Source organism: Chanodichthys erythropterus, chromosome 13 (assembly GCF_024489055.1).
Source record: "Chanodichthys erythropterus isolate Z2021 chromosome 13, ASM2448905v1, whole genome shotgun sequence".
Classification (NCBI taxonomy): domain Eukaryota; kingdom Metazoa; phylum Chordata; class Actinopteri; order Cypriniformes; family Xenocyprididae; genus Chanodichthys; species Chanodichthys erythropterus.
The window spans coordinates 42,074,811-42,140,575 of record NC_090233.1 but is presented as its reverse complement, the minus strand read 5'-3'; the positions used below and the strand labels follow the sequence as shown (position 1 = coordinate 42,140,575).

General features: G+C 38.6%; 1 protein-coding gene across 1 annotated transcript; it reads right to left on the bottom strand.

Moving 5' to 3' along the window:
- Window positions 1–6,084: 6,084 nt before the first annotated feature.
- Window positions 6,085–36,325, bottom strand: rhobtb4 (Rho related BTB domain containing 4). The gene is made up of 11 exons (XM_067406628.1): window positions 35,982–36,325; window positions 25,650–25,851; window positions 24,439–24,542; window positions 20,325–20,510; window positions 18,752–19,550; window positions 18,295–18,514; window positions 16,817–16,935; window positions 8,016–8,166; window positions 7,716–7,804; window positions 7,392–7,497; window positions 6,085–6,268 (listed from the first exon to the last, which is right to left on the bottom strand). The coding sequence occupies exons 1-11, from the start codon at window positions 36,008–36,010 to the stop codon at window positions 6,087–6,089; spliced, it is 2,187 nt and encodes a 728-aa protein (XP_067262729.1). The 5' UTR covers window positions 36,011–36,325; the 3' UTR covers window positions 6,085–6,086.
- Between the last annotated feature and the right edge of the window lie 29,440 nt (window positions 36,326–65,765).

Below are 65,765 nucleotides of genomic sequence, written 5' to 3'. Positions count from 1 at the left end.
TTTAATATAGCAAGGAAACGCTTTAAAACAGTTGTATGGAGCCGTGTATGTCTCCCTCTGCAGGACATTTAACAGTAGTGAATTTCCACAAGAAGCTTTAGATCCCCTTTACACATCGCACATAAAATTCTGTGTTCCCACATTTATATGAGAGCCAATCATGTGTCCCAAAAACAGTAAATGTAAATATGAAAATGATTATATTTACAAACAATGCTAAAATGTGTTCATGTTTATGGCCAGTAGTTACAGTTAACATTCCAAAAAAAAAAAAAACAAAACAAAAAAAAAACAAAGAATTGAGTTCAACGAGTTAAGTTTCAGTTAAGTTTTATTAAAAGCCAAGCAAACATTAAAATACTGAAACAAATAACCTTTTCCAACCCATTTTTTGCTCCATTTTTTTTTTATACAAATCACAGTCGTTCAAAAATATTACAAACAATTCAATAAAACGTTTTCTTTTTTGCAACAGCAGCAAAAACATTCTGATTTTGTATTTTAAAAGCCCTTAGTAGTGTGTGTGTATGTGTGTGTGTGTGTGTGTGTGTGTGTGTGTGTGTGTGTGTGTGCTTTTCTGGTTCAGAACAAGGACAATAATAATTACAGAATCAGAAACTTTTCGGTTTAGGACAAGAACAATAATTAATCAAACTAAGAAGTTAAAAAGAAAACCACAAAGTGCAAAACAGCTTTAAATAGTCACAGATTTGAAAGAGGAAGAGAGGTCAAGGGAAGGGTCAGCCGAACACCTACCTCACCTCAAGAAAACAAAAAAATGGCAAGGACCACTTAAACAGTTCACCTCACCACACAATTGGAAAGAGAGACGGTGTCTGCCAAAGGGAATGCAAGTGCTCCGCTATAATTGACAGATGTTGTTCTGAGAAGTAATACGGCCCTTTTCTTTCATAGAGATGAAGGTGGGTTTCATAGTACAGAAAGGAAGCTGGTTGGAGAGCCCTCCTGTTGAAACACAGAAACTAACAAGGGCTTGAAGTGGTCTCTGCCTATGACCTGAGGTCAGATTATTAATTGTACAAGCATTAAGATGTGGTTAACCGTTCCAGTTTAATACAAATGTTGAGAGTATTTAGTAAAAAAAAAAAAAAGACAATCACTGCAATAACTGCTGTCTGGTATTAGTATATTACAAAAAATACACCTAAACCAAAGTCATATTCCAAAAAGCATGTTGTGTAACATATTCCCCTGCCCTACATAAATTTATATTACCCTTAGCTTTGTTATAAAAAAAGAAAAAACTTCTGCTGACTGTAGTATGCCTCTGACTTTGTTAATGTTTACGTTCAATCGCATCCAAACCAGCTATGATCACTGTTCACAACAAGCACGATTTTCACTCAGCTCAGCACAACAAAAGAGGGATGAAAACACCCAAAATGGTGGGGGGAAAAGCATAAAAATATTTCACATCACTCGAAGAACAAAGGGTATTGCTACATGCTGACCACAGGCATGCAGAAAGAGCAATACATTGTTCTGCTGGCTGTCAGCTAAACCGTGTGTGTGTGTGTTTGTGCACTACAGTTACCTTAATCAAAACTAAAGGCAGTGACCTCTCTTCAGAAAAATGTCTTCTTCTTTTTTTTTTTTTCAATTAAAGGCACGGTAACAAGAATAAACCACAATTCTCAAGTGCTCTCATTTTTCTTCTAAACTAGCGGGTTTCTTCACTGTACTGCTGATAAATAAACAGAACTACTGTACAACCATAATGTGTCATTAATAATGAACACAATAAACGTTTAGTCTAAATTATCTGTGAGAGTTATCTGGATGGACTTCAGGACTTGCAATCAGGGCTAGTTTCTTTTTCAATAAGACAAAAGTGCATGATAATTCCTTTGTAACAAAAGCTACAGTTATTCATAATTACATACAAGTTAGCGCTTAGACCATTCCCATGCACATCTTACCAGTAAACGTGCACCGATAAATACTGTACAATTTATCACCAAAGACTAGTGTTAAATTGAAAGAAATCAACAAATAACATTGTCTGTATCAAATTTGAAGCTAAAGTGCATATTTAGCAAGCGGTTATACTGTTAGCAGGGATCTTTCGTTTTGTTAGCCACTGTAGAGGGCCTGAACTGATCTCACTTAAAAAGGTTAGTTCACCCGAAAATCATCATTTACTCACCCTCGTGTTGTTCCAAAAAATTTTTCTTCTGTGGAAGACAAGAGATATTTTGTTTTGTTAATATAATAAAGTTGAGTTGAGGTGTTTTGGATGCCACTGACTTTCATTATATAGACAAAACAGCTGAAACAGGAGGTTAAGTAAATGACAGAATTTGCAAATTTGCTGTACACAAAGGAAGATTTTTGGAGGAATGGTTGCAACCAAGTGGATCTCGCCCCCCCATTGACTAACTTAGTATTTTTCCCCTATGGTAGTCTATGGGGGGCGAGATCTGCTTGGTAACAAACATTCTTCCAAATATCTTCCTTTTGTGTTCAGCAGAACAAAGAAATTTATACCGGTTTGGAACAACTTGAGGGGGAGTAAAATTGACCTTTCTAATACTGTATATAAAACCAACGAAACCTCCTAATTACTACAGAAAAACATACATCACATGTCCTCAAAGTCAAAGTTAATCAAGGCATATCTGATTAAAGCACAAGGTACAAAGACTTTGAGCAACCGACATAAAAAACGTATTTTAAAGTATAAAGGATTTTTTTTAACGCAAAAACAAAATGCGTAGGGCCACAAGGAGCACCGTTTTAATGGAAGAAACCGTTCCATGCTACAAAATGTTTTAAAAAGCTATAGTTTAGAAACAGTCAATGCCATGCACATCAAAGGCAGACCAAATCTAAATAAAAAGGTGCAAAAGAAAAACAGTCAAAAAGGAAGAAGTGCTAACAAGCCCAAAATCACCACAGCAACAATGCTTTCAATGCCAACAAGCATGCTGATGTTTGTAGTGTTCTCGAAGCGCTCATCTGGGGTGATGTTTTTTAACTTTAAGGGACAGACAGAAAAGCTGTGATTGAGTACGTAATTCATCGCAGAGCCAGTCTGCAAGTACATAGTAAGATCATACATTCATTACTAATTATCAAGCCTTTAGTCATAGTGGAATCTCAAAACATTCATTTGTATATCTGCCCCTATAAATACCGCACAAGTGCCATTACTAGAGCATCTTAATGGGATGAACCTATAATAGTTCCCCTACAGGTGAATGTCAAAACAATAGCTTACAGAAGGCAAGCGACTGCTCTCTGTTTTCCCTATTCTTTTGTAATTTATTTATTATTTGCGTGCAGATCAGCCTGTCTGGCTCTGCTTGTCTATTTTTGTAGCTGTTGATGATTTCAGCTCGTCTGGTGCGAAAAGCAGGGTGCAGCCTTGAGGAAGCAAAATCAGAAAGCCAGAAATAGAAAAAGGGTGGCATGGAAAACTTAAAATCTCTCTGATTTTCTCATTCGTTCCCAAAGTAGCTATTAATAACACTTTTGTTAAAAGGCACGAAACAGGCAAAACAAACATGCTTCACCGAGAAATACTTGAATGTAGAAGGGAAAAGTGTAACATGGTCATAGGCACTCATGTTTTCAGATGGAAGGCAGTCGAGACAGACTCTGGAAAATGGATGATAATGACGCTTCACAATGCATGCACATCTGAAAGCAGGAACCAAACTGTCAGTTTAACCACAAAACCTGTTTCCAAAGAAAAAGTTTGAAAGTGAAAGCTTTTCGATCAAAAAAAGGAAGATACTTTTGATTTACAGCTTATGTTAGGATATTTTGTTATTAAGATTGTCAAAACAGGTAAACTTGTGTAAAGGGGCGGTCACACTACACTTTCCGTTTCGTTCACTTTCATTCATATTGATGCGAATGCTGGAGACCGGAAATGCAAGGGCAAGCAAAGAAGTTTTGCATTTCGCTGCTTCCCAAAATTCAACTTTGGTGAACTCTGACCTGCAAATTTGTATCGTCTGAAGGCGTGTAAACAACAGAAGATCAATATGTCAGGGCGTGACCTCTCAGGGGAATTAAAAGAACAAAAACTTTAAAGGGGTGGTTGATTACTATTTCACTTTTTTAACTTTAGTTAGTGTGTAATGTTGCTATCTGAGCATAAACAACATCTTTAAAGTTCAATGCAAAGGGAGATATTTTCTTTGACAGAAATCACTTTTTAAAGACTACAACAAACAGCTAGTAGGGACTTCAACGAGCAACTACATAAATGTATCCACTAACCAATCAGAAATGTCCAGTTACATTCTATAAGTTGTAACTTCTTCCTGAGTCTCTCCATCAGTGTCTGACTCCGATTTGAACAATGTAAGGCTGAACACCATTACTGACAATAGTCATTTTGGCTGCGTGAGATGCCCCTGCTTTGTTGTTGAGCGACCGAAGAGCGAGCTGTTAAAATTTCGCCCTCTTCTGGAAAACGGCGTGTTTTTGCACACACCCAAAATAGGGAAAATTTGACAAGCTATAATAATTGATCTGTGGTGTATTTTAAACTGAAACTTCAGACACATTCTGGGGACACCAGAGACTTATATTACATCTTGTAAAAGGGGAATTGTAGGTCCCATTTAAATCTAATGGTTTGTGGAGTAGATTGTACATTTTGAAATGTATCATTATTTGTTAGTTATATGATGAATTGAAGTGTGTGACATATCGGTTGCAGTGTCAGAGTATATTGTGACCGTCCCTTAAAGAGATGGGTTAGTGGTTGAAAGCTGTGACTTTTAGCAGACTATAATCCTGCACGTGTAAAGTGCAAAGTGAAGCATCACATTGCAACACATTAAGAACTACAGGAAGTGGATTGATAGTTTCTCCCTCAGTTTGGCTAACTGCAGAGGTAGAGGAGCAGAGGAATAACAGAGGGGAGCGGCGAAGGAATAGGAAACAGCACAGTCTACTTTTTGCTTCGCCAATAGCCAAAATTGTGAATTAGTGCTACAAAAATGAGTGCATTTCACAAGGATGTGAAGATCTGACCAAGATTGACAAACAAATGAAAAGCTAATACTTTCTAAAGCAAGGTAAACTCAGAAGGCATGGGCGCCCCCCAGTGGTGGAGGTGAAAGGCAAGCAAGTCGAAGAGCTTGCTAGTGGTCATATCACAAAATATGATGTCATATAACAGTTGTGACTGTTAATACTCTCCTGGCAGTGGTAAAAATAGCCCTAATTTCGTAGTTTACTTGCTGTCAAGTTTTCATTTCAGCAGATTTTGGTAAGGCGTTTGTGTTTGAATTGTCTGTCTGTCTTTGGTGCTGTCATAGAGCCTTTTTTGTGAGTGACAGACTTGAACTACACACCCTTTCTGTTCTACCACATTAACAAAGTTAGTAACAGGACAAGTGATCTGAAAAATAGTTCTTCAGTAGGCAACACAATTGGTATTATATGGGGCAATGGAAGATCAAAAATGTTGAATTTTTTGTGAGAATGTAGGCAGGGGCATTTACCACCCCTTTATTTAAAAAAAAACATATATATCCCTGCCGCCATTTTAGTTGTTAGTTGTATTCAAAGCTAAGCTATTTTTCAGCTTCTAGGCATTTGACATGACGGTTTTCCCAGAAATAGGTCTCGCAGAGAAAAGCTCAACACAGCAGCACCATGCAGCATCCGTGTGCCCGGGCGCCAGCGCTCAGACGGGGTGCTGGTGTGAGTGTGTGTGGTCTTGTATAATAATAACAGTCTTAAGAGGCGAAAGCAGGTCACTGTAATGATGCCGTTCCCTACGTGATGCTGCAATAAGACCTGTTGCATTCGCACAGTAGAACACTTAACATTGAGTGCGAGAAAGATTTAAGACTTTCTCCAAGCCTTCTTCCGTTTAATGACACACACGCTCTGAGCTCTTGTGGCCGGCAGCTCACGAAGGCCCAGCACGGGGAGGGAAAGCAAAAGCTCAGATGCAAAGAGGCCCCGGGCTTGCTTCTAGCAGTCGGGACGGGCGCACTGAAGCAAAAATAGGGTTCCCCAGGCTTGGCTACATGCCTCTGGACTGAAATGAGGGTGAGGGGTATTGGGGGTTTGAATGGATGGATGGAAGCAGACCCTCAGGAAATGTGGGGTGCTGAGGAGGATGGATGTCTCCAGAAGCACCAGCCCCGTTTGGTGTGCTGCTTGCGTAGAATCTCTTCCTCGCGCTCTCGCTCTTTTTGAGAACGGAGGTAGCGGTCTTCCTCCTTCAGGAACCAAACAGGGGGCCAGCGATGCTTCTCAAAGTGTTTCTGGTTTTCTGGAACAACAAATGAGAAGATGAAAATCATTTTCTTGTCCAGTACTTGTGTCTTTTTTTAAAAATGTAATAAAATAAAATAAAAATAAAATATAATATAATTCTCTTATTAAACTAAGTTTATATTTATTATCTACGGAGCCCTGGACATGACATGCAGGAAAAAAAATAGTAGGCTAAATCATGCGCATGATTTACTAATTCATTCCCTCAATTTACTAAAACGTGCGCACAACTTACCATTTCGTTCCCTCGATTTACTAAATCGTGTGCACGATTTACAATTTTGTTCCCTCGATTTCTAAATCATGCGCACGATTTAGTAAATTGAGGGAACGAATTAGTAAATCGTGCACACGATTACATTTTTTTTCTTGCATGTCATGTGTGGGGCTCTGTAATTATCCCAGTGGCAAATGGTTTTTTTTTCTTATGTAATAAATATTTTGATATTTTTTTTTTTAGATATGTTTACTCGAAAACAAAATATTGATTAAGAAAATAATGAGGGGTATAGTGCAGAGTACAGGACAAAAACTGACAGAATTTAATTTTTTTTAACTATTTACACTTTCATACACTATATACCTGCATACATCGAATATATAGTGTATATATGGTATATATACAAAATACCGTTCAAAAGTTTGGGTTGTATGACTTTTTTAATGTTCCCGAAAATACTCTATTATGCTTACCAAGACATTTATTTGATCAAAAATAATAAAAACAGTAATATTGTGAAATATTACAATTTAATATAACTTTTTAAAAAAATGTATTTTAAAATGTAATTTATTCCTGTGATGGCAAAGCTGAATTTTCAGCATCATTACTCCAGTCTTCAGTGTCACATGATCCTTCAGAAATCATTCTAATATGCTGATTTGGTACTCAACAAACATTTCTTTCATTATTATCAATGTTAAAAACAGTTGTGCTGCTTAATATTTTTGTGGAAATTTTGATTTTTTTTTCTTCGGGATTCTTTGATGAACAGAATAATATTTTGTAACATTATAAATGTCTTTACTGTTACGTTTGATCAATTAAATGTGTCCTTGCTGACTCTATTTTATTTACACATAATATAAATCAAATAAATATACTTATTGCCCCTTACCAGGAGACATAGTCTTCATGTCTTTAGGGAACTTGCGACAAACTCTATTGTAGTTGGTGCAGATGTGATGTAGACACCAGGCAGAGAGCTGTTTGGCATTGTGGAACTACAGCAAACAGAAAACAGAGTTGGCAGTTTGGCACAGTGCGATTTCTCTCAATGAGGCTCATTTGAAAAGCAAAGTGTGTTCATCCTTTGAACTAAAGTAGGCTATAAATGGATGGTAATTCTGTAATGTGCTCCAGTGGTTATATTGTCACTTCATTACTCTGTGTCATTTGAATTCTGTAAAAGGCTTTGTTTGTTTATCTTTATTAATATTACCTGAGCCATCTCCAGATAGGCTAGCACCTGTCCATCAATGTCCACCCCTTTAACGGACAACTGCAACAGCTCCTCAATGGCATGTTGCTCTGTAGACCATGGCAAAACACCACACAACAAGTGTTAATATGTCAGCCATGAGGCTTAATGGTTAACAATTTTATGGCAAAAAAAAAATTCCATAACAAAATAGTCAACAGTAAAACATTTTTCACATTCACAGGTGTATTTTTTAACAAATACTACATGCTATCGTTTAGCCGTAGATAACATTGAGTTTGGAGCTATTACCATACCTACCTGTTAGAGCTACAAGGCGAGGAAGACAGAGGCGGTTAGATAGTATTATAAGGTCCATTGGCTCCAGTTCAGGGCATGGTGTCAATACACCACAATAGAGAAACTCCAGAACGGCTCTCATACAGGCACAACTGGTGTTGGGGATAGACACCTGAAAATAGAAACAAAGAAATAAAAAGATGTGGGAGTTACCAAAAAACACCCTAAATATTTCAAGTTCACAGTTATAAACAAAAGCCCACATTGAGAAAAGTTTGTGTAAACAGACTTCATAACCCATGCTGAGGGATGTTTATTCATAGCTCATCTCCAGGACATGGAAACTCGAGAAGCAGATTGATCCAGGGATGAAACAATCTGCTCCGCACCTCTCCCCTATTGAGACCTGCATGGTCCTGGCCGCTGACCATTGAGGAGGCCTTCTTGTTGATATGGCAGGACCCGGAGTGGCCAAGAAAGCGGTTAGAAAGGGATGTATTTGTCAAGGAACGCTTGTGGAGGAAGGGGCCTGGGAGAGCGATAGAAGGGCGAGGGCAGCGGCCTCCACAAGGGGTCTTTCATCCTTCAGGAGATTAAAGCACTGTGTGAAACCGTTGACAGTCTCAGCTTAAAGCTGTGGAAAAATAACTCTGTGGGCTTGTCGCTACGGGAAACCTGGCCTCTGCATAAACAAGAGCCAACAAACCAGCCTACAGGAGAGACTGTCATCATATATGTTAACTGTGAACACAGAATATGCTTTATATAAATAATACAGAACATTCAATAAGTCTTAGTTCCCTTATACGGATAAGCATATTGTGAAAAAAATTGCCCTAAGTATGTATTTAAAACAACCACTTGGTGCACCAATTTAATTATAATGGATGTATGTCATGTTGGAACAAGCACATACTACCTTTCAAAAGTTTGTTTTTTTTTCTTTGAACTTTTATTCAACAAAGACATTAAATTGATCAAACGTTTTCATTTTATATATACACTTTTTACTTTCCATTTATCAAAGAATCCTGAAAAAAGTATCATGGATTTCACAAAAATATTAAGCAGCACAGCTGTTTTGATCATTAATAATAATAATAATAATAATAATAATAATAATAAATGTTTCTTGAGCACTGAATCATCATATTAAAATGATTTCTGAAGGATCATGTGACACTGAAGACTGGAGTAATGATGCTGAAAATTCAGCTTTGCTATCAAAAGAAGTAATAAACATTTTAAAATAAATTAAAATAGAAAATTATTATATTTTATTAATATAAAATTTCAGTTTTACTGTATTTTTTGATCAAATTAAAAAGACTTCTATCAAAAACTTTTTAAAAAAAAATCTTAATGACCACAAACTTTTGAAGAGCGCTGCATTTCAAAAATTAATCTCTACTGTGGGACCACTTTGCTCATCCTTCATAGAAAGTTGCAATTTTAGTGCCATTGTACTATAGAAGCATACATGAAGGCCACATGATAATTTCCATCATCCAACGCCATTCATAACCTAAATCACATACACTAAATCTAAAATATAGGAGAGCCTATGTTTTGACTCTGCATTGGCTGAAAGGTAGAGAGCAAACAAAGGCATGCTTATTCTTTCAGCTCCAAGGAACGGGCAAGGAATTAGGGGAGAGCTTTCAGCAGGGACACAAAGAGGAAAGTGCCAGGCCTATGAATCAATCCATGGCAACCTTCTCCTTATGCTGTCGTCATGCTCAGACTAAGCAGTTGTTCCTCTGTGAATTAGGACAGGATGGAGTGGTTTTAATTGCCTCTGCTGTTACCCTGTTTGAGGACTGAACACTTACAGGGCACAGATGCTTGTAGCAACCTGGAAACCACTAGCACCAGTGCCTTTATCTTGTGTAGGGTTTGTCATGTAAAATAGTGCTCAATGTGAGTAACATCTTCTTTATAATGCTTTAAATAACATGCACATCCAACTCAGAAAAGACTAGACGTGTCCACTTACCCTAAACTGCACTGAGATGTGAAATAAACTAGAACAAATGCAAGACTCAAAATGCATCAAACCACACCAACTGTCACAACAAAATCAGTAGTGCTTCCACCACATCCGAGTTGGTGGGAGGGACCAGTGGCTGCAAGCTGAGACAGATTCTATAGGTCAGAATTGGTACATTGGGGGGTAACAAGATGACACTCAGTGGCACTTCAGAAGCCTAGGGGTGCCCTTCACCTGTCTGTCTCAAACCCAATTAACAGAATGTCAGTGTGAATATGACCTCTCATTATGGCTAAAGGGCAGACTTAAAAGACGCAGAGGAGACACAGTAGGCAACTTCCTGTTAAAATCCAAAAGACAACAATGGTGCTACAGTATGGAAATTTTCTTTGCCTCAATCCTCCATGCACAATCAAACAAACTCTAGATTTAGTGGACACAAGTGTAGGGAAGCACAGTATGTAAATATCATATCTGTTATCATATTTTTTTTTCACAAATAAATTGTGTACACTGACATGAGTTGAAGACTATTCTCCATAATAGTGTTCTAAAAAATGTGTTTTAACTATATATGGTGCGGGTCACCCCTCTCAGTGTATTCCGCCAGGATGAAATTACGTGATCCACGATGTTTCACTAAACAGACATTTACTGGCTCATTGGCTGCCGCCTCTGTAGCATAGCATAGTTTTGTGATGCAAAGAACAAAAATTAGACAATGAAACACACAGGTGCTTTCTTTACCAGTGGAGACAATAGGAGAATCAGTACCTGTACAGCTGAAGAAGCAGAAAAAGTCCAGAAGACAGAAAGACCGACAAAGACAAAAAGCTATAGCGTACACAATGATACGTATACAAAAGGTGGAAAGATTTTACGATGCTAAAAATCCTGATTAATGTTGTCCAAGTTGATTCTTTTTTGTTGGACAGGTAAGGGAATTAATTATTGTGTAGACCTAATTATTAATTATTCTGTAAAACTCGCTATATCAGTGTAATTTACATAAAACACAATGACAATAGTGATAATCCATGTCAACAGATGGCAGTGCAGCGTCTAACAGCATGGTATCGGTACTTAAAGTAGAAGATCTGAGTACAGCGATGTGAATGTTTGCTAAAGAACTCCTAAATGCACCCTTAAATGTAATCTTTAACAAATCACAAAATGAATATCCATTTCTCATATTGTACTTTATAATATGATGCTTAAATTCAGTAGTATAAGTGTTTTTTAGTATGGAATTTAAATTAAATGGTGATATTAATATTAATATCATGTGTTTCATTTGTTTTCCCTTGTAAGAGGAAGAATTGAGAAAAAAAGGGGTCAAGACCCAGACCAATGTGTGTAACGGAGGAAGTGGTCAACTATCAAAAGCAACCAGACTCTTTCTCATCAACTAACAACTGCAGTGCACCGAAACCACAGTCTCCGCCTTCATCGTCTACATTTTCACTTCGTCTTTTGTCTCACGGGGAAAATGTGACAGCTTCTCACATTTGAGCTTCCGCTCTGTCTTGTGCTAATCACACTCAGAAGTATGATATTGCTGAAAGGAATTCTGACACCGGAGCGTCTCCCATATGTTCAGACACTGCCTGCCTTAAAAGTAGCATGTTCAAAACAACAGAGAACAGTGTTCTGGAATTGTTTCTCAACAGATCCTGAGATTCACATTGAGTTTCATGTGATGTAAACATACAACATAAAAAGACCTATATATATATAGCATTCATATATATATATATATATATATATATATAAACATTCATAAGCAGAAGCAGTGCAGACATTGTCTTCAGAAATACGTATGTGCTGCCTAACCTTTAAAACCTTGAGAGATATTTCTGAACAGGGACTAGAATGGTAAAGCTTACATGTGGTAGATCAATCAAGGACAACTCTTGACTCTGTGCGTCACAAACTGAGGCGAAACAATAATGTGTAGCTATACACAAGAAACATTTGAGCACAGACTTTAAAAAATAAACTTATGGTTGAACGAACGGACTTTACTCAACTGAATGACACTTTCTAAATATTTGCCACCCTAAGGTCCTGCAAGGACTTTAAATCTGGTTATACAACACCCTCTGTACTGGCTGCCGTACAGACAGTGACAAGGGCTTGCTCTATTCACAACGTCATTCTAAAAATAGTACAGTGTTCACTACAGCCAGTCGCTACACTGCCTAGTGTGCCAGACCAGCGGAGATGAGGACCAAGTCATTTGGCTGCTTTTTGCCTCACATCATTACTGTAATGTTTGGGACCGGCTTCATTTTTTAACATTGTGGAGCATTTACAAAGCCCAGTGAACATTTCTAAAGCAACTGTTGCTTAGAGCCAAGAAAGAGGCACTAGAGGGACACTTTCAAGAGGAATGGCAGTATACAAAGAGTTTAAGAAACCTTAGAAACTTGGTTTCTATGAGTCGCCTACCAAACAACCCATCGCTCCCTCCTTGTGAACTCCTGGTGAATTTTCCTTCTAATGAGATCTCCAATCAAAACACACCAACACATCTTGCATTAAATGTGCACTGTGAACAAATAAGAGACAAAATACAAATAGCACTGCCTCAAAGTTAGTTTCTGAAATAACTATTGGAGATATAGACATTATTTCAGTGTCATCCAAAATTAACATCAAAGATATACATTAAAGTGATACTCCATCAAAAATAATAATAAAAAAATTCTCATCATTCATTTACCCACAGGCTGTCCCAGATGTCCCGTCTCTGTGACTCCATATAATGCAAGTAAATGGAACCCTCAAAGTTGACACTTCAAAAACCATGTAATATGAACAATACAACTGCAGTTGATGAAACAATGTCTTCTGCATCTGAATGTGAGAACTTTTTAAACTATAAACTATTGCTTTCGGCCAGCTGTCATACATGCATGATGTAAGCGGTTTGTGAAACTCGCATGAGAAGTGGTGCTGTGCTTTCGCATCACTAGCTGGGTTTCCATCCAAACGTAAAGCAAATCTTTTCAAAGTTCGCAAAAAAACAACAACAACAAAAATGCAAATTAGGTGCATTTCCATCAAGTTGTTCAAGAGGATGACAGTGGTATTGATAACCTAGTAATCAACAGTAAATAAAACATCATCAGTAGAAACAGCCGATTAGTCACGTGGGTTTAATGTTCGCTACGTCAGAATTTATTCAGCCAATGCATTTCCATCTCCCATTTTTCGCATTAACTCTTTTTCGCACAAGTCAAGAACCACCTCAAAACTTTTTTTTTACGAATTAAGCGAATTTGGCGTTTCCATCACGCGTTTCTGATGCGATAATTCAAATTGCGCATAAAAACAGGGTGATGGAAACATAGCTACTTAGTATTTTGTAGCATTTTTCTCAAAGAAACCTATCGTTTTGCTAAAGAAGACATTGATTCATCAACTCAGGTTGTGTTTCTGTTGTGTTTGCTTTGCATGTTTTTGAAATGTCAAGGAATCTATCTACTTGCACTACATGGATTCACAAAGATGGATTCTTTTTCAGAAAATCTGTTTGTGTTCATCTGAAGAAAGAAAATCAAATACATCTGGGATGGGATGAGTAAATGAGAGAATTTTCATTTTTGGGTGAAGTATCATTTCATTGCATATGTCTTTAAAATCAAACACTATTATACTCCTTAAAATGCAATGCTTGACCAGAGAGCATGTCAAGTTGTCAAAGCAGAACCAAGTTTACTTGTATCTGGCCACCTTGTGTTGCTCTCTATGTGACATACTCTCAGCCAATGCTGTCAGAATAGAAAAGCAGACAGCATCCTATTTCCCACATCTGTTTGTACTTGTGCTGTAAATCTAGCTCCCTGTAATGCTTGTAATGTTATACAGGGCGATCCTGTTCACCGGCAGGCCTGGACAATTATAACCCAGCCAGTTGTATCTCTACCTCGGGTGTTGGTCAGCTTGGTCCCGAGTTCCTGCCCTCAGAGAGCTTGTCTTTCTAGAACTTGAGCTGACAGCCGGTAGCCCAAGGAAATCAGAGAGCGTGCACGGGATAGACCTGGATAGAGTTATGTTCAGGTGAGATCGGCCTCAGAAAGGAATACAGCGAAACCTTACCTTTGACACCCGACTTAATAGTTTTGGATGAAAAATGCATGAGCTAAATTTATGCCAAGCAGAAACTGTGATATGTCAGAGTAATTCCAAAGAAAACAAGTGTAACGTCATCAAAAAAGAATTTAACATGAAATAAATTTAAATATTTCTGAAAAATACCTATTAGAGTCCATATTAACTAAACATTTTTTAAACACAGACTAAAGCTTCCTTTCCACATGATGGTGCTGAGGAAGTGACACTGCCTGCATTCCAGGAAGTGACCAGTCTAACAGTCTTCCTGTTTGCAAACTATGCAATGCACTGAAACACACACAAATATATGAGTGTGTTTTTGGTATGAGATTTTTTATAATCTAAAGACACAGTAGCTCATGGATCATATATCGACTGCTGCCTTGCACATGACATGCACACAAAAATATATCATGGCCACAAATTATTTTGGCCACAATAGTCATAATTTTTCGTGGCATGTCATGTGTGGGGTGCCTTACATATGAAATGAGCAAAATACAAATGGAAAAAAAGTACCTGGTCTACCTAGGAAAATATGTCTTTACCATTTACTCTCTAGATCTTTTGATTTGGAAACTTATATTCACTACCATTCGATATAATTATAATATTATAAATGCTGTTCTTTTAAACTTTCTGTTCAAAGAATCCTGAAAAAAAAAAAAAAAATTCACAAAAATATAAAGCAGCATCAATTTTTATTTTCAAGAATTGTTTCTTGAGCACCAAATCAGCATATTAGAATGATTTCTGTCACTGCAGATTGAAAAAATGGCTGCAAAAAATTCACCCTTTGCCATAAGAGGAATAAATTACATTTTAAAAATATATTAAAATAGAAAGTAGTCATTTTAAATGGCAATAATATTTCAAAATATTAAAATAAAATAAAAAATTACAGCCTTGATGAGCATAAGAGACTTCTTTCAAAACATTAAAAAATTATAATGTTTCCAAACTTTTGACAGGTACTGTATAATGGTCAGAAAAGTAATTCCAACATACTATGCTATTGGTCATTTTATTCTTTCTCAAAAGGAAACTCATATATAGCGATATGATTCAAAAAAAAAAAAAGAAAAAAAAAAGTACAACTATTACAACTGATGCCAACCTATAATAATATGATGCATGATGTCAAAACTAGACCAACTCCTAAAGTTGGTCTACAACCTCAATCACTGCAAATAAATCTTTCTAGACCCCTTCTAGTTTCCCTCTCTTGGATACAGGAGCACAGACAGAAAGCTGATATATCTCAGTGTGTGTTCCCAGTGGCACAGGACCTCCTCTAATGTCTAAGCATCAGTCATCCTGGAGCACTTTCCTCAGAGGCCTGTTTAGTCCTGCGGGGCTGTTAATTCATCCATATGGATGAGATGTTCTCCTGTCACAGCTCCATCAATGTGGGTCAGGCTGTCATAGAGGTGGCCTAGTTTTAACTACCTGTGCCACTTTTTTAGTGGGATTTGTCAGAGCTCCAGGGTAGGAAGGATCAAGGTGACTGAGTCTAATCATTACTTTGTGGGTCCATAAATAAATTTAGGGGAAACTTTGAAAATGTGAAATAGTTGTAGCCAATTTTCTGTTGAGATTAAATCGAACCGATATGACATAGACCACCGATGTCAAAAGTTGTCGTGTCGCACCACAACTAATTGAGGCTGTCTACACTTGACATGACAAAGCAACCTTTGCAAATCTATTTGTTCTTTCTGTCAGAAGTAGCATGAGTGTTTGGTCAGAACTTACAACTTGTTTTAAGTATAAAAATTAAAAAAACAAGAGAACAAAAATCTGTCAGGGGTGTGTTTCCCGTACAATGACGTAACTCGCTGCTTCACTACTATTGTACGATGCATCGAACAAATCAACTAGCTAGTCATAAACCTGTCGTTCAGCCACGTTGGTTAATGATGTCACGCAGGTGTGGAGTGATAACTTCTTTAAATTAATCCGTTTGAGATTGAATTAATGCTAGATTTCTTGCTATAAATTACAGACATGGCATCTGAGGACTACTTCTCGTTTTTATCAGTTATTTTACTTTATTTCCAGATTCAATCATAGACTTGTTCTTATATATTTAATAATATTCTTATTTTGTATATATTTGTATATATACCAAATTAAAGATATACATTGTACTTAATGTCAACTTGCTTATTTGCTAAAAACAAGAAACTATGCTTCTAACCACAGCTTGAGAGCTGTCGTTCCAACCACACAAGTTTGCAATATAGTTTGGTTTTGGGAAACACCAAAATGTTGAACTATGTTAGTAACGATGGAACTTGCACTGTTAGTTGGCTAACAATGCTTTTGGGAAACATACCCCAGTGGAGTAAGACAAAATACACTTCAGGCCCAATCACATTTCAGCATGAAATTTCAGCAATATTTTGTGGATAAAAAATGTCAGTAGTGAAGTGATAGTGTCACAATAGTGTAACAAGCAGCTTTCTATTGGTCAGTGCAGCGAATTCACTTGCCAAAGTTCAACAAAAAGTCTGTGGGTCCATCAGGCAAAATAATAATTCCCCTCAAAATTTCTCCAAGTAATGGTAAATGAGACAGCACCTTTAATACTTATCCAGTTTTCCTACACAGGTAAATCTTCTTTTAAGCTTATCAGTATCTGTCTATGACCTCAGCATAGATAGCACCATCCTGCTTTAATGAAATATGAATCACTAAAATCTCTGCTCACCTCCTCAATGTAGCTCTCCTTGAAGGATCCACGAAACATGGCTGCCATCCAATCACAGCTTGAGATGAGCAGTGGCTTGTGGGCTGGCAGATATCCGTCATCTAATCGAAACACCACATCTAAAACCGGGAGGAAAAGAGCACACATCTCGGCGTGTGTCACAGAGTCGAGGCTACAGAGGGGGAGACAGGTGGACGGACGAACACAAAGAGACAGACGAGAAGACAGATAGACACACAGACCGATAATAAATAGACAGGTTGACAAGGCTAAGGATAAGAAGACAGAAAAAGTGAAGGGAGGGCCAGACTGGGACCATATGGGGGGAAAATTCATTTTAGCAGCGAATCCTTTAGAGACTGACATCGATGACTCTACATGTTCACTGTGGCTCACTCATTATGTTAAACAACAGATGATGTTGGACAGGTTGCTTAGCATTATGCTGCGGGTATCAGGAGGGCATGATGGGGAAAATTGCACCTAATTAAATTCAATGCTGATTTTTATTCTGGGGGGAGGGGGGCAAATAAATCTCTAATGATTCAGTTTTTAAACTTCAGCATACCCTTGGGGAATGTATAAGTAGTCTTCAGGCCACAATGGAGATGAAAAACAATCAAACATGTGAGAAGCACCTTCATGGTTGGGTAATGAGATTATGACAATTCCAGATGATGCAATGAAATAAACAGGTGTAAGTTGAGAGTACAGGAGTGTTAAATATTAAAAGGTTAAACATGACAAACATGCACACAACACACAAGACGTGACAATAACAGAAATTAAGCGACAGAGAACAAAACAAAGCAGAAATGCAAGCATGTTCACAATATGCAAATATTCATTGACCGCAATGAAGTGAATTTAAAAACACTACTGCATATTTCCTAAAAAATAAACAGAGACTGAATGAAGGAAAGGAAAGACGAATTGTGCAAACTGACTGCTCTACAGTATGAACTATTCTATTCCAATTCCACAGGATTCTGGAATTGAAAATAGAAATCATGAGACTCAAGTCAATGGTGTCACTACGAAAACCTTTTGAATGTGACACACTGACAGGTAAAGGAGGTTAGATAGCCAATAACACCAGAACTTCCTGAAGAATCAGCATTATACAAATTAGGACAGTTAATTAGAACAAAAATCAATTAGAACTGTTCATTAATTTTTTTTTTGCTCATTCCCTCAGCAACAGCAGCTATAAGATGCGTGTCAAAAGTCATTATAGTTGGAGGTTAAAAACTGGAGAAAAGACTTGATTCAGTTTCTCAGTGTAAAATGATAGAACAGATAGATATGATAATTTATCATGATACAATATAATTTGTCAGGACATTTGGGTCACAAAATGATATAAACTGATTTTCCCTGTACGCATTGTACTCTGGTTAAGTACGTATGAGGTTAATCTAACATCGACAATGTTACCAGATGGATAGATGGATAGCTAGATAGCTAGATAGATATACCAGCAAAGGTGCCCTTGCTCAGGCACTCTTTGATGCGGTTGGCACGGCGCACATGGAAGGCTTTGGTGATCTCCTGGTTCATGAAGCTCTCACGGTTCAGGACGTTGGCCACCATCATACGCAAGTCGAAGACCTCTAGAAGCTCAGCGATGGTTGCCACCTGCATCAGGTCCCCACGTTTCTCATCCAGGTGACCTGTGTATAGGTACTGCAGCACTGCCTAAAAGAGCCAAGAGAAGGGAAAACAGATAATGTGACACAGCCACAGAGAGAGGTCTTTGCTATTATACTGTATGTCATCTAAATGCCAATTCACACTGCACCGACAGATGCAGACCAATGCCGATAGTCATCAGATTACAGTACGTCACTTCTCAGGCATTCCATGACCCAACAAATTGCGATTCAACATGCTGTCTGTCGGTACAGTGTGAATTGGCCTTAAGTTTGTTCTTACCTGGAAAGGCCCTTTTTGAATGAGATCATCCATGGACACTACTGTCATGAGTCTCATCCGACCTGTCACGGGGTCATTCACCATCTCCAGGTACACCCCCAAGAAACCACGCCCCCATCCCAAAAGAGCACGGCCTGCTCTCAGGGGTCCCAGAGAGCACTGGCCCCTGGCAGGCAGAGCGTTATCGCTCTGTGAAGTCCTCAGTGAGCCCTGCTGCAACATGAGCAGCCTATTTGAACCCCTAGTGCCACCTTCACCCTCCTTATCAATGTCCAGGCTCTTGGTTCGCCCAGCCTGTTCTTTGGCTCCTCTTCGGCTCTGCTCCTCTTCCTCGCTCCCCTCTGAGCTCTCCTCACCCTCCTCCATCCCTGCCGCTCCAAGGTCCATAGTGAAAAGGTCATAGAACTTTGAGCAGGAAGTGGCCAGGTACACCTTGTGGGCGAAGACACGAGTTGTCCCAGCCTGGAGGAGGAACAAGACATCTGCACACAACGGCTGGCAGAAAAGAGAGTCCGGCCCTTCTCCATCCATGGGAGGAGGATCGGGGATGCCCACCACAGGTCGTGGTGGTCTGGGGGGGAGGAAGGGGGACTGGAGAAGGGGACGCTGAACCTTCTTTAAATGGGACTTCCAGAACTGAAGGTGGCGTCGAGAGATGAGTGCAGCACGGATAGCATTGTCAAACACATCCTTTACACCGAACTGTGCGACAATGCTTGTTTCATAGTATGGAATGCCAAGTTCCTTAGCGACCTCATGGCCTCGTTCTGGGGGCAGGATGTCTGTAGGTTTGATGGGTCTAGGAGGGGACAGGTAAAGAAAAAAAACAGAAGCATTATTAAAGCCAGATAGAATATATTACACTACCATTCAAAAGTTTGAGGTTGGTAAGAATTTTTTTTTTATTTTTTTAATGTTGGCAAAAGACTCTTATGGTCACTAATGCCAAGGACACACTAAACGACTAGCTAAAACATTCCAAGAGCTCAACACACAAAGACTGTTTCCTTTGACAGAAGCAGATTTAAATACTTACGCACAACATTTAAACTCAGTGTCACATGAACCTTCAGAAATCATTCTAATATGCTGATTTCATGCTCAAAACATTTCTTATTTTTATCATTAAAATATTATATCATTATGATGTTGAAAACAGTTATTTTGCTTAATATTTTTGTGGAAACCAAGATACATTTCTCAAGATTTTTGGATGAACAGAATTTTTTTTCCATTTGAAATAGAAATCTTTTGAAACATAAATGTCTTTACTGTCTTTTTGATCAATTTAATTTGTCCTTGCTGAATTAAAGTGTTAATTTATTTTTCAAACTCAAACTTTAAAATATATCTGACATATTTTTAATGGATTTTTGAAATTATAATTATATGGGGGTATTTTTACCCTACAAGCCATCAAAGGCAAGTGTAGCAAATGCATAAATGACCACAAATATACAAAGATGCACAAGAATCCTCTCAAAACGGAAGCTCAAAAAAGAATAAAAAACTTTTCATGCTAAAGTTTAATAACAGAATATGTGCCAGGAGTGGGTGTAGGATGTGGTCGTACTTGGCCAGAGGCCGGCGAGCCCGGTTAACAGCGTCCAGATCAGCATAGCGCAGGTCCAGCTGGCAGCCCACCAGGATGATCGGGGTGCGGGGGCAGAAGTGCTTAATCTCAGGGAACCACATCGTGCGGACATGGCGCAGGGAGTTCGGATTGGCCAAAGAGAAGCACAGCACTACCACATCTGATCTAAACACACAGAGAGAAAGAAATCGGTTTATTTTAAGAGAATACATCCGAAGGAATCATGTAATAGGCAGGAAATTGGCAAACCCTGGACACTAATCATCCTACACAGAGGCTTTAAATTGGACAGTGAATCACTGTTATTGGAATAAAAACTGTGAAATGCAACAAACAAAACTGCTGTGAGCCTCACTGCTTTTAAAATATCATAGGTCCAGATTTATTATATTGTTTTATTATTTCATATATACTATATGGCTTTAACATTCATTCATAATGGGATATTTGCATAAATGCGAATCCAAAGACCACCAGCTCACTAATCATAATCAGTCTTTTGTGAAATAAAAGTCACTATATGACCATTTTCCCTGCAGCAAAAAATTATAAAGAAAACAGTGAGCGAGCGAGCAGCCAAATAGAGTAATGATTGCGTGTGTATTAATGCATGTGTGCTCTTCCAGTGAATGTGTGAGCATGCAAAGAGTTGTGCAAGTTATTAAAGCATCTCATCTGACTCAATAACCAGCGCTGGTCTAATAATAGCGAATCGTCCGACCATGTCATATTTCACAGCTGCACTCACAAGCTCATCATGTGAGACCAGCATACACAAGAATGACTAATGGAGGACCATGTTGTTGTTGTAATGTAAACAGACTTGGTGTAGCGGATTTCATCATAGTTATGCACTTACACTGGAAAGTGTTCAAGTGCATGTTTATAGATAGAATATGACAGTCAGTGTTTCTCAGACAACATTTCTAAGATATTTTCTTTCTTTCTTTGATATAATCTTTCTGGAAAATACTTATTCACAACATAAAGTGAAAATCTAGAAGTACTACTTTTTTGAAACAATATGGCTTCTCAGAAATGTTGTTTTATTATTGGCGAACACCTCATGTGTGATGATTAAACAATGGAATTTCCCTGAAAACATAACATTAGCAAAGTGGACAATTATAACATGTTTACTTCCTTTTATAAAATATATGGTAATGTTGACATTGCAATGGGATTGCCCATATACAGAATGAGCTAGATCGGCTAAGCCTTATTACTAAACTAAGACAGCATTTTAAGCCATACTAAGGAATATGTGTAAATGAGCTTACAGCCTCCAGGGGTCAAAGTCGACATCCTAGTGTCTATGCTTCTGTTAGTGTGTGTACGTTCACAAACAGGGGAATGTTTGCAATAATATGTGGAAATGGTTCAGAGATATGACAAATAAAAAACAAAACAAACAGACTGACTGACACACAACCACAGATGCATCCACAATCATTCACCATAACTGCGTTATGTAATCAGTGTGTGTGGTGTTCTGTAGCGCTATGTAGAGCATGTCTAAGTTCAAACTCCTGACTGCATGTCTGCTTGACTACACTGTAAACACAGTCTTGATCACAGACAAACATCTAAACATACAAATAAGCCTAAATATTCTAACAACAACAAAAACGTGCAAAAGTAAACAACTATTTTTTTTACGGAAGTATCATATCACAATGATGGTATCAGTTTGGTAATAACCATCTTTTCATAATAAAAGTAAAGAAAAAAAAAAAAATTATATCAAATAAATAATAAAGGGCTTCCCCACTGAGTCATGGTTTCCTCCTGATGTTTCTAAATAATATCTTTAAGTTAGGAACCTTTCACTTGTATTTCACAATGTGTTTTGTCAGTTTCTGTTCACATATAATTAAAGCACTCAGCTAGGCTTTGATAAACATTTTCAAGAAATGTTAAATGTGTCTGTGTGAGTGTGTATTTAGCTAGAGTAACAGACACTGGGGGTGAAGGTCACCTGATTCTGTGTTTCCATAACAGGGCACCACCATTAAAAGTGTTTTATCAGCTGACTGCATCTGCCTCTGTACTTTGTACACGCACTGGACGTGTCTGATCTCACAGACACACATCCTGTAACTCATTCACACAGATTTCTCTTTGATGACAGAGAGTCTCTCACTCTTTCTCTCTGTCTGTCACATAAGTTATACTAAAACACACCACTTTCACAATGCTATATCATTATTAAATTATTGGATGAATTACACAATCAAAAACTCATTTGTCAGGACCTCTTAGTCTACTATGTACATTACCATTCAAAAGTTTGGGGTCTTTTTTTTCAAAAAGAAATGAATCCTTTTATTAAGCAAGCATGCATTTAATTGATCAAAAGTGACAGTGAAGACATTTGCAATGTTGCAAAAAAATTCTATATCAAATAAATTGTTCTTTTGAACTTTCTATTCGTCAAAGAATTCTGAAAACAGGTATAAAGAGTAAATGTACTTTTTACTCCACTACATTTGTGATGAGTAATGCAATTACACATTACATTTTTCATGGCACCTAACTTTTTCTGCAGCAGTTTCTGATATAAAGAAGCGATATCGTCATCTAAGGGCCTTGAGGGTACTATATCTTGTGTGTTTTGCCTTTACTCACCCAAACTTGTCAACAAGGCTACTTTACATGAATGTGAGTGCAATAGCAGGTAGTTGCTGATCGCAGGTGTTTGATTTATTAGATGAGAAAATGACTAGTGATGAGGCTCAAACCAGCACGTACTGTACAATGGACTTTGACTATTTAATATTACTTAACATTGTTTTATTAATCTGCTATTTTAACAAGACCTTTTTGAAGGATATTGGTTTACTTATGACCTTTTTGTGCACTTGAGCTTAACTGAGACTTGAGAGTTTGATTTATTGTAATATTGAGGTGTTCAGTTTTATTTTGATTTTAGAAAATAAACTTGATTTCTCATCTCACAAATCAATTGTTTCTTATTTTCACCGGCATGTCTCTCAGGTGCTGAGGACTAGTGCATCTCTGAACCCACATTCAGTATGAGTAAAGTACTTAAAACCTGTTAAAATCAGATATTTTAAGACTTTTACTCAAGTCGTATTGGAATTGGTTACTTGTAATTTGTAGTGAAGACATTTTTTATGTAAGGTATCTGTATTTTTACTCAAGTATGGTTTTCAGGTACTCTTTACACCTCTGCTAGCTGATATCTGAAGGGTCATGTGACACTGAAGACTGGAGTAATGTTGCTGAAAATTCAGCTTTGCCATCACAGGAATAAATTACATTTCAAAATATATATATTCAAAATATAAAACAGATATTTTAAATTATAATAATATTTCAGAATAATACAGTTTTAACTGTATTTTTTATCAATTAAATGCAGCCTAGGTGAGACTTTTTTCAAAAACATTACAAAACTTTTACTGACCTCAACCTTTTGAATGGTAGTGTGTGTGGTTAAAGATCTAGGCTGGCACAGGTTCAGTCCCATTTTGTTTTCTAAGAAAATTAGCATTTACTGAAAAAAGTAAATATTAAGAAAAAAGTATATGTGGGCAAACTGCATCGCCTAAATATATAATTTTTTTTTTTTTGCTTGATATTTTGTATTTAATGCAATGAAAAGTGACTTAGGGTGTGTTGTTCGGGCCAAAACAACCTAGAGAACCGAACTACAAGTGTGAACACCCTTAGATGTAGACACTATAAGCATTTAGGAACAATGTCAATCTTCCTCATCTTCAGCAGCTACTGTGATCTGCTGTACCGCCTTGAGCCAAAGCACCACTTCTGATCCACTGATCCTCCGCTGCCCTGCACTGCGCTGAGAGTAAGAGCCTCCATGCAGTGCTCTTTGGCTAGGCTTACAGCACATTACCTTCCCAGCTGGGAGGATTAGGGCAATAACCAAAGCTTGGCAGGGCAACACATGCCACAGCCAAGAGTGGAGAGATATCAGGGGGAAAAAAAACTAATGGAAGATTGATCTGAGTAACGGTATTGTATTGTATTGTATTGTAACGGTAAACACACATGCCATGACACACTGAGCACAATGAGTTCAAATCCAGTTCCATAGTGAGTAACTGACCTGCCATAAGCAAAGCGTCTGTCTTTGTGATGATCTCCAAATGTGTCCCACAGCCTGAGGGAGACACTGACCTCGTCCACCACATCTCGTGACCTCTCCAGCACCTAGACAAAACACTTAAACCGTTCAGTAAGGTTTAATTTGACCAGCACACCAATGCAAACACATTATTATATTCAGCTTTATTAAACTGGCAACTCCATTAAGAACAAATTTCATATTTGCAATTTCCTGGCTAGGATTATTACAATTAACTAAAAGTAAAACTAAATGAGCTTAAAGGCACAATCTGTAATTTTATGCCGCTTGAGGTCGCTGATTCAAAACAAAATCTTAGCTTGATTATGCTGAGATTGAGGGTTGAATCTTGGTCGATGTCGAAATCATGAATCATGTTCATGGAAGAGATTATAAACATTACTGTAGTATAAAGCAGAGCAGGGCCGAGAGCTGTGGGAGCTGAACGAGGCTGCTGGAGCGATTGCTAATGAGAGACGAACGCAACACAGCAGCAGAACTTTTATCATGCCGCAGTCAAGCGTATGTGGGATAATGCAGTGCTGTTTTATCATATTACATGGATTTGATTGTTTTGAAAATGATGTTATAACATTGATCTGTACGTTCGCTCGCCAGCTGCTATGAGACACTTGTTGCACACGGCAGTAAGCTAGATCGATATTAGAATATCATTCATATAAATCAAGAAAATGAGATTCAAACAGTAAGACTAAACATGTTGAGCTATATAACAATGATTAGTTCTCGGTCTATAAACGTATCAAAACAGTTGTTCCCTTGTCTAATAAAATATTTTAGCGTCTATGTGTTTCCATGGTTTTTTACAAATAAAACTTGAGGGAAATTGAGGGTAACGCAGGTATGATATCATTGATAGGTGACGCCTGGATACGGTCCGTGTCCTGGTTAAAATTTCTTATTTTTTGAATATTTTAATCCAAAAATTAAACATTGTGCCTTTAATATAAATATTACAAATAAATGAACAAATATTACAAGTATACAAACAAATAAATGGCATATATATCCCAGCTATTTGAACTATTTTATAGAATCTAAAGCCTATAAATACACTGGTTAAACAGGTTGTACTCCATTGCAGTTGCCATGTATGTACAGTTACAGTGCAGTATTTATATTAATATTTAATGCTTTTCAACATATACACAATATGCAAAAGGTCTGCCCACCTCCTGGCACACACGGTATTGGTCGATGGCCCAGACAGTTGGCACGTGGGTGGCAAGCAGCTGGTACTGAGTAAGGGTGGCATTGCAGGCACGGGCACAGATTAACCGGGTCTTGCCCACTGCGTTATCACCCACCACCACACACTTTATGGTCTCCACATTGGGTCGCTCATAATCTGTGTCTATATCCATGGAGAGGGCCCTAAAAGACCGCAAAATAGAGAGAAATAGTTTAAGTACTGCTAATCATTTATAAGAGAGGACAAAACAGTTGATGATGAAGTATAAAAAAGAAACTCAGTTTCTAATACATACATACACAAGTCCAAACAAGACAAAAATAGCAAAATACAAATGACAAACAATAAACTATAATAGGAAAATGATAATAATTCTCTCCATTTACTGTGGTTACTCAAAACAACATCCAAAATAATGAATGGCGTCATCTGTACTGTCTACTCATTCACCAAATGTTCAAAGTTTAAACAAAAATCTGGGTCAGGTGCTATTTCTGTCTGAGGAAGGAACAACAAAGAAGCCAACACAATTCTGCACTTGGCTGTACAGCATTTCAAAGTGTGTGAGTTTCAAAGTTGACGTGAACAAGTGAATATAGCGCTTTTTCTTTTGGAGTCTTAGAAGAATCCACCTGAAGTTAACTAAGGTCAAAGCCCAGTGGCAACGCTGAACGGTATGAGAGAACACAGCTAAACCAGACAGCATTAATTCTCACGCTTTGCCCAGGATACTGAAACAAACAGCGTTAACACATAATAATAACACTGACATAAACATTGACTTAAACCTCCTAGGTATCAAGACTGCAGCTCTCTGCAGAGAAAAGAGAAAAAACCTGCTGAGGGATGCATCTGAAACAAATCATTAGGAGACCTGCGTGCCAACACATATGACTGTAACTTAATATCCATGACAACTAGAAAGTTCTCTTTTAGGTTCAAACAAAAGCAAGCAATGTGAGATGTGCTTTTTTTTCTCCCCCCTGAAACAATGAGAGATTTTTGGTTTCATAATGGATGCAGACATTTGTTCAATAAGCTGAACTGCTTTGCTTCAAGAAGTAACATAAATTTGAGCAAGTGCATAGAGCTGTGAAAAAAAAAAAAAAAAAAAAAATCAATATTAATACACCACTATGATAAAAGAGGCCATATAAAATTAAATACAAATGATTTTGGGAACCATAACTCCTCTGTGGCTTTAAAAGTGCACCCGCTACGGCTTGAATTACCCTTGGTAAATGCACTAAAAGTGTCCTGAGCTGCACAAATCAATTAGCTTTCCAGGAAACAATAAAGAATTTCCTTGAATAAACACACAGGCAACACTCTTGGCCAACTAAGAGCAGTGCATTCTTTTGATACAGCTAAAGTGATACAGCCATCTACATTACAAGCCATCCTGAGCTCCACTGTCCAAGACACCTAACGTTCCATAAAAAGAGCTCATGAAAGATTAATACGGTCACAGTTTATTGTTCCACTGACAAAGACGTCACAGTTCTAGCCTCCAGTGAAATACTGGGTTCTGAAAATGATTCTCATTCAATCAATTCATTCTGAGCAGCAAGGTGGTAATTCTGACCAAGATTAGTAATGTGTCAAAACGGCCCATAATAGGTCAGTGGCGTTTTATCTAGAGCAGCGGTGCTCAGTTATTTCCTCATGAGGGGAATGTGACAGCCAGTTTTGAGATTTTGGATCAGTGAAGAAGGTTTCAGAGACATCTCTGTGAAATGTTGTCAGTGTTAAGGGTGCTCTGGAGGAAGCTTCTTTAACAGGTTACATAATGGTGGCACATTCATCAACGGGCTGATGAAGCCGAGCTGTAAATGTTATCTAATCATTATAACTGTTGTGTGAGAGTCATCAACATTTATAGAGGATTCTATCAAGGTGAAGATGATCATGACTGCATTGTTTTTTATTTAATTAGTTAAAAAAAAACTGACTTGAGTATGTTTTACGTGCGTGCAAAAAATGGGGCAGTGGGTACAGAGGTGTGAGTGCAATCTTAGGCACTTTGAACAATCAACCACAATGTTTCCACTTTAACTCTCTACACATTATCATTCATGTACATGTGGGAAATTACATTCAAGTGACAGTTTAAAAAAGACAACTCTGTCATCATTTATTCACCCTTGTGTCTTTCCAAACCTTTATGACTTTCCTTGGAATATAAAAGGTGAATTTTTAATTTTTTAATTTTTATAATTTTATAAAACATATAACGTTCAAACGTTTGGGGTCAGTAAGAATTTTTTTTAATGCATCATGGTTTGGCAGCATAACGGTTTTCAGCACTGATAATGATACGAATTGTTAAGCACCAATCAGCATATTAAAATGATTTCTGAAGGATCATGTGACACTGAAGACAGGTTTGCGTTCAGCCCCGACAAAACGTTGCAAAACGTTTTTTTAAACGGAAACGGTGGTGCGTTGAACCCCTGCCTGTTCTGATGACGCAGGAGTTGCAACTACGGCAGCTGAGAAGGCCATTCTTTGTGTTCTTTTTGAAGAATTTCCGGAGCCTTATTAAATTGGTATAAATACGTGTTTAATACTGCAAAATACGCTCGATGTTACAGTCACTGCCCTTGCCGTCCAGAATAAAAGAGAACATCCCAATCGAGTGAAGGGATTTGTGGAAACTTCTAATTATTGTGATCCAACATTTGCTTCGCATTTCAGGATGAAAAGACAAACATTTCAGGTGAAGGATAATCCACTTCTTACGCCCGAGACTAAATGATCTATATGACATTATATTGTATTTTTATGAGTATTAGGCTTATCATTATTGCTGATCACTGTTGTTGTGCTATGATATTGTAATATTTACCATTATATAATCAGAGGAGAACAGAAAAGTTTATGAAAGTGTAACACCAAAATACAACAGCAAAATATATAAATATGTACAGTACTTTTATGTTACATTCATACCCATTGTGCGAGCTGTCTCTTTAATACCGCATGGTTTATATGCATATTGATGCTGATTGGGCTGAGATTTTTGACACACCCACAAAACAAGAGAAAACATATCTCAAACCTGTTGCACACCATTTCCAGGAAACATGCCGTTCAACCCGGAAACCATAGCAAAATGTTGCACACCGGTTTGAGCTTGAACATGCCGCTGGTGATGATGGTGAAAATTCAGCTGTCATAACAGGAATAAATTATATTTTAATTATAGCTGCTATATAAATATGTTCAAGTAGCAGTCATTTTAAATTGTAAAAATATTTCTCAGTTTTACTGTTTTTACCTTATTTTTGATTAAATAAATGCAGCCTTGGTGATCATAAGAAAATAGAAATTTTATGATAGCTTTCTGTGAGAAACACCTCAAATTTAAGCCACTATTCAATGAAAATCTTCCCTTCCTTTAAAAATGGTACCGAGAAACATTTTTGATGAATAATACCTACACTCTAAAAAATGCTGGTTGGATTGGGTTGAAAATGGACAAACCCAGCGATTGGGTTGTTTTAACCCAGCGGTTGGGTTTAAAACTACCCAAGCTGCTGGGTAGTTTTATTTAAACCAACTATTATTTAAAAATTGCTATATGGCTAGCTTAAAATGAACCCAAAATAGTTGGGAAATTAAAAACCAGATGCAATTAGAGACAACAATAATAGACAAAAGGTGAATGTTTATTAATAAGCTTTAATATTTTATTAATATAAATGTAATAGTTTATTAGTTTATTAATATAAATTTATTAATAAGCAATTTAATAAATGTTTATTTATTAAATTGTAAATGTAATAAATGTTCATTTCCAACATACCTTGGGTTAATTTTAATTAAGCAATACAGTAATTTTTAAACAATAGTTGAGTTAAATAAAACTACCCAGCAGGTTGGGCAAACATTTAACCCTGCCGCTGGGTTAAAACAACCCAATTGCTGGGTTTGTCCATTTTCAACCCAACTTGGGATGTTTTTAACCCAACATTTTTTAGAGTAATAAATTTCAGCCTGTTTCTCAGACACTATACTGTGCTACTGTACAGCCTCAGCAGATTTGAGATATTTATATGACAACATATATGGATTAATAAAAGGTTTATGGTGTTTTTTATTGTTTTGTTTTTTGTCATTTAAAGCTTGACAGCCTAATTCATTTTCAGTAAACAGATCCATAGAAGGAATACATTTTTACAGAATTGAATCAACATGTGGGTGATTAAATGATAACAGAATTTACATTGTTGTGTTTTTGACTATCTCTGAACACTTGGTCAAAAAGTCTACGAACTGAGTACAGTTTCCTTTTGTGACACACAAACACAACAAACAAATGTGTATACTAAAAGCAATGATACCAGAGACATGGATGTCTCATGAAGCTTTTAGCAGAGTCAGTTGAGTGAGTCAGTGTTTTGTCATGGGGAATGAGAGGAGCAGTGTGCCACACTTGTGTGCTTGTTTTAGTGACAGGCAGTGATAGAAACAGTGGGAGGTGAGGTCTGAGAATGAGCGAGAGAGAAAGAAAGAAAGAGAGAGATGAGACGCGTGGCAGACGCCCACTCCATTCACAAACACTGTACTGGCCCACACAACAGTTCGTCTGCTTGTATTCAGTCCTGCCAGCCTCGGTGTTTGTGTCTGAATATGTAGGTAGATAGAGAGAAGAATATCACAGCATGTGGACCAACTACAACCCACAAGCAAATATGGCAGTTAATGAACAATAAACTCTTTTGGTAGGTTATAATAACTTAGTATAGCACTCTCAAGCTTTCTTTCTCCACATATTTCTTGTGGCAACCACTAAAATTTAATTATGCAGTCAAATGAAACATTTTCAGGATCTCTTCACGAGATAAATCTCAAACAAGAGTTTTCTTCTGCAAGTTTGACTGTCCTTTCCCTCTCTGTACATCTGTCTTTTTAGACAGCTGGGCAGCGGAGACTTGCTCACCCCTCCTGCACTGTGTGTGTGTTACATAACAGCTCCAGTGGCAAAGGCTGCTCTCTCTGCCGTCACATAACCAGAATCCACGATTAAAAAACCTCGCTCTCAGAGAGCACCTGCAAGGCCCCATCCTAAAACTCTGAAACCAGACCTTCCCTTTTTTATAAAATGAAAACTAAAATCAACCCAAACCATATCAACACATACACTGGCTTAACCCCTGCCTGTCATAGTGACCTAATTTCTTTAGTTTCCGTCAATGCATCATGCCAAGTGTTTTGCCCTGAGGGTGTTTATATAGGAATATTTTCAAGTGTTTATAGAGGGGACATGTAAAGACAGGCTATGCCATAAGCGCAGACAACTTATGTAACGCGGTGGTCTCCTGCTTGCCAGTAAACAGGTTAAAGTAGAGCAGTGTATTGCTGCGCACCACTGACAGTGTTTCCAAATACCAGACTGCTTCAAAATAGCAAACACTGAGCAAACTGCACCACTGCAGTGTAGAACCTCGAAGAGTCTTACACCACATGCCTTTGTACTGCAAGGAGTCAATGTCTCAGTGGATCAATGACATTTTATAGCCAGGCCACAAAGTCGTTCAGAGTGCTGAGTCCTCCAGATCAGAGAATGAGTTAGATCTTTCCCCTTAATGCCATCAGTCACTGGGGAGTAATGGAGGGATTAACCATTGAAACACTGAGATCTACTATGTCATTGTGATAGTGTTTTCAGTGAAACACATCAGGGGCATTTTATTTTCTTCACATGCAGTAGCCACAAAAACAGTCTGCATTTTATAACAAAAAAATAACCGATTTTAATAATACATAACTTATTTTTAAAAGAACTATAGCACATACACAATTTTCAAGCAAAACATTGGACAAAACACGTGTGTTAGGTTTCAAATGAAAGAACAGAGAATAATTCTAAATTAAGACCAAATGTATTTACATATTTTCTGGGTGTGAAACCCAGATAATGCTGCCTTCAGGTGTACCTGGGAAATTCATACCTCCGATTCTGGCATTTGTAATTATGACGTAACCCATTCAAGTCAGAAACATAAATTAGCCTAAACAAAACAAACTTATGAACAACAAACCCAAATAACTATATTTCTATCACTTACTCATTTCTATCATTCAATGTTTGTGTTACGCAAAGTAAAAAATTGAGTTGCCTATCAGCTGTTCCATACACCCCACCTTTAAATTGATTGAAATACAACATGTAAAATAAACTTGCATAATTATCCATTATAAATCACTACAGGCTTGCTTTTCGCTCTCGACATGGATTACAGATATATTTTATGATGTTATTACAGATCAGTGTTTCTGCAATATGCCAAATCGACATGCACCTTACAACTTTTTTCAGTCATTCAAATGCTCAGAACTCATAATTACAATATTTCCGACTCTACTTAAAAAAAAAAAAATCCCCTTAACATCAGTTGGTTAAAAGTTATTGAAAAATGGCTTTTAAAAGAGAAGTTTGTTCTGAGAAAGCACTAGCATCATTTGTTTGCACATGCCACATGGTTTGATATTTAGTTATATAACATTTTATTATCTAAGTGCAACTTAAATGCCCAAAAAAGTCCACATTTTGGAGGCAATATATGGTATTTTCCGATGATCCTTAAAATGATGATGTAACTGCAGCTGACTCACACTCATGCCCTCCATGCTATACTCATTCACATCAGCAAGAACAACAATAGTAATTACAGGGTGATGTGCATAAGTTAAACTGATTCATAACAAAGTGACCCACCAATCAACTCGTCAACAAGAGTTTAACTATTTAGCACAGTGGCCCACATTGACTACAGCTTCATAAGGCCTATGGACCTAAGCTGTCATGTGCACAATACAACTGTACCTTTACCCTTGAGAGCAAACTCAGTAATGAGAGACTCATTAAAGTCAGTCCATAGAGAAAAGAAAAAAAAAGGAAAGGTGGAGTCCCCAGACTTCAGATCTCAATGGAACAGCTAAAGCGAATGTATTCAAATAGCACTGATAGGAGTAGCTTATCTGAGAGCATTTTTGCTATGGATGATCACACAGCATTTGTTTTATAATTATCAACACATGTCATTTGGATCAAATATTGTCAGATAAGGTGAGCACACAAAAAGCTGGTTACATGTGCTAAATACAAGTTGTAATACAAAATCTGAGTCATGCTAAAAGAGAAAGTACACCACACTTGTATTATCAATTTCTGAGCGCCATGACAGAGCAGGATGTTAACTGCAGTTTGTTATGAGTAATGTGTAGCAGCAGTTGATTGCTGACAAGTAATCTTTGAACAATATAACAGTCACATCATAAAATAATGATTGCTGAATCAGCAAAAGACTAAAACGCTTCACTTTGTCCCTGGATTATAATGGACAAAGAGTCAGTAAGATCTCACAATAGCATTAGCGGGAGAACTTGGCTCATGCATACAAAGCTACAAACAAAAAAACATGCATTATGGGAATTTCAGAGAATTCAAATACTCAGGATATTTTCTTGTGATTAGATCAGTTGTAAAGGTATTGTGTGAAACGTATAGAGGCAGCCATTGACAAACCCCCATTCATACTTGTAAGAAGCCCTAATTGAGCACCCATTCAGAATGTGCTTCATTGAGAAATATAAACCAGTAGTGAATTCTCTCAGTAAGAGGATTTCTCGCTTTAAGATGAAACAGAATGCCAGTGAATTCATATAAGAAACAGAGAGGGAAAGATGCAAGAAAAGGTGAGCCAAGCCCATGTTCGACACCGAATCAGAGTGTGCCGTGGAAAATGAATACATACACAAATAAAACACAGTACTATGAAGACTGAGAAGATGCATAGCAACAAACTGGCCATAGCAAAAAGGTGGCGAGTTTCAGCAGCAGCAACGTGATACAAAGACACGCTTCCTATGGCAAGCCATTTTATCATTTATTCTTTAAGACTAGTATTATGCTACTAGTATTTAATCGAGTAGAAACTAAATATTTTTCAACTTTATTAGTAGGGATGTGCAACAGTGACCGAGCACTCGACCGTGTCAGCGGCAATCGACCATGAAAACGATGATCGAAATGTATTTTTTTCTTTTTTCTCCTGATTTGTTATAAGGCGGCGAGCTCTGATTGTTTAGCTTTCCACAGCATGCGTCTCGTCACTTTGACGAGATAGATGAAAAATACAGTTCAATGCAAGTTGTGCAGCACCAAGCTTTTATCTAGTGCTAAAAATATACTTTCAGTTCTATTCGTAATTAATTTAGCAATAATCATCAGTGATTTTCATACTGTAAAATAACTTTTTGGTTGAATCCAAAATATTGCTGAAATATTAGTGACACTTTTTAAAGCACAATCGGAGTTACACTTTCAGTCAAGCTCACGTTTGCATTCGCAAACCTTTTGCAGATGAAAGTTGTAATAGCTACATCTGATTAATCCACTATAGGATGCGTTGGGTCAGGATATCAACATTTATTAAGATGCTGAATGCGCTGCATATCAGTGTTTAGTTTCATGCTCAAATGCAATGCCCGATATTGAGTCATTTGAGACGGCCATATTGCTTTTAGATGTTTTTTTAAACATACTGATGTTATAATAATGCAGCAATGCTTTCTTTTTTATGGAATCACTTAATAATGTGATTAAAATAAAGCACAGATCTGCCATAAACATGGCATTATAATGAGAACTTTAAAGAAATCTACAGTAAATTCTGTCCTTACCCGTTATTCGTTGTGAAGCGCATCATCTTTCTCTCTCACACTCTCGCTATAGCGCGTAACTTAAAGTTCACTGGCATTTGCATCCTTTTTTGGCCGATACAAGTTGTAATGTTATGTCTACATTATGTATATAAGTTATCTGATTAATATCATAGGATGTGTCATAGAACGGGCTTCAGTTTATTTGCATAAAGTCACTCTTCACTTCAGGCAGCTATTCCTTTTAGATGCTTCCTTATTAATAACATCGCATCATAATCAATCTAACACTGTTCTAATCACGTTTTCATAGACAGGTTTTCATGTCATATGTTTATTTTTAACATTCATCTTACTAACAGTCTTTAGATATTATCATTATCTCCATGATGGCCATGCCCCGCCCCCTTCACACGGCCCACCCCACAAGTAGGGCTGCACGATATATCGCATGTGATTGTCACGCGCATTTCGTCAGTAAAGCCGGTTCCCTGATTACCGCTAAATCGCCATCACCTGCTTTCAAATGGAGCGGCATTTAATAGACAGAGCCGTAGTTCACTGACAAGCCACGCAATATCGCGTTCATTATCGAAGGCGATACATCTGCGATATGAACGCGATATTGCGTGGCTTATCAGTGATCTACGGCTCTGTCTATTAAATGCCGCTCCATTTGAAAGCAGGTGATGGCGATTTAGCGGTAATCAGGGAACCGGCTTTACTGACAAAATGCGCGTGACAATCACATGCGATATATCGTGCAGCCCTACCCACGAGTACTCGTTTTTGAAACCTATCGATGATCAAAATGAAAATTTGCCAAAAATGCCCATCCCCATTTATTAGTACCTATTCATTATATACTAATAATTATACCAACAGCAACAAGTATAAATTCAATTAGCACGAATTCCTTTGCTACTAGTCACTGCCAATATTGACAAATGATGACAAATCCCCAACAGTAAAATGACACCACATTTTATTTCTGACTTAATCCAAGTGCTTGTACCACTTCTGACATTAAGGACAAATGGATTTACAATGGTCACTTAGTTGTGTCTAATGTAGACAGCCTTAAGCTGGAGTGCCACATCCCGTGAAGACACGGTTGAGGTTTTCGTTAAACTATAAAGTAACAATTATAAGATTCTATCAGTTATAAAATACCAACTGTAACTAGTCAAAATAAAGAATGTTACTGATAAAAAATTGGGATAGATATTACCGTCTCATAAACATGGTGAGCACATAGTAAAAAGGTAACTAGTAAACAGCGAATAGCTGATATGTGAACCACAGAGTGGAATTTGTTACTGTCAAAGTAACAAGCAGAAAAGGCATAAATTGTAATGCATGAGTACTGTAGTAGACTAACTGAATAGGAACTAGTCATTACTAAAGTCATTATGCAAGTTACCAGTATATGAATGAATGAATGAATCTAGTTATTTGAATGAATACATGTTTAAACGGCTTGCCATACGTTTCCAACATCAAGAATGGGCGGTGGTTAGTGTTTTTACTAGACAGTTTTGATGGAGCTCTTAGTGCAATAATGCACCATTAACTAAGAATCCGCAAATAAATGCTGCATGATTGTCGTGAGGTGAAACAAAGTGAAATTTCTTCACCTTACCTTCCGACGCTTCCAGAATTGACCCACATGCCAGTCCGCGCGTGGCTCTCTCCTGGCTCCCGTTAAACCGGGTGCAGGAGATCAAATCAAACCTTTAAATGACTGAGACGTCTCTGAAAAACTCTCGACTGTTTTTGTTCAACTCGCTGGCGTGTCACGGCTGACACAAAGGCAGCATCTTCACACTAGCTTTCTCTGCTGAGCTGAAAGAGATCCCCTGAAACAAGTTTGCAGAATGCAGTGGAGAACCTCAACCATGAAGTGTGCTTCATCTAACCTCACTCTCTCAAAGATGCCTCTTTCTCCTGAAATTACTGACATTTATAGGTAAGCTCTCATTTTGGGGCGTTCGTTGGTGTGTTATTGTTTCTACAGCTGATTTCGCCAATGACACGCCCCTACTCGTGCGTCACGTAAACTGAACTCACCCCGAATCCATGGCACTGTGACTGGCAGCCAATCAAATCCATCGCGACCGATGGCCCCGCCCCGTCTGGAACGCTCGGCCCGTTAACCCACAATCTACCAGTCATTTGTTTAGACTCTCTGACAGGCGGCGCGGTTACAAAATGTTTTTACATTGTAGAGTACAGAACACATTGTAGCTGTGTTCAAAACTAGTGTCATACATTAAATCATTGGACTTTATATGTTTAATTACATTCTCTTCTTTTACGTAAATGAGAACTGTTTACAATGGTAAAACCAGGATGCGATCCATTTAGATGTGCATTAATAATTAATAGTGTCATTTCCAAATAAGTGCGACAGCTGCTAAAATAATAATAAAAAAGTCATTCTGTGCAGGAAATGCTAATCGAAAGCCTCTCTTGTCTCAAAGATCTAGCTATAAAAAGCATAATATTTAGTGTAGGGGGTCTCAGCTAATTTAAAATATTTTAAATTAATTAGCAGTAACGATTTATCATTGGCTATTCATCAATTCATCATATTGATTGCTTGAAAAGGAACGTCTTTTTTAAAATAAAATGAACAGAAGTTGAAGTTGTTGTGGGAGGGGGTCTTAAAATAAAATTTCTTGCAAATAACACTTGATTTCATATGGTGATGGGGAAACTCATTGATATATTTGTTCCTGTGACATACTAGACACAGCAGGTAATGAATACTGACCTCTAGTGATATATACTGGTATAAAACACAACACGGTCTGTCTAGTAAGTGCTGAGAAAGATCACCAAACACCATGGTGTTCCCATTAGTATTTAAATTTTGAAACAGTGAGCACTTAAAAAACATCTAGACTGTGGATGGAGTCTGATCATGATGTCATTGCACAAAGCCTGGTAGTGAAGCACATACAGCCCCTGTTCCCACACTTCAGTCAATACAGCCCTTTCTGCCATCCATCTCAGACCCAGCTGGACTCTAGTAGGCATGCCAGTGCCAGTGCATCAGTGGACCCTGAGAAAGTGATGCCCCTGTGGCCCCTCTGGAGCACCAGGAATGAGAGTGAGAGACGGAGAGCCGAGACTGAGAGACGTGCAACTCAGAGCATGAACATGTAGGCATTGTGGGATTTTTCTATGAAAGGGTTTACATGGAATGATGTATTATGAGGTGAGGTTAGTGAAAGTGTCTGAGCCTGTAATTTACAGTCAGGCTTCTTATACTGACATTATGAGTGCAAAGCAAAGGAAATGGAGGGCAGAAACATAAATTAGGCTGGGTGGATGAAGGGTGAGCCTGGGAAACATTATCAAGTGTCTCCTGCAGAGTTGAGCTATGTTTGTTATTGTGGATTTTGGATGTGAACCGCAGGTCATAAGCACACACATTTAGGCACACTGTACATGTGGCACTGTACATGTCTTTTTCTATTCTCTATCAAACAAACTCGCACATACTCTCACTTGGCATAAAGACGCTAACATGATGCATCCAATGTTCATGCAAGTGGCCGGTCCTTACAAACTGTTTTATACAGCTCTCATAACCGGATGCATAACACATTTTACTGCAAACATATTTAGCTTCAGACTAGGCAAAGTAGGTCAGACCTGTTATACAATGGGGAATCTTTATAAGGAGCATAAATGCAATGAATTTGAGCCACACACACACAAAGTAAAAGTAAAAAAGCATAAACAGGAAGTCAGACAAACTGTTATATTGACTTGGAACAGTGAGCTGTATGCTGCACACCACTGTCATGGGTACTAATAGTTTGTGCTGAAGAAGGGATATGATTTAGCGCCATGGACACAAAGTGTCCAAACAAGTCCGTAAGTGCATAATGTGGAGGAAAAAAGATGAGACTGACATTCTGAGAACAGGGGGAGGTTTCCTGGTATCAGTCCACAAACAGTGGCATGGTGTTGCCCATGTGAGAGGCTTGTGAGGTTGTGTGCAGAACATCCAAACAAAGATAAGGTTTAGAAAAACAATGAAGATAAAATGAGAGAAAATTGCAATGAGTGTAGATATACAGAAAACAAAATCATTTCTGGGTTACTATATTGAATTTTTCTATTAATAGCCATTAATTATGAAATTGTGAGTGTGTGTACAAATCATAATCATCATCATCTAATAATGTACATGAGGAGGGAAGTCACATTTATATTCAAATTAATTATATTATAACATACACAGAACCAAAACCCCAAAGTGTAGCTATAAACTACTAAAATCGGTCAGAAATGAATTCAGTCAGATTTAGAAATTGTATGCGACAACATGTTTTCTGCTAAGCACATCATTAAAACTTTACTTTACTTTACTGTTGATTCATGCAGTGAATGCTGCAACCTGTTAATATGGCACTGGAATCAAAGTCAGCATGAACTGAAAATTCATCCTATTAATCTTTTGAATGTATATTATAGATTTTATTGTTAAGAATTTGTGAATTTGTTTCAAACAAAATCAAAACATCTTCTCTCTGGTGACACATACAGGAATTTTCCAATTAGTTATTCCGCTTAAACCCAGCCCCTGCAGGCTCATGTTTATCTGCATCCATTTTTGAGTGCAAAGGCCACATCTCAAAAACCAATCAACATTCGATGCATAGAAGTTCCCGCCCTATATTTTTAAATTTTTTTGATAATCCATTTCTCATGTTCTTGGACTCTTATTTTGATATTCTTTTCTGTTTTCCTTTAGTTCATGTTCTCCTGGGGACCGTTCTTCGTACGTCGCTTATTACATCCGAGATCAAATGACACATCCAAGATGATATCATCGTGCTAATCATGATCCAGCTAATTGGGTTCTTCAAACACACCTGTTGTGTATGATTAGTATTGCTGGATTAAGTTATCTGAGATAATTGTGCGTTCATGTGTTGGCTTAAAAGGGGATATGTATCGATAGTAGAAACATTGATCAGCAATGCAGCAATTGGCTGGAGTCAAGACGGCAACGTAATGACATCATAGAATGAGAAAAGACACCTGACGAAAAACGTGACGAATTTCTAGACATTTATAAGGAAACAGCCAAGCGAATAAATGACAGAAGAATGACATAAATGTTAGATAAATGAAATATATATATATATATATATATATATATATATATATATATATATTTTTTTTTTTTTTTTTTTTTTTTTTTTACATGATTACCCGATTATTTAGGCTATATTCACAATTTTTATTATTTGTACATTCAGTTTTTTATTTCAATGTTGTAATTAGCAACTAATTTACCTTTGAAGCATATTTGACAGCATTAATTAAAGTTTCTTAAGGGTCAAGATCAAGCTATCTGCATCTCCTGCGCTTCATCAAGCCACTCCCATAATATATGTCGCGGTTCAAATGCACAAATGCATGTACGGCATAGACATCTGTACATCATGTGTGTAAAACTCCAATAAAAAATTTTACGTTATTATTCCCTCACGAATGAATCTCTCACAGAGTACAACTGTCGGTGTCTATATTATGACACTACACGGCATTATAGTGTTATTTGCAAATTTATTTTTAAATCATTATTATTGTCCATGGTTTACATTAGGGTACTCTTGTGGGAAAGTAGCAGAGGCTGGGACAGACTTTAAACATCACCTCCGCTTAAAAAGATGCAATCTAATCCTGTTTACATTAAATAAGCCGAGCAGGTTTAAGCTTACGGACCTGTTGCTATGACAGCAAGTCTAGGATGAGCTTCGAAGAACCAAATGATCCAAGATCATGCCAAATCGTCAACAATCAAATCCAGCTAACTGAGTTAGCGACGTACGAAGAACGGGCCCCTGCTCCGTTTATTTTCGGTTATGTCCCTGTAAGCCCAAGGCAGCCAATGAACTAGAACCAGAGCCAGATACCATCACAGTCTTTGTGTAGGCATGCTACTCAGTCCACCCCAGAGCCAGGAGCGGACCTGAACCTAATAGATCTGTGGTCCACAGATCCAGTTCCCAAGTCCCCACCCTCGAGTCCTCGCCTTCTTCGCCAGTCCTGTCCAGATATTTGGATGCTCCGGTCCCGATCTTCCTCCTCTGATGTTCCTGCCTGACTTCCTGGTCCCATCTTCTCCGATGGTCATGGCCAGTACCCTGGATCCATCTGCTTCACTGGTGTCATCCAGGTCCTCAGCTCTGCCCCTGCTGCTAGTTTCGTGTGGCTCTGCAACTTTGCCTTGGGCTTCCCCTCCACCAGCTCAGTGTGAGGCTGAGTCCCCAAGCCCATGTCTCCACCTCGGCCAGTCAGCTCATCGGCTCCGCTCCGACTCTGTGTTCCCTCATCCCTGCAGATCAACCTCGGTCGGTCGTCGCTCCACTGGGCTTCTCCCTTCCTCCTGCTTCCCTGTCGTCCTGGCTTGCTCCATCGTCCCCATCTCCACCTCGGACCTGTGAGCCAGCAGCTCAGCCTTGGGCTTCCGGGCCACGGATGTCACCCTAATCCATTGGCCTCTCTGCCAGTTCCTCTAAGCACCCTGGTTCCACCTCCATCAGTCGGTCCCCTGGTTCTGCCAAGCCCTTCAGCCAAAAGCTCCACCCTGTGTCCTCCCACCATCGGCTCCACCATGGTGTCTGTCTCCACTGACTCCTCCTCATCCCTGTCCATCATCATCTCCGCGACCTCCACAAAAGCCGCCTCCCTCTCTCCACAGTTACGGTGTGAGGACAAGCCTTCTGGGAGGGGGGACTACTGTCACGGTATTGGACTCATTTTTATATTCTGTTCTGTTTTCCTTTAGTCTGTTTCCTTCTGTTTAGTTTCTGTTATGTCCCCGTTTGTTCCTGTGATTATCCCTGCTTATATACTCTCTGTTCAGTTTAGTCCATCGTCGGTTATTGTTTGTTTCAAGTGTTTATGCGTTTCCTGAGTATTGTCATAATAAAGATTATTATTAATTATACCCTTCATCATGCGATTGATATAGCCAGAAACATGACACCATTACACTCGGATGTACGTCTGATGTACAGAAGAAAAGCTCTATTGCTACGTCTCTTTCATCGCAACTTGATGGAGGGGGGCAAAGAGGGGAGAATGTGAGACAGACTTTATCTCCACCACACTGGGACAGGCCACACTGTCTTATCAACCCACAATTTCAAGCTCTCCAAGTATGTTAACACTGTGAGTTCAGGCCAGCTGTCAGTGGGCTACATGTGGCCTACTTACTGTTCTGATTTATGTATAGCACACTAGGTGTCAACTTCTTCCCAAAGCAAGTCCATTCTCATAGTAACCATCTTTTTTGGGGGTACATTGAGCACATTGTGATAGTGTTAGTTAATATACAAAAGCAAAATGCAGTAATATTCAGACTGTGTTACAGATATTTGAGCGATTCAGTTAAAGGTTTCTTGTGTATTGTGTATATTTCAGAAACATCTGTATCAATATGCATCCTTACTACAAACACAATCCCCAAGTCAGTGAGTCAAGCGGAGGCAGTTTGCCAAGTTTGCAAAACCAATGGCAAAACCAACTCCCAAACACAACTCCACCATCCAGCACTCAAGAGAATGCAGTGGTGCTGTTTGTGTGGCCGCAAGTACACTTCTCTATTCCATTGCAAACAACAGGCTTGAAAAGATGACAGTGGAGAGAGTAAGACAGCTTTAAGGTGGATTCCCTATATTGTTCAGTGACATGAAGCTGCTTTAATGAAGATGGAGTGAGCTTTGCCATGCTCTAGACTTCAAGACTAACTCACCAGGCCTCATTAGGAAGGGGTTATCAGTACCTTCAAGCCACTGACAGACACTTCTGCTCTAAATCTGCAATAAATTAATATCTAACCATCTGATAAACACTTTGACAAGCACTCTGAGCTACTATAGGCCTTATCTACTTATCGAGTGAGTCAGATGTGATTCACATGCGTAGTTCATATCTGTACTATTAGCAAGACATCTGAACTTACAGTAGAATGGAGACAGAAGTGCTGCCCCTCTTATCAGGATATGATTCATGTGTTAAATGTGAATGTCTTTAAGCAGAACCTGCTCAAATGAAGAGGTTAATCTAATTAAGCCTATACTCAGCTGTTTAATCACAGAGCTACACCGGGGCCAAGTGCAGTACACCTCAAGCTTCCTTCAAGATAACCAAACTTTGGCTTGAATTAATTGACTAATCTAATTTTGCACATATAGCTTGGAATTTGGAACTATAATGACTGGTATGACTCATTTTTGAAAAATGAAACTTACACTGTCACACAAAAGATAATGAAAGGACTATCAAGTCAAGTTTTCAGGAGATGTAGATCCTTTCTCCCGCCGTAAGCCTCATAACATGTCAATGATATCATTACCAGTTGAACTGTGTGATTAGCCTGAAGTCAAAGTACTGCTCCTCTGAAATGACATTCATTTGAAGACAACTTCACTGTTGCTTTCCAAAAAGCTGCAGTCATAAACAGACAAACCATTTTATTTAGTTTTATCCATCAGAATAAGGGGATTAGCATTTGCTGTATTTAGGAAATGAAAAATGAACTTTTTTTGCAAATAATTAACCAAATTAATTATTTGATTAACCTATCAAACATTGTTCTGATCTGTGGAATGAAGTTACTCAGTGCTGCTATTTGATCTATTGTGCTATTTGTAGGAATACAACAAGAATATTTCATGGATTACTTCAACTGAATAGAGACAGTGGAACAGGTAAAACTTTCCTCTGAATCCTTTGGATTCAATCTTTTCTACTGTAGTTTAGCCAGCAAGTCAACTTTGGGTAACCTGATTGACTGTCAGCATAGGCTTTGCCAGTCCACCAGCTATATCAGTCTGAAACCAGCAATAACCAGCATGGAAATTCATGCAAATCTTGTCAATAGGGTGCAGTTAATAAATTTAAAAAAATAAATAAATAAATAAATTGCCACGTGATGTTTACAAGTGCACGCCAACATACATAAAATATGAATACACAAAAAGTGGAAATTATCTAGTTTGTATTCCAAGCAAAAGGAAAACTAGTATAACGTGACATGTTGCAGGGTACAGGAGGACAGGCAGATTTGAACAACAGGCTAATTAAATATGTTAACATGCCAAAATAAACATCTCTAAAGTACAGCAGGCCAAATTGGAACCTGGCTTTTAACCGCCAGGGAAATGAGGAAGTACACTTCACTGCAGTTATTCTGCTATAATAGCTGATCCTGCTGGAAACAAACTGTAGCTGGTGTGATTTTGTTTCATAGTCTCACATTTTTCTCAGTCACTCCTCATTTCTGTCTAAAACTGACTGTTTAAAACTGGGATTAGAAGAGAAATTAATAAAACTAGGTCCAGAAATAGAAAGATTGTTAGCAAATAAAGAGAAAATGCTATAGTACACAGAACACAATCAAAGACAAATACTCACAACACATGCACATTAAAATAGAATATGGACACAAACACATACACACGCAACAAATTGACTGTCTGGCACCATGCTGAACACTTAAAACAGCATCCCCATAAAGCACTGGAAAAATCTATATTGGTGTTATTCCTGTGCCCGTCACATAGGCTCTTATTGGCCAGCCATCAATCATAGGTCATTACCATCACAACATAGCAAAGTTGTATGCCTTTTTCATCCACAGCTTTTCTCAGGATTTATTATTTTATATTAAGATGTTTACTGTGAAAATAAAACACTATGACCAATTGTTTTTTTCTAGAAAAAGCAGTACCACTGTCATTGACATATGCTGATGTACTGATCACATATTGATTGGGAGGGATTGTGGTACGGTTGCACTGCAAGATTCCAGTACACACCCTGTCATGTGAATCTGAACTAACTCAACATTAAAACCGGCTCTTCTGACAAGACAAAATGGGGTAACGCAAGTGTACTTGCCAGGGGTCAAAAGAGTGCAGAGAATATGTATCTGCATTAAAATATTGGATCTGTGTAAAAAATAAAACTGTATTTGACCGAAAGTAAAAAGTATCAATATTTAATTTTACTTAGTATTAAAAAATAATAAATATTAAGGTTTGGCTTTAGAAATTGACTCATGAGGTTAAGGGACAGAGGAGACGGTCTCATTAAAGGGTTAGTTCACCCAAAAGTTTAATTTCTGTCATTAATTACTCTTACTTACCTTAAGAACTTACCTTAGTTCATCTTCAGAACACAAATTAAGATATTTTTGATGAAATCCGTTGGCTCAGTGAGGCCTGCTTTGAAAACAAGTTGATTTACACATTCAAATGCCCTCAAAGGTACTAAAGTTATATTTAAAACAGTTCATGTGACTACAGTGGTTCAACCTTAATGTTATGAAGCAACGAGAATACTTTTTGTGTGCCAAAAAAACAAAATAATGACTTTATTCAACAATATCTACTGATGGCCTATTTCAGAACACTGCTTCATGAAGCTTCGAAGCTTTGCGTATCTTTTGTTTCGAATCAGTGGTTTGGAGCGGCAAAGTCACGTGATTTCAGTAAAAGAGGCTTTGTTACATCATAAGTGTTTTGAAATTTCAATGGTACACGTGACTTTGGCAGTTTGATACACTCCGAACCACTGATTCGAAACAAAAGATTCGTAAGGCTTTGAAGCTTCATGAAGCAGTGTTTTAAATAGCCCATCACTAGATATTGAATAAAGTCGTTATTTAGTTTTTTTGGCACACAAAAAGTATTTGCGTCGCGTTTTAACCCTAAAATTAACCCTATAGTCACATGAACTGTTTTAAATATAACTTAAGTATTATTTTTTGGGGAGTTTGAAAGTGTTAATTATCTTGCTTTTAATGGAGGTCTCACTGAGGAGATTTTTTATCAAAAATATCTTAATTTGTGTTCCGAAGATGAACAAAGGTCTTACGGGTGTGGAACGACATGAGGGTGAGTGATTAATGACAGAATTTTCATTTTTGAGTGAACTAACCCTTTAAAGTAACTTTGATGCACATTGTATTTAACCTTGAATAAACGTTTTTGTCATAAAAAACAAAATAATTTCAAAAGTTTTACTTTCTCCCCTTAGAAATGTAATTGTGTAAAAGTTAGAATGTGTCATTTCTGTGCAACTAGAGACATGGGATTGCAAAACGAAAAAAAAAGTTTGTTTGACAGTAAACGGGTTTCCTGGACACTCCTAAATTACAATTACAATAATGAAGTGCAATTACTCAAGTACTGTCCACCCTGGTAATTGCAAATATACAGTGGCCTCAAAATACTTTTTGGAACCTAAAGTCAAGTCACACTAAAAATAGCTATTGTTTTATCATTTAAAACAGCACTGCTTGAAAAACTTGTGCATTAGGCCACAAGGTTTGATATTGTTAGATCATGCAATGATATCCATACATTTGTATATGTGAGATACTTCATCTGAAACAAATAAAGCAATCTGTTATGTGCTGGATGGCAGTTAGTAGGCTGCATTGTGTGCCTATACAAGGGAGTCTTCTTATGTTTTGTGCTTCTTTATGGGAGGAATTACAACAGAAGCTTGCAAGTTTCGAGTTGTGGGTGTTCTGCACAAAATGCCACACCGGCCACTCCCTGCTCTACAGGGTTTTCCTCATGACTCATTTTGTGTGCTGGCTTACTACTACTGTATATGATTTTTATGGGATCACAGATCAAGTTGGGTGTGCTATTTTGGAATGCGGTTTTCATGCACTGCCGGGACAACGGGTCAGGTTGCATTGAATCTACAATACAAACAGCAAAGGATTTGACATTAAATGTGTTTCTATATTTTACACTGTGTGCACGCAATCTGCAAATCAGAAAAATTATTGTGACCTCATCACAAAATGAGGTATTTCTGCTGTGAAATAAAGAATGTCAAACAAGATGGAGATGTCATGGTAACTGAGTTTTTAGAGTTTGTGTGTGTGACATTTGCTCTCACACAAACATACACGCCGATACAATATACAGTATACACACAGAGAGAGCATAGGCGTGCTAAAAGGGCCGCTTAATTCTCATTTAATGAAACCCACACCGACCCAAGAGAGCCCTATGAAAACTTTTTTAAATGAGTCACATTTTGCACTGCAGTAACTTTTGGGCTCAGGAAGTTATGCGAGAAATGTGAACTCAAACAGTCAAGGAAACATGGACATTTACTGAAGCCACAGTGTCTTGATCCAAATGCAACTGTTATGTGATTTGATAAATAAGAAAATATGCTGCACTGACTGGATCAGACTGGTCTTGACTCTGGGTCTGGAAAAGTCAACAACGTTTAAAACTGTCTGTCTGTTCTTTAACATGCAGTAACACACACACACACACACACACACACACACACACACACACACACACACACACACACACACACACACAATTGCCACATGCAGAAGGCCTCATTTAAATATGGGTGCATCAAATCTATGCTCACATGTTGCTTTTGTGCAATTATTCTTTGAAAAACACTTGGATTACACTCAGGATTTGCAAATGCAATCTGTCAGATTGCACAAGCAAATTACTACCCACTTTACATCTTAGTAAATCAGGGCCCAAAGGTCCAAAACCACATATAGAACGCAGGCTGCAATTAAAGGATCATATCGATCATCTAAAACTAATGGCAAAAATTTCCGCTGACAGGGTTTTTTAAATTGAATACATTTCTGGAAATACAACACTGTCATTAGCAACTGTTTGAACAAGTACAGGGAAATACTTCTGTGGAAGAGCAAGACATGGCCTAACTATCCATCAAACAAAACAAAAATTTAAAAAATTCAAAAAATACAATTAAATATACTGTATATAAAATGTACTGTTAAAGGCACATTATGTACATTTTTGCCGCTAGAGGTCACCTATTCAAAACAAAGGCATAGCTTGATGATGCCGAGTTTGAGCGCAGAATCATGGGAGATGTTGTCTTTACCTCACAGCCGGTGGAAAAGAATTGGAACAGGACTCGGGCAGAAATCATGTTCATGGATGAGATTATTAACGAAACTTTAGTATGAAGCAGAGCAGGGCCGAGTGCTGTGGGTACTGAATGAGGCCGCTGGAGCGATTGCTAATAAGAGACGAACGACACACGGCTAAACAGCAGCGGAAATTTTATTATTGCAAAGTCGCCACTTCCAGTTCTTCCGGTCAAGTGTATGTGGGGTAAAGCAGCGCTGTTTTATCATATTAGATTTGAGTGTGTTGAAAATTATGTTATAATGTTGTTGTTAAAACAAGCAATATATTAAAGCGTCTTTGTTGTTTCCACGGAAATCAAGGGTAGCGCGGGTATGTCACTGATAGGTGACGCACAGACAAGGCCCGTGTCCTGGTTAAAAATTGCTTATTTCTCTGGATTTAAACATTCTTGGAAACATTTGGGATAATGTAAGTACACAAGTCAACAAAATATATAACACTGTTCAAATGGTTTTTGAATATTTTAATCCAAAGATTTTACATATTATGTCTTTAATACACAATAAATAAATAAAAAATCATCAATTTGAAAGAAAAAGCATAGTGCAATACTGCAAACACAAGATACCTTGGAATATAGTAATAAAAAATAATTACCTCAATGCACCCAAAGGTTCTTCTAAATACTTAAACCTTAAAACTAAAGGTTATTCTAAATATTTTTTCACATAGTTTTATATACTGTCATATAAACTTACATTGTTTGAAAATATTGATTTATAAAGAAAACTTACAAGTATACTTACAGTATAAAACTACTAAACTAGTAGTTTACTAAGAGTATACTTCAAATTGTACTTTCATAAACTAAAAAAAAATGTGTTACAGGTAGCAAACTATCAGTATACCTATAAGTTCACTTGTAGTATAGTTGCAGTACAAGCAAGAAATATATAGTTGTAAACTAGTTGTGTAGCAACTCAATGTTTACTACTGTTACACTTAAAGTATACTTAAAAGAATACATTTAAACACTAAAAAGTAGGCCAATTTAGTCCCAAGTAAATAGTACACTTACAAGTATACAACATTGATATTAGTATACTTACTAAATAAAGCATACTTACAAATAAACTTTACTTAAGTATACTTAATTAAATTAATTTGAAGTATACTTTTTATAAAGTCAGTGATACTATAAAAAATATAAACTTTGTCAAATTTTAAAACAATGCCGTCATGAAAAGCTTCTAATTTCAGGAGGCAATGACTCCTGCAGTGACAAGCAATCTTGGGTGACTGAGTTCATGCTCCCCAAAAGTGTGTCAATAGTTGTGCAATGTGCAACCCTATCTGCTGTCTCCATTGATCTCGAAGCATACACACATGAACAAACTGACGGAGAGTAGGAGAAGGAATCTGGACTGGGACAGGGTGAGGAAAAGGGGGAGGCCAGTGGACCTTATCACTGAGCAATTCCTGCATAACACCTGCCTGTCCTCACATCTCTCAGCACTGTCACTCATGTTCTAGTGTCTGTCTGCACGAAACATGCTAAAGCCACTGAAGGTTTCACAAGCAAAGCAATGAGGTACCATTTTTAAATGCCTCTGAAGATAAAGAAATATTATAATGATACTTTTTTAAGAAAGAAATAAACTGTCAGGAGTGCAAGTCCTTATTAGAAGTGCTTCCAGGATTGTAATAAATGGGTATAGGCTTCTGTATCAACCCATTTGATAAAGACAGGGACAAGATGACAAAGACTGATAAAGAGTGAAACAAAAGTAAATAGAAAAAAAAAGGCAAACACTGCCTAAATGAACCTGTTCCAAAAGCACACAGGATGTATCAGTTAAGTTTTACTTAAAACCAGTGACATAAACATTTTTTTTTTAAAAAAGTAGGTGGGATAGGAGTGTGGCTGGGGGGTCCGGCACACACACACACACACACACACACACACACACACACACACAAAAACATTAAAATGTCCAGAAATCAACAGTTTAAGAGTTTAATTTAATGACAAAGAACACAACTCTTTAATTTGATCGTTTCATCTTTATCTACTATATGTTGTTAGCATATATATAGATCCAGTATGTGTTTTAATGGTCTGGTGGTAGAATGTTTGTCAAGTGTCCCTGAGGTTCTGCATTCTATATATATATATTATATATTTTTTTTCTCACTAAAAACAAAGATTGTATATCAAGAGCAGGGACATGTTTGTGTGCATTTTGTTTTGTAATTTCAATGGAACGAATAGAGAGTTTCTGAAATAGGGCTCATCTGTGCACAAGCCACCGCCACTGATAACAGCGGCAACAAATACATGATTTCAACACTTTTCAGTGCCAGATCACCTATTACTTAACACAAACAAATGAAATGAATACTCTGCTAGTCAAGATGTTTAATTTGTATTAGATACATCTTTACCACGAGATGTTTCAAAAAGGGGTGGGGACAATATCAACACTGGCAAAAAAGTGGTGGGGGCATGTTTGAAACACTTAGTAAACTTGATACATGAGCAAATCTGATATTTGTCTGGGACATAATCAGTAGTTTAGATATGAAAAAAACTTTGATAGAACAATTTTGATGACAGTGTCTATACTCTTTTACTGATATTTTTACAGTATTTTCGGTATAACCAGCTGCAGCACTATTTACATTAAATTATTTGGGCATTTCCAGGAAATGGATGAACTAAAAACCTGTATACCTTGAATGCAATGTAAGTTGCTTTGAATAAAAGTGTCTCCAAATGCATAAATATAGACGACAACACTGTACATGTTGGTCAGATGGTCTATTCCTGTCCAAGTGGGCGGTTCTTGAGCTACAATAATGCTGCGTTCACGCCACCTCGTATTTACCGAAATCTTGAGATGACAACACGTGACGTTATATTCGGAGCTGTTCACATCCTTGGACTGTGAATTATGCGTTTCCATGGCACCACTATCAACGCCTAGTGAATCTACAGTGGTCAGGTGGTACAGCGGTCACGTGGTACATCTGGGAGCTTTCAGAAAACTCCCAGCTTACAAGCTGTAATTACGAGCTCTACGAGGATGTGAACGCTTTTTACAAGCTAGAATCCCGTATCTACAGAAATTACGAGGCCACGTGAATGCACCTTTAGCTACAATAAGGACCAGACTTATACTGCAATTCAAAAGTTTAGCTATGCGAAACTATTCAAAAAGTCCACTTACCCTCTACTCATTCCCTCTGCATTACTAAAGCTTACAGTTTGTTTTTCTAATATGCCCCCTTTTCCTACCCCCTATACTGTCTCATAATTGCTGTTATAAGACATAAAATGAGCTGTTTTGCTGTAATTCATTCTCGCTCTGCTTTTCAAATCCTCTTTTTGTGTCTTTATATGCAGCTGTGCCTTATTCAGCCACGATCCTTTTCCCTGCAACCCCTTGCGAGTTATCCCAAGGACCTACTCTCTTCTTCCTCCTCCCGTTCCCTCTTCCACTCTTTTCTCTCGCTATCGGCCCGCTGTCCTGGCCTCAACTTTCTTTGCACACGGACTCTCCCCTTTCAAAAACAACTGTGAGAGCAGCCAAAAACGCAGAGGGAGACAGAACACTGTACAATGACCGTCTCTCTAAACTGCATTGCTCCAGCACAGACGGACATCATGTGCTTTGGGAAAAAGATGCATGTTTGTTTTCCCCCATGTTTGTATATGCATGTGTGCAGAGGTCAGTTGCTGACAGTTGCCAAGAATGAACAGCACTTGTCTGTGTAATGTCTTGTGTGCATTCAGTGTACAGAATTCCATATGTGCTGTGTGCATGCTTCACTCATCCTGTCATGTGTTGTGACATGTCCATCTATCTGCACACTGGAATTTCTTCCTCTCTATGTATTCCTATTGGGATCTGGATGGCGCTTTGCCCCGGTAGAGAAAGTGGAATGCGGAACGCCCCCACCTCCCCCTTCTTGTATCAGGCCATAGGGACTTCAAGACCAAGTTAAAGATGTTGCTCAATACACTGGCCCCAGGTCTTATATAGCTCCCAGCTGTGTGGAGCTGGCCAGATCTTTGGTGCTCGAAAGCCCTGGAATGTTTGGAGTGCAAGCATGCTGGAAAGCTCAAGTCACCAACAACAATCTCTTGGAGATGGAGTAGAGAGAGAAAGAACGAGAGAGCGAGAAAGAAAGAAAGAAAGAAAGAAAGAAAGAAAGAAAGAAAGAAAGAAAGAAAGAAAGAAAGAAAGAAAGAAAGAAAGAAAGAAAGGACACATGTTCCCCAATCTGCCGCACCCAAAAAAACTGTCATTTTAATTCCATGACAGATAACAAATAGGTGGAAAAATATGCAATTGTGCCCTTAACTGTTTTCAACTCCCAGTAATCAAGTTTGCATTGTCCAAACAACACAATCAGCCTCAAACCTAGATATGAATCTGAGTTTAAACATTTATCATGGCAAGTTCCATTAACTCAGTCTTAGATATGCATCATAGCATAAAAAAGTTATTAATTCACAAATCAAAGTGAAACGACATAGAGTTTCCTTATCTAACAGGTCTTGTATCTTTTCAAATGCAAATATACTTATTGGGTGTTTCCCACAACAAGTATCATTAGTTATTATTATCATACGTTCATTATTATTACAGCAGTGAGGGTGCGGTGTGGATTATGACCGGACAGTCAGTGTTTACTCAGCTGTGTGAAATCTTTTAAATTTATGTGGAGAAATGTGTAAGCAATATAAATTCATTACAAAGTGCCATGTAAATTCTTTCGGAAGGGAAGGACTGTTGTAAACGTGCATTACGTGTTTCTCTAACTGAGGAGGAGTTTTTAATCTTTACAGCACCAATGACTTCTAGACGGACTCTTATCTAACCCATGGACTACATTATAATGTTTAACAGATTGTTAGAAAATTTTAATTAGATATAGTTGGGCTGCCATGACCCACTGACCCCCTTTAGGGACACCTACTTCTACACCCTGAGTGAAATCCTGAACCCCCATATAGATTACACGGGTGACTTCTCGTCTGTTTACAAAACACTGGCTGTATCTCAAAACTTATTGAGCTGCTTTAAACAGAATTAATGGGCAGCATTCGCACCAGCAATATTTTTCTAGGAAATGTGGTCTAGATAGGCATCTTAACAGCTTTAGGACACAGCCCTAGCATGACAATGATGAACAGTCCCCATAGCTGACAGTAAACTCGCAAAGAAATTACTAAAATGTAAAAGTTTCACTTATGGTCGTCCTTTTTTTACACTGTAAATTGATGTTTTCGTCGTTTTGTTTACAGCATCTGTGCTTCCAATCATTAATTGTCATAATAACTTCACTTAATTTCTATTAAATTTTTCTGTGTTTTCGGAATTCAGCTCCATTTTTTTTTTTTATCGTTGATTCATTTCTTGTGGTTGAAAAAGGTTGTCACTTGGCACCACTTGATTTTTTCTTTGAAAATTTAAGGCAACAATTAAACTGAATTTTAGAACAATTTTAATAGATTGCAGTGTTTTAAAGCGAACTAATGCGAGTCTTGTGACATATTGACATCATGCAGTCATGAAATTACATTTTAAAAACTGAGAAAAACTCTGTTCTGCAAACTAATGCACATATGGGCTAAAAACAGTGAATCACACTAAATTGTACAGGCGACAAAACATTAAATCTTATTAAAAAAAAAAAAAAAAAAAAAAAAAAAGTTTTGTGTTTGTAAGAAAAATAAAAACCTTTCTTACCTTTAATGTGATTTCGCCTCGTGAATCTTTCGGGTTACGCCGCACGCGCTTCAGTCAAGCGCTCACTGCCTTCTACTTACTAAACCGTAGCCTACAGTTCTGTGTCCTTCCATAAAGATAAAAGAAAAGGGAGTTAGTCATTGAGCTGGGACAGCCCAAAACTCTTGGGAGGGACAGCAGATGCAGACAAACAGTTCCGAGATCCTTTAACGAAGGGCTTTGGTTCGGAGTCTCTCCCAGACAGACCAGACGAAGTGTGCTCGCGTGGTGCTGATGCGAGTTTTTTCTGTCTCGCCCTTTTGATTCTGTCACGCCTTTGAAAAGAGATTCGCACAATTGTCTCTCTACTTTGCCACAACTCTGTAGGAATGCAGTCCAGTCATAGCAACGTACACCAAACACACAAAAAACGACCAAATAAAGCAGCTCTCTCAGTTGGTTTTGGGATAAAAATGAATCCCGCGAATCAAAAAGTCGCTGCGAATCGTGCGAGACCATCTGCGTGATAACAAGGAATGTAACTTTTCTTATTATTCAGTCCGTAAACGCGTCCAAGTTGTCTATGAGCGGCCAAAAAACTACATGCCTGCTATTCCTTTGTCTCCCCTATCCCATCCTCCCACCCTGTAACATGTGAACTGCCCCTGTCTGTCACAGTCGCGTGCTCACCGTATCGCCTTCAGTCGCCTTTTGCCCCTAATGCCCGACTCTGTCTCGCTCTGGCTGCTGTCATATGCTGTCCACTTGCTGTCCTGTGAAGTCCACTGACGAACGCCAGCTCCTATTAACAGCGTGACGACACTGACACTGACACTACAGCGCCACTCCCATCCATTCATAAAGTGGAGCGCGAGCGCTTCTGCCTACTGCGCGCGCTAGAGCGCGTGGACAGTCCACGGCGCATGCCACTCAAAGGCTGAAGTTGTGCAAGTGATGGAATGGGACGTGGGTTTCGATGTGTTCTAAACATAGAAGCGAACTGTTATATTTAGCTAAAAGCTAATGGGTTCACGGTAATGTGATTAAGTAAATGCTATTAATAACAAGGTAAACATTACTGTCAATGAATTTATTTCCATATAATCAGTGACTTCCTCTCAAAGAATGCATGAAGGTAAATATTTTCAGTACAAAAACAAAATAAATAAAAGGAATGTAAATATTTCAAATATAAATATAATTGTTATTATAAAAATATGAAAATGAGGATAAACAAAACATTGCGAAGGATTTTATTTCACTCTAACTATAAATGTATTTAATTTTAGTGGTGGTTTTCTTCTTGAATATTGATGGTTTAACATAATGTCATACACAGAAAGCCACACTTCCCAATTTAGTCTGCTGACTAAGTCACAATGTCTCCTATCCTTCAGCAAAGGAGAAGCAGTGTTCTATTATAAGGCAATCATTGTGCAACAAATCAGATGTTTTTTTTTGTTTTTTTACAGAAAATAGAAACTACATTACCTGCTTTTATGAAAACTGACAGGGATATTCATGAGGAACACCTTTTGTATACCTTTATCTTTCACAAAAAGTATTGCATTTTACAAAACAGTACTGACATAGTACAGACCCACAGGAGACACATTCACCAGTGAGAATAAAGCATATCAAACTGTGCAGTAGGTTCACCTCTGTGTGGATGGCTCTGCTGGACCTGTCAGGACGCTTCACATATGGCCTACATCGGTGACACACATGCAGCTCCATCTCATTACAGAAACACCTGGGGCACATTCAGCAGGGTTTGTTATTCTAGAACAGTGGTTCTCAAACCTGTCCTGGAGTACCACCAGCCCTGCACATTTTGTATGTCTCCCTATATCTGACTCACCCATTTCAGGTTGCAGTCTCTATAATGAGCTCATGAGTTGAATCAGGTGTGATAGATGAGTGAGACATACAAAATGTGCAGGGCTGGAGATACTCCAGGAGAGGTTTGAGAAGCACTGTTCTAGAACATTTCAGCAAATTTCAGCGAACACATGAAATTTCACTCCCACGAGACCGAGACTGATCCATTCTTAAGCAAAACTTAAACTTGAATAAACACTCTTGGAAAAATATTTGCTCATCAATACAAAATGTAAAACTGTGGTATATATGAATAATAAAAAGGTGAAACAAAAATTAAAATTGGGAAAACCCCATACAAAAAATAAGTAAATAAATAAAAAATAACGCCAGAATTCCTTAATGTAAAAGATGCTTTAAAGATGTTAAGAAAAAAAAAATCATGCTAATAACTAAGTCTCAAAAACTTTTAAAATAAATAAATAAAGGATTGTATGTCATAGCACTGACAAAGCAAGATTTTCCCTTCTGTTTGCAAAACAGTACACTGTTCCATTATGAATGAGCATCATTAGGTGATGCTGTTTACTGTTCATTGATCTTAGAACTTTCTGAGAAGTGACCTGATATTCCTTCTTCTTCTTAAGTAACATCCTTTGAGTTTTTCTGAATAATTATGTCACACACTGGTTTTGCTGAGCCCGAATGACAGATGAAGTGGCAGAAACATATCAGGCAATTCAACAGTAAAATCCATGTATTATTAGTTAGGACAGTCATTTGCCACTTGCAAACTGTTGTATTGGATTCTAGTCGAACTTCCCTTAAAGGGATAGTTCACCCAAAAATGAAAATTCTGTCATCATTTAAGTAGTTCCAAACCTGTATGAATTTCTTTGTTCTGCTGAACACAAAGGAAAATATTTGGAAGAATGTCAGTAAACAAACAGATCTCGCCCCACTATGATAGTAAATGAAAACCAAAACTGTTTGGGTACTGTTCATTTACCCTCATGTCATTCAAGACCTGTATGACTTTATTTCTTCTGCAGAACACAAAAGAAGATATTCTGAAGAATTCTATTGGTAACCAAACAGTTTTGGTTTCCATTGGCTTCTATTGTATGGTCAAAAAAAAAAAAAAAAAAAACTGATGTTCCACCGAAGATAGAAAGTCATATTTCCTATATGAAAGTCATATTTTCCTTTCAACATGAGAGTGAGTAAATGATGACAGAGTTTTCATTTTTGGGGGGTAAATTATCTCTTTAATGTTTTTAACCCTAACTTTTTAAAACAGATCTTTGTTAAAGCTTTTTTTGTATCAGAAATATTTTGTACCAAATATTACATAATGATATAACACATAATGCATTTTAATGTATGGTCTCAATTTGTTATGATATCATATAGGGCTGTATATTGGTTTTAATTTAATTCTTTAAAAACAGTATCTAAATAAAAAAACTGTTTAATTCATTTCTGTTTGGAATGATACATATATTTTTGATGACACAACAACATATTTGTGTAATAGACATTATTAGAGCAGCACCGTGACAGGTATGAAAGCAAGGCTGTGAGGGATAGACTTACTGTGTTTTCAGTGGCATCCACTGTAAAAAGCTGTATAAAGCTCATAGATCACTATTAATTTTTCACAGGTCATGTTGTCTAAATTTTTTTTGTCTACTGAAAGTTCTTGGAAAGATAATTCTGTGGTGTTTAATCAACAGAACAATCCAGAAACACATTAAATAATAATACAACCCACTGAAGATATCTGTGTCTATCACTCACGGCCTCGCTTTCATTCCCGTTAAAAATCAACAATGGTGCTGCTGTGAATAAGGTTCATAAAGTTTGGTAATCAGTGTCTATATTTTGAGTTCAGGATATTTTCACCCACTTCACTCTTGAAAATAAAGGTTCTTTACTGGCATCGAAGCTAGAAGAAACTTTGACATCCATGTAACCTTTCCATTCCACAAAATATTCTTTATAGTGCAAAAATATTCTTTAGATTTTTTAAAAATGGTTCTTTTAAGAACTGTTCATTAAAAGTTTCTTTAGGGAACCAAAAACGGTTCTTCTTTGGCATCGCTGTAAAACCCCCTTTTGGAGCCGTTGTTTTAAGAGTGTAGTTTGAGCTCGATGTGAATGGAGTTAGGACAAACGTATATAGACCAGTAGGTATTTTCAGGTAGGGTTATTTAAAATACCAGTCGCTGTCCAAACTAAATGACCCAGTTTATTTAACCTTGTGGCAATTGGCAATTTCACCAGGGTTTTCAGACATCCTGGGATCTGTTCCAAGAAAAAAGCTCCCTCATGTTTGCTACTCTGTTCCACAAAGTGCTGTCTGAAGTAGGCCAGTAGGATGTGTCCAGACTCGTCCCTCTCAGTTAAGTTATGAAGTGTCCCTGGAGCATTTGAAAAATCTGTCTTCATCTTATTATCTTGAAATGATTAAGTATAGTACCGACTCATAGGTTCAACAAAATCAAATAATCAAATCACACTTTTTCTAAATCCATACAGTATATCATAAATAGCAATGGAGGCACTCATTAATCCAAACACTTTTTTTTTTGTTTTTTTTTTGCATTAACTGGTAAAACTGTTTGCTTAGGGTATTGTCTGTGTATAGGCAGCCTATACAACAACAAGCTGTTGCTGGGTTTTTATTCTAAAGTGTCTTTCCCAGCAGTTTTTTTTTTTTGCTCAGGCTTCTACCCAACACTATTGATGTACCCGTGCATGGGCACAATGGGGAATAAAGGTGGCTTCAGTGCAGTCCACTGCCTCTCTCCCTTCTCCCAGGGGGGTAAAGTGCTGATCATTGGGTCGGAAAGACCTTGCGTAGGCTGAATCTAACAAAGCCAATTCTGGCCAAAGCCATAGACACATGAAAGACTAGGGGTTAAGTCCGGCCAGATCAATTTCTCTCAGCAACTCTCTGTCACCCTGGCACTGAACAGGCAGAGCCCACAATGGCTTGTTTTCTGTGGCATAGAGCCGTGCCATTCTCCTCACTGATCCACTTTACAAAAGCCCATTACAGAGGTGCCAATTGAGCTTGAACAATCACCCACAAAAGCTGTTATTTACATAGATTCTGCCCCTAGGCCCAACCACTCTGCTAAAAAAAAAAAAAAAAAAACTGTCCAGTGACGGTTCTAGTTGAGCTCTCCTCACTGTGTGAGACTGGACTTTTGGGTCCAGTCACAGACAGAGTCAAGATCACTGAGCCGTAAATGCATTTCAAGATAGCTATACATAATAAAAAAGTACAAATATTAAAAGAATACTATTAATATTAATACAACCTGAATTCCGGAAATGTTGGGACATTTTTTAAATTTGAATAAAATGAAAACTAAAAGACTTTCAAATCACATGAGTCAATATTTTATTCACAATAGAAGATAGATAACATAACAAACTCATTTCAAATTTGATGCCTGCTACAGGTCTCAAAAAAGTTGGCATGGGGGCAACAAATGGCTGAAAAGGCAAGACATTTTGAAAAGATTCAGCTGGGAGAACATCTAGCAACGAATTAAGTTAGTTGATATCAGGTCTGTAACATGATTAGCTATAAAATGATGTCTTAGAGAGGCAGAGTCTCTCAGAAATAAAGATGAGCAGAGCTGTGAAAGAGTGCGTGAAAAGATTTTGGAATACTTTAAAAACAATGTTCCTCAATGTCAAATTGCAAAGGCTTTGCAAATCAAGGGACAAGGCCGAAGACCTTTATTGGATGCCCGTGGTCTTCGGTCCCTCAGACGACACTGCATCACTCATCAGCATTATTGTGTCAATGACATTACTAAATGGGCCCAGGAATACTTCCAAGAAACCACTGTCGGTAAACACAATCCGCTGTGCCATCTGCAGATGCCAACTAAAGCTCTATCATGCAAAAAGGAAGCCATATGTGATCATGGTCCAGAAGCGCCGTCATGTCCTGTGGGCCAAGGCTCATTTAAACTGGACTGTTTCAAAGTGGAAAAGAGTTCAGTTGGTCAGACGAATCCAAATTTGACATTCTTATTTGAAATCACGGATGCCGTGTCCTCCAGGCTAAAGTGGAGGGAGACCTTCCAGTGTTTTATCAGCGTTCAGTTCAAAAGCCAGCATCTCTGATGCTATGGGGGTGCATAAGTGCATACGGTATGGGCAGTTGAATGTTTTGGCACTATGAATGCTGAAAGGTATATAAAGGTTTCAGAGCAACACATGCTCCCCTCCAGACAACGTCTATTTCAGGAAAGGCCTTGTGTATTTCAGCAGGACAATGCAAAACCACATACTGCAGCTATTACAACAGCATGGCTTTGTCGCAGAAGAGTCCGGGTGCTGAATTGGCCTGCCTGCAGTTCAGATCTTTCACCTATAGAGAAAAATACATCAAAGATGACCACAAACTCTTCAGAAGCTGGAAACCTATATCAGGCAAGAATGGGACCAAATTTCAACACCAAAACTCTAGAAACTCCTCACCTCGATGCCCAGATGTCTTCAAACTGTTTTGAAAAGAGGAGATGCTACACCATGGTAAACATGCCACCGTTCCAATTATTTTGAGACCTGTAGCAGGCATCAAATTTGAAATGAGCTCATTTTGTGCATAAAATTTCTCTGTTTAAACATGTATGTTATCTATGTTCTATTGTGAATAAAATATTGGCTCATGTGACTTGAAAGCCTTTTAGTTTTCATTTTAATGAAATTGAAAAAAACGTTGCAACATTTCCGGAACATTCAGGTTGTAAAATACAAATATAATAATACAAATATTTATTTTATGATTTATTACAAATAATACAAATATTAATAATAATCATAATAAAACAAAATAAAAATAAAAAATCAGTGCACACAAAAAAAATTGGTGTAGGATTTATATTAAAACAATTTTCATTCTGAAATTGGTAGTAAATTTCACATTTAATTACAAAGAAAAAGGCAAGTAGCATTTAATTAAATTAATAAAATGTTATTTTATTCACAACTTCAAAATATATATTTTTTGCAGTGCAAATTGCAATTAATTATGTCAAGGTATAGACTGAAATGTAAAGGTGGGCATAAACCTTTCTTCAATAAATGCAAAGCACAGTGAAAATGAAATAGATCTATTTGTTCATGACTAAAATTAATATTCCAATAAATATATCCTAGCGAAATCTGTCACTAAAGCCCATCACTGTTAGATAGCAGGTGATACTTAGACTTGAACTGAGCTTCTGAGAATTGAGGTTTTGCAGGCAGCCCATCGACACACCTGCGCTCTTCCAACCCCCCTCGCATTCTACCCTGCGTTTCTCTAAAATCAGCATGATACGGTCTGATCTGGGCTGGTCTGCATAGCCCAACTGTACCCGCCACATGCCCATCCTCAGCATGGCTCACCATCGAGCACTATGAATAGAAACTTAGCGAACGAGAGATAAGCAGTAGGCTTTGGCACATGCCACACTTCGAGCAGCGTCACACCTCCGAGCGGCACTTTGGGGTTGTCATGGAAACAGGGACAAGTAGAGCTAACGCTGCCCTGACATCTTCATATCATGCCCATTTAAGATTATTAACAATGCACGTTTATTTCCTAACCTCCCTTACAAGTTAGTGCCTTCCTCTGAAATTTGAGTGTCAAAGGAGTTTACCTACTTTTAGTAGGCCAACCCGGAAGTTAGCATCAGCCTGGTTCCCTTGACAAAACCCAATAAGATTTTTCCATTGGCTTTTGGATTATTGCAAAAAATTAGGTCTGCAACTAAAAAAAGTTTATTATTCTTCTTACAACTTTTGTTCATCATGATACTCTTCATAAATGAACATGACATTTATGAAATTTTGAAGTATAAATACAATCAGCGGAACTCAAAAGCTTACCTTGGCTATAAACAAACACCTACTGTAGGTCGCATGATTCCAATATCACCATCATAGGCTTCTGACAACTTTTTCAGTCTTTATTTAAAAACATTTTTTTTCCCGAGTTTTTAAACACATTGAGGCAGTGAAAGCAAACTAGTGACTATGGGATTTATGATTAATGGCATTATAGGATTGAATAAATGCACTCGACAACGTCCACTATGGTTTCAGACACCAAGTCCCCTCAAGTAGTGCTCTGTTTAAGGTATAAGGGATGATTTCAGACACAGCCATTTACTTCAGGACGATGGTGCAAAAATGCTAACTCGTTTCTGGGTTTTGGCCTACAAAAATACATGGACCCACTTTATATTAAGTGGCCTTAACTACTGTGTACTTACATTTAAATTAATAATTTGATACAATGCACTTATTGTGTACATACATGTTTTTACATTGTACTAATATTTTAAAAACACCTGCATGTAATTACATCTGTAATTAATTTCTGTAATTACATTTATAATTACACTGTTGACCCATCCCTTACACCTTAACCCACCCTTAAACCTACCCATACCACCAAAGCTTTCCCTAACCTTACCCGTATCCCACCTCAATAGCAGCAAAAGTGTTTTGCAATTCAATATGAACCCAATAAGTACATTGTACTTAGTTTTTGATGTAAGTACATAGTAGTTAAGGCCACTTAATATAAAGTGGGACCAAATACATCATCCCTGCACCACTCTATTTGCTCCATCAATAAAAGAAACAATCCAACATCCAAGAAGTCAAATGTAGGCTACAGTCACTCTGTAAGCAGCTAAATTAAAAATGCCAGGGTAATATAACAAAAAGTGTTATAAATGCACATTATTTTTTTAATGGAAATATAAAAACTAGTCATCATAATGGAAGCATAGTTTATGAAAAGGGTCGATTCATTATATTATATCATTATTGATATTATTGTCACAGATCCCTTGTCTCCCGGACTCCATTTCCCATGATCCTCCTGTTCTCCACACCTGCACTCACTTCCCTCGTCATCTCCCCATCATCACGGATCCCCTGCACCTGGACTCTATCTGCACTCCCTTTATAATGCACTCACTCCCTGCACTCCTTGTCGGTTCTCTGTTTATGTTAAATGTATGTTTGGTGCCTCCTGCCTTGTTTAAGTAAAGAAGTATATGTATTGTGGAAATCCGTATCTGCCTCGTCTCTCTACACCAGCATCCTTAACAGAAGAACCGACCTAAAACTGACCTGGATTTTCACAAAACAGATGGAGACTTTCCCCGGCTCCCTGGCTCCTGCTCCTCCAACGCCTCTCACTCTCCTGACAGCCAGCGATCACCTTATCGGGCTCCTGCAGGTAGGTCGTTCGCTGGAGAGGTATGTGGAGGAGTTCGTTGAGCTCGCTTTTTTTTCTGACTGGCCTGAAGCTTGTTTGATCTCCTTGTTTTTGGATGGACTAGATGATGACACCATCCGTTTTGGTGAACCCGATTACAGATTCTCCTTAAGTGAAACTATAAATTCCATTTTATGGTTAAATGACTCCAAATTCATAGTTGATTGGGTTCAGGATGGGTGTCTGTCTCTAGTCCATCCAGAAACTTGGTTGGCCGGGCCAGTCAGTCAACCTCCGTCTTCCTCCGCATACCCCTCCAGCAAACGCTCTGCCTGCCCCACACGGAACCCACACTTCTCTACTGGGTCCCGAAGGCGGAGGAGGAGGAAACAAGCTGCTCCAGTATCTCCAGAGCCCGCTCCAGTCTCCATAGAGCCCGCTCCAACCCTGTGCGAGCCGCCAGAAGATGCCGTGTGGCTTATTGACTTTTTCACTGAGCCTATTTCTCTAGTCTCCGCCGAGCCAAGTCCTCCAGTCTCCGCCGAGCCAAGTCCTCCAGTCTCCGCCGAGCCAAGTCCTCCAGTCTCCGCCGAGCAAGGTTCTTCAGTCTCCGCCGAGCAAAGTTCTCCAGTCTCCGCCGAGCAAAGTTCTCCAGTCTCCGCCGAGCAAAGTTCTCCAGTCTCCGCCGAGCAAAGTTCTCCAGTCTCCGCCGAGCAAAGTTCTCCAGTCTCCGCCGAGCAAAGTTCTCCAGTCTCCGCCGAGCAAAGTTCTCCAGTCTCCGCCGAGCAAAGTTCTCCAGTCTCCGCCGAGCAAAGTTCTCCAGTCTCCGCCGAGCAAAGTTCTCCAGTCTCCGCCGAGCAAAGTTCTCCAGTCTCCGCCGAGCAAAGTTCTCCAGTCTCCGCCGAGCAAAGTTCTCCAGTCTCCGCCGCCGAGCAAAGTTCTCCAGTCTCCGCCGCCGAGCAAAGTTCTCCAGTCTCCGCCGCCGAGCCCGCATCTCCAGTCTCCGCCGCCGAGCCCGCATCTCCAGTCTCCGCCGCCGAGCCCGCATCTCCAGTCTCCGCCGCCGAGCCCGCATCTCCAGTCTCCGCCGCCGAGCCCGCATCTCCAGTCTCCGCCGCCGAGCCCGCATCTCCAGTCTCCGCCGCCGAGCCCGCATCTCCAGTCTCCGCCGCCGAGCCCGCATCTCCAGTCTCCGCCGCCGAGCCCGCATCTCCAGTCTCCGCCGCCGAGCCCGCATCTCCAGTCTCCGCCGCCGAGCCCGCATCTCCAGTCTCCGCCGCCGAGCCCGCATCTCCAGTCTCCGCCGCCGAGCCCGCATCTCCAGTCTCCGCCGCCGAGCCCGCATCTCCAGTCTCCGCCGCCGAGCCCGCATCTCCAGTCTCCGCCGCCGAGCCCGCATCTCCAGTCTCCGCCGCCGAGCCCGCATCTCCAGTCTCCGCCGCCGAGCCCGCATCTCCAGTCTCCGCCGCCGAGCCCGCATCTCCAGTCTCCGCAGCCGAGCCCGCATCTCCAGTCTCCGCAGCCGAGCCCGCATCTCCAGTCTCCGCCGCCGAGCCCGCATCTCCAGTCTCCGCCGCCGAGCCCGCATCTCCAGTCTCCGCCGCCGAGCCCCCCGCTCCAGCCTCAGCCGCAGAGCCCGCCGCTCCAGTATCCACCGCCAAACCAGCTCCATGCTCCTCCACCCACATATTGACTTTATTCCTTGGACTCCTCAATATGATCCTAAACCTCTCCAAATATTTTTTGGGGGGGGGGCAAGTACCCGTGGGTGGGGGACATGTGGGCGCCACACATGTGGGTGGGCCTCTGACGTGGCCTGCCAAGGCTCCTGACCCGCCGTGGCCTGCCAAGGCTCCTGACCCGCCGTGGCCAAAAAGTGTTATAAATGCACATTATTTTTTTAATGGAAATATAAAAACTAGTCATCATAATGGAAGCATAGTTTATGAAAAGGGTCGATTCATTATATTATATCATTATTGATATTATTGCCACAGATCCCTTGTCTCCCGGACTCCATTTCCCATGATCCTCCTGTTCTCCACACCTGCACTCACTTCCCTCGTCATCTCCCCATCATCACGGATCCCCTGCACCTGGACTCTATCTGCACTCCCTTTATAATGCACTCACTCCCTGCACTCCTTGTCGGTTCTCTGTTTATGTTAAATGTATGTTTGGTGCCTCCTGCCTTGTTTAAGTAAAGAAGTATATGTATTGTGGAAATCCGTATCTGCCTCGTCTCTCTACACCAGCATCCTCAATTATATTATATCATTGTTTTTTCAAGTATGAATTGAGAACCCATAGCGAATGCATCTGTCTGATCTGAATAGTCTGACTATTGACAACTTCAGTTCACTGATAAAATGTACTGCTTGAACTGCCAGCAGCATATCCCAGAGAATATATGATATAAGACAAAAGTTTACCATAAAAGCCCACCTCCTACAATTTTTAAGGCTAAATTGTGATCTTAAATTGTGCACTTCATTTGACCACTTTCATTTAGTGTCCATCCTCATTAACTGTCTGGAAACACTAAATGAACAGACTGCCATGTTTGTCTTTCTGCTCCATTTAGATTTCTGCATTTGTTCTCCTCTGATCACGCTGTCCAGGCCTGAGTGCCCATCTGGAGGCCACACGGTCCATCAACCCAGTCTCCTAAACCCAGTCAAGAGGAGAATTCCCTGTATAGGTGTTCTATTTGCAGGACATGCCGATGTCACGGCCTCTAGGATCTTGTGACTGTGATGTCTGGAATAGTGAACACTGACTGGTAATGTGCTCAAGTTTAAATCTGACTTCATGTGTATCAATGCTGACATAATTTGTATTTGCAGTGTTTTGTGTTGTATATTGGATGGAAAAACAGACTAAAGATCTGAGTTCAATCCTAGAGTCTTTAGGGGGGCTGAGAGAATTGGGGTCAGGTTTGTGTTTTAGTGTGCGTGTAATTATGACTAGGTTAAATTTCTGCTTAGCACAGCAAATTTAGATCTTCTCAGAGTGCAAAGGCCACAGTGTGTGTTACGAGTGTAGTGGGTTTCCTTGAGTGACAGCACAGCTGGAGCACACACACACACACACACACACACAGAAGAAAATAACCCACGGTACTCCCATATTTGCTCATGGTAATCATATATTATGTAATTGATATGTCTATTGTGGCTTGCAGCCAGTTCACTGGGGCTGTCATTGTTTTTTAATTTTTTAATATGCATGCTAAAACATTGGCCAAATCTACATCCTTTGAGGCAATATCTGTACAATGTTCTGTTATTTTTAGCCAGTGAGTGAATGTTTGCACAAGCACACTGATAAGAAAAAATAACAAACATCATTGCACGCACTACTGAGACAAGAAAATATTGCTTACACTGCTATATCAAAGTCCTGTTCATGATTCAACAAATACTAGCGCTGCTTTTTGGACAAATTTAGAAATTTCAGCAAAAACTAATGTCTATAATTGAAGTCTGTTATGGTTGATTACATGTACTAGATCTAAGTCTTAAGTGTATGTTTGAGTGTGCCATGAAGTCACCGGTTTCCCATGTGATGCAGATCAAAATATATTGACTTTAAAACTTGACATATGAAACCAGGTCTTAACACTCTGTGAAAAACATACCAGGAACTCCCTGGAAAGACCTTGCTGCTCTGCAAACATC

What these genes read in the sequence shown, in the direction of transcription:
- rhobtb4 (XM_067406628.1), bottom strand. Translation starts at nt 36,010, where the DNA reads ATGTGGGTCAATTCTGGAAGCGTCGGAAG. An exon ending in TTCAAAAAGGGCCTTTCCAG is followed by an intron (nt 18,515 to 18,751) that starts GTAAGAACAAAC and finishes TGGCTCTTTTAG; the next exon opens with GCAGTGCTGCAGTACCTATA. An exon ending in GAGCAAGGGCACCTTTGCTG is followed by an intron (nt 16,936 to 18,294) that starts GTATATCTATCT and finishes TCCCGGTTTTAG; the next exon opens with ATGTGGTGTTTCGATTAGAT.